The 51,120-nt window shown below is 40.6% G+C and overlaps 4 protein-coding genes, 2 non-coding genes and 2 pseudogenes across 6 annotated transcripts; 1 reads left to right on the forward strand and 7 right to left on the reverse strand.

Annotated features, from left to right (window-relative positions):
* Positions 1 to 383: 383 nt before the first annotated feature.
* Positions 384 to 3,052, reverse strand: LOC148851482 (cationic peroxidase 1-like). Its single transcript, XM_088946104.1, has 4 exons — positions 2,656 to 3,052; positions 1,997 to 2,188; positions 1,208 to 1,373; positions 384 to 1,080 (listed from the first exon to the last, which is right to left on the reverse strand). Exons 1-4 carry the CDS (start codon positions 2,863 to 2,865, stop codon positions 695 to 697), a joined length of 954 nt encoding a protein of 317 aa, XP_088802230.1. The 5' UTR covers positions 2,866 to 3,052; the 3' UTR covers positions 384 to 694.
* A 5,398-nt stretch (positions 3,053 to 8,450) lies between these two features.
* LOC148851483 (cationic peroxidase 1-like) lies at positions 8,451 to 9,963 on the reverse strand (annotated as a pseudogene).
* A 1,983-nt stretch (positions 9,964 to 11,946) lies between these two features.
* On the reverse strand, positions 11,947 to 14,114 carry LOC148851484 (cationic peroxidase 1-like). Its single transcript, XM_088946062.1, has 4 exons — positions 13,819 to 14,114; positions 12,955 to 13,146; positions 12,666 to 12,831; positions 11,947 to 12,546 (listed from the first exon to the last, which is right to left on the reverse strand). The coding sequence occupies exons 1-4, from the start codon at positions 14,029 to 14,031 to the stop codon at positions 12,161 to 12,163; spliced, it is 957 nt and encodes a 318-aa protein (XP_088802188.1). The 5' UTR covers positions 14,032 to 14,114; the 3' UTR covers positions 11,947 to 12,160.
* A 454-nt stretch (positions 14,115 to 14,568) lies between these two features.
* TRNAN-GUU (transfer RNA asparagine (anticodon GUU)) lies at positions 14,569 to 14,642 on the forward strand. The gene has a single exon. It is a non-coding gene; the product is annotated as a tRNA-Asn (tRNA).
* Positions 14,643 to 32,105: 17,463 nt separating this feature from the next.
* On the reverse strand, positions 32,106 to 33,838 carry LOC148851486 (cationic peroxidase 1-like). The gene is made up of 4 exons (XM_088947081.1): positions 33,576 to 33,838; positions 33,120 to 33,320; positions 32,775 to 32,943; positions 32,106 to 32,683 (listed from the first exon to the last, which is right to left on the reverse strand). Exons 1-4 carry the CDS (start codon positions 33,783 to 33,785, stop codon positions 32,298 to 32,300), a joined length of 966 nt encoding a protein of 321 aa, XP_088803207.1. The 5' UTR covers positions 33,786 to 33,838; the 3' UTR covers positions 32,106 to 32,297.
* A 6,955-nt stretch (positions 33,839 to 40,793) lies between these two features.
* Positions 40,794 to 42,593, reverse strand: LOC148851487 (uncharacterized). The gene is made up of 4 exons (XM_088946363.1): positions 42,314 to 42,593; positions 41,908 to 42,202; positions 41,613 to 41,777; positions 40,794 to 41,538 (listed from the first exon to the last, which is right to left on the reverse strand). The coding sequence occupies exons 1-4, from the start codon at positions 42,554 to 42,556 to the stop codon at positions 41,327 to 41,329; spliced, it is 915 nt and encodes a 304-aa protein (XP_088802489.1). The 5' UTR covers positions 42,557 to 42,593; the 3' UTR covers positions 40,794 to 41,326.
* TRNAQ-UUG (transfer RNA glutamine (anticodon UUG)) lies at positions 41,224 to 41,295 on the reverse strand. Its single transcript has one exon. It is a non-coding gene; the product is annotated as a tRNA-Gln (tRNA).
* A 2,414-nt stretch (positions 42,594 to 45,007) lies between the features above and the next one.
* On the reverse strand, positions 45,008 to 47,960 carry LOC148851489 (plasma membrane ATPase-like; annotated as a pseudogene).
* Between the last annotated feature and the right edge of the window lie 3,160 nt (positions 47,961 to 51,120).

Below are 51,120 nucleotides of genomic sequence, written 5' to 3' on the forward strand. Positions count from 1 at the left end.
ATTCAAACCAAAAGCAAGAATCTATATGTAGCCTATTTGCATCCCATCTATGTACACCAATGCAAATGAAATTTGAACTGCAAGCAAACGGAGCCTTAGGTCTACATCAACCCTAAGGCCTAAACCTCACTTTTGGTATCAGTGGTTGCTAATTAATATATATTTAAATTCTTTAATATGAAAATTTCCCATTAAAAGTAGTACTCCTTTGGTCCTTTGTGTTGAAAATTGTGCCATGAACATAGAGAGAGAAAGAGAGAAGATGATCATGGTAATCCTTTAGACTTCGAACTAATTTGCCAAATGGAAAATTTATTGTTGGGTTGTTCAGGAAGCTCACTAATGACTGAACCACCCAACAAAGCAAACCACTTGCATATATATGCCGCAAAACAAAGTGACAAGATTCAACAATTGTTTTCCACTACTACACAGAGGGTAGCCAATATTCTTGATAATTAACTCTTTGAGTTACATAATAACCACTCACATCAATCCAGTAGACAAAATTCTTTGAGGGAAACACTTCCTTGGGGGCATGAAGCAAAACACACACACACACACATCCTTGTAGACAATTTTGGTGATCCAACAACTCTTTATCTTTTGTAGAGTAGGCTGGTTTTATTGGCTTACATACTTAGATAATATAACCCAAAAGAGAGCCAACCTTGTAGCAGAAGAATTGGCTTAATCAGTTGACCATCCTGCAATTGTTTCGGATCTGGCCACTGGTGCCGGTCAGTGGGCTAAGGTTCCCCATCTTGATCATGGCGTTGCCAAAATCAGATAGGAAAGTTGCAGAGTTGGAGCTGTAAGCTCTGACTTGAGCATCAGTGGAGCCACCATTGAAGAGCTGTTGGTCCGAGTGTAACAGGCCTCTGTTGTTCAACAAGTTAGTGAAGTAAGCGTTATCAAAAACTGTAGAAGTGGAGGCATCAAGCCCAGCAAGATTGTTGTCGCCTCCTGAGCTTGGACAGTTTGCCTTCAGCGATGTCGCATATGCAGAGTTAATGTTGGTCTCATTGTAGATACGGGACCGAAATATTGTGCACCTGGCCTGACCTATTGTGTGAGATCCTTTAACAATGAAAGGATACCCAGGAACCAAGGAACAGAGTTCAGTTCATTTTGGCCATTTAGTTAACACATAGTGCTCGTAAGAATGAGTTGCGGACTTGCAGTGCAAAGAAAATCAATGGGTTACCTGATAAAGCCACCAATTCTTTAGCAGTAAAGCCCTTGTTTGAGAAGGCAGATAGCAGAGCACTGAGATCCGAGAATGGAGATGGGAGGTTGTTATTAGCTGCATTTAAGCTTGCTGTGGTTGAATCTCTTCTACCTAACTGCACTGTCCATGAGCTTCCACCCAACTGTAAGGACAAGAAGAAAGAATCAAATTATAACCCTGATGAAGTCACCCCCACACCAATGGGAAAAAGCTGTGCAGTAATGAAAATAGTCAGGCCCATCTTAATCAGGCCTGGCTGAGACTTAATACTCATGGCCCATCTCAACAACCTTGTGTGACATGAGAACTGAGGCCCAGCTAGGCCCACCCCTGCAGCCGGGTTTCGCTGCAATGGCAATGGCTTGCCCCCCCTCTTCTAAACTATGTTGTTGAAATTTGAAAACAACAGACAAGAAGAGATATTGGGCCCGTTATGTCTTGATACGCTGCAGCAGGTTGGCATGTAGGACCCACGTGTAGGGAGCTGACGTGGTGTATCATGATGGGCCCAGAATTATTACGAGTAGAACTGTAGACGACGCCTACTGTAAATTTGCTGCTCTCTAGTCCACAGATATATCAGTGTGGATCTTTGCTCGAAGGCTAGCTGCTTGTGAAGGTGCAATAATGGCTCAACACTAACAGAGATAATTGGTCTATTGGCATCATCAATTAATGAAAGAGGTTACTGAGTAGAACCATGAATAGAACTAATGTGCTTGGATTTAATTTGAATGGGGGAGCCAAAAGTTTAATATTGCTTACAGCGACGACAGAGTCCCGAGCAGCTACTGCCAGAACGTCTGCACAAGAAACGACTCCAGGGCAGGCGCTTTCCAGTTGAGATTTAATGGTATCGACCACATCAAACCCTCTCACTGAATTGGCATTAGGAGCAGCTGTCTTCTCCCCAGTGAAGGTCGAATTATCATCCAACAGAATAGATGCATCACACCCCTGTTTAACACAGACAGATATATTCTTGTCAAATTAACAGTATTTTCTATTCTTTCCCATTAACATATATACCAAGTAATTGTTATGAGTTATGACCACAGTATCACACAGACATGTATTGACAACATTCTACCAATATCCCAATATCCTCAACCTCCAAGGTAGAAAACTGGACACAAAGAAATGAGGAGGACAGACTTTCAGAAATGGCTTCTCAACTGCGGAGGGCACATCACATGATGGCCATCTATATATTGGCTTAAACTTGGTATATGTAAGGAGCCGAGTTCAACCTGATAGCTCTAGATAGAGCACAAGGGTCAGGTAGAATATAAAAGTTCAACCCTTAGCTCAACTGGGTTTCAACTCTGAGTTCTCTAACTTGAAGTTTCAACTATAAGTTACTAAAACAGAAAAAAAAAAAAAAGTTTACAACACAAATGGAGAAGTGGGGGAAGAGAACTTGCATTAACAAAGCAATCATGGAAGTGGAGCCGGAGCAAAGAGGCTCCCATGCGTCGCTCTCTAGCCACAGCAGTGCTTACTGCAGACCTAATGATGGAAAGGGCTCTGGGGCACGATGAAGCATAGAAGTTGGGCGATAGCTGTGCAGAGGCCAACCCGATCAGAATCAGTAAGGTCAAGGAAAAGCTGCTGAGCAAGTGGGAGGAAGCCATGAAGTTGAGAGATGAGATAGAACTACAACGTACAAAAAGGAAGTAAATTAAGGGGTTGGGTTGGCCGTTGGCTTGGCTACTTGTGGAGAACTTGTGCACTATGGACTACTCCATTTATAAGTTATAACAACTCGTGGTTGCAGGACAAAGTCTCCATTCTTTCTACAAAAAATAAGAGATAAAAGAGCACAATTAAATGAAGCTTATGTTAAAGAATACACACTCTACAGAGATTGACGTGGATGACTTTGCTTTTGTGTTCACAGTCAATGGCGGTGCTGGTTGCGGCTTTTGTCCACTTCTCTCGTCTAATAAGCCAAACAGCTCTCAACTTCAGTGAGAAACTTCAGTGTTTGATTGTCCACCCACGCGGGTGTCCGACGCGGAAGAAGGTGGATTCCTTCAGGTTTTTTTTTTTTTTTTTATTGTATTTGCAGAGTGGGAGAGAAGGGGACCAGGGATGCATACAGACTACAATTAATGTGATGGGCTAGAGCTGATGGGTGGCCTTTGTAAAGTATACATTATCTTCTTCAGTGATTTTTTCTTTGGTTCTTCCATATCAAAGCTAATATTATGAGAATAGGTGAAAAAACCCTACACCAGCAAAGGTTTTTTCCAATGGATCGGTTTTGGGTTGGACCCAGTTCAAACCAATATCAATTTAAATGGATTGGATGGAGCAATAAAACATTAAGTTGGACCAGTCCAGATTTAATGGTCCAAATTATTTATTGGATTGGGTTGGATTGAGCCAATATCTGGCTCATTTACAAAAGATAAGAATATAGATGTCAGCGGACCAGGTTCAAATTAAGACAAATTTAAACAGATTGTATCATCTGACATTGAATTGGATCAGTCCAAAATATTCATTGGATTGGATTGGACCCAGTCCATCTGTTGGTCTGTATATCATTGTGTGTGTCTGTGGAGTGGGGAGAGAGAGATGGGTTTGATATTGAATTAAAGTTGGTTCAGAGGATGATGACATGCAATAACAGCAATCAAAAGGGTCGATTGAAAGAAACTTAATTGGTCTCCGATATCTTTTTTCTTTTTTTTTCATTTTGATAGGAGACATGTCTAGCAAATCCAACCACTACCTTGTATTTCAGTGGTATAAAAATGAAGAAATGGTTGAAATGTTGAATATAGAGCCATTGGCCGCTTCTCTCTCATGAGAGATCGTGAGTTCAATCCGGCGGAATGGTAGGGATAGAAGAGGTAGCTAGCTAGCCAGATGTATCATCAAATTAGCAGTATCAAGTAATAATGGAGCCCAGAGGGCAGAGTTAGTCGGCCTGTGAGTGCGACCAGGTCTTCATCTAAAGAGCTGGACTTGGGGAAAAAGTCCAATACAAGTGGGGTAGGCAGGAGACTGAGTGCATGGCGCAAATCACAAAAGTGCAACCCTTTTTCTCTTATCATGAGCAATTGAAATTAAAATTAAATTTACTATTTAAATTAATTAAGTAGTAAACTTTATATATATATATATATATATATATATATATATATATATATATATATATATATATCCAACATTTGTCAACTATGGATTTGATTAACATCATAAGTCAAGATCCAAAGACGGTGCTTAACTTATTAATTGTTTGTTTGTGAGCTAGTGAGGCCGGTCTCCCAATCATCTTTCTTTCTTTCTTGGGTGGGTGGGTTAGTTCTATTTTGGTCAACAGTGTTAACAGAGAAGGGTTTATCCAGGCCAAGAAAATATATATATTTAATATGGTCGATTAGTTAGCCAAGCCTTATTTGTAAAAGATTAGTTGAGGAAACGGGATCTGCTCTTCGCACGGGCGCTTCACACGGATTTTATACGTACATTCTACCATGTATTGGGAATATTTACTGTATTTACAAATTATTATCTGAAGATATTTTCAATGCACGGTGGATAGGCGCCTTTGTGTGAGGAATAGATCCCGTTCCTTATTAGTTGAGGTCCATGGCCCATGGCATGTAGAGCCTGCATGGAACAGAGCTGCTAGCCAAGTTTGACCCTATCAATATTCCTTATGGGATGACTGGAAATGGCAAGGAATAATAAACCCATATCCACAACATATAAAAAATAGCATAAAAAGTCATTACCCAATATAGGTCCCAATTATCTAGGGTTAGAAGTGCAGTTGGGATTGACCTGAGTTAATATTTTTTATACTGTTTCAGGTTCAGGCCTTTAGGGTGAGTCCATTCAAATTTTAATAAAAATATAATCTGAATCTGCTCAAATTGCACCTCTGTTTTTATCTATTTCTTTTCATCATTTCAATGATAGGTTGAGGCAAGATTCAAAATATCGATATAGGTCAGTATGTCATTTGTTCGCTTTTACTTTTTTTTAGTTTTTTTTCAAACTGATTCAGAGGAATCGGTTTAAGGCTTGTGTACCCCTTGATCCAGGTCACACCCTAAAACACCTCCGGATATGGCCTGATACATATCGAAATTTTAAACCTTGGGCTAAGGGTATTTTATGAATGACTGTCATAAAACAAAACATGAGGTAAAATGTACTTAATTTGCCAAGTGGCAGAATCCTATATATGGAACTGAAAGTTGCTGTACATATGAAGGGGATGATGTGGGGGAAACCTTCTACACTTGATGGCTGTTTTAGGGATTTTGTAACCAATAAAACGCCCTGTATAACTGTGTTAAGGGGGTCAACCATAAAAGTCGTTGTGTTCCACCAGGCCACCACCACTAATTTATCATTACTTCATATCCATGGCTGATATGGAGTGTTATTATTGGTTACACGGCCCATGATACAGCCGCTGAATTCAGCTAATGCAGCCGGTTCATCCATTTGGGTCTGCCAAGCTCTATTTCTACATGGTTATAGACTTGGAAAAAACTCAGGTTGTTTGGATAAACAAGAGTTGTCCTTTTAAAAGCCTAAAAGTATAAAACTAATAAAAGTCTAGTGTTTTCTTTTTCCAAGAAAGTATAAAGAAATTCATTACATAAAAAAATAGTTACACTTGTTTCTACCCAGGAGGGTGTTTGTCACCGGAGTGTTTCACAATCGTTCCATTTTATGCCACATCAGCAAATAAAAGGAATCAGTAAGTAAATTGCATTCTGATGGGCTATTTTTCAAAAAATAAAATAAAAAATTTTTGCAATGATTAACTCCAGGATTTGAGAAAGGAGAGGTTTATTGTCACTATAATATATTATAGTAATAAACCAAATCACAAACGCCCCATCAGCTTGCATCTCGTTTTTTTTTGTTTTTTTAAAAAAAAAAAAATCAGGTGAAATGAAACACTTGTGAATCAGAGACCACTTATGAAATGCTCTGATTGGTAGATACACACAGCAAAACAATTATAGATCTTAAGTGGACTATAAAGCCCAATTTTAAGCTTTGTGCTTGTCTGGGAGCGCTGAAGTGTGGTGGCTTATAGGGGTGATCATGGGCCAGGCCGGACTTTATCTTCATAACAATGGGTTTAGGCTAGACCCGGCCCATATTATGGGCCTAAAAATATAAGCCTGGGCCGGGCTAAGCCAAGAGTTTGAGCCTAATTGTTGTATTTCAGTTCTAAATTAAACTGTACTTTTTTTTTTTTCACTTATTGTCGTAAAGACTATACTAACCTATAAGAAACTTTAAACATAATATCAAGATAAAAGCTTTTAACATAAAAGAAATTAAATAATTATACCTTGTATTCTATAAGTTTCAATTGGTCATTAGTATGCTAAAAATGATAATTTTAACAAACCAATTCTTTTATCAACAAAAAATCAATCTAGAACCTATAATATCTATCAAAAAATAACCACCCATTTTCATGTAATATCCACAAAATAAGTTTAAACGTTTCTATAAGGGGGCTTCATCTTCCATTCAACTTATACAAATAAAAAGTGAAATAAAAAAGAGATTAACAAACTAAGAAAATAGTTCAAATTAATGTAAATAAATAAGTAATAAAATATTGAAAATGGTTTCAATTTTATCCAAAACTTGCAACCACTCTAAACTTCAGATTTATCTTCATCACTAGAAAATTTGTCTTTGGGTGAGAGAGAGAGATTGGGCATGACAGTGGTTTTGTGAAATCGGTGAGAAAGAGAGAGCCGAAAAGATTAGGGTTTAGTAATTTCTTTTTAATAAATTTTATATTTTATTAAATACTAGATTAGAATTTGGTAAGACCTATGGCCGTAGGATTAAAATATTTAATCTCCTAGAAATCTCTATTTAATATATAAAACACCAATTATCAAATATTTTTAAATAGCATATATACATAAAGATATATATATTTATAAATATCCAGGCTGGGCCGGGCTTAAAAAATTAGGCCCAAGCCTGGCCCTAAATTTTGTGGGCCTGATGCAGGCCCAGGCCTGGGCCGGGTCTTAACAAAAAACCTAGGCTCAAGCTTGAATTTTCTAGACCGGGCTGAAATGATCACCCCTAGTGCTCCTATAAGTTATGTTTGGTGAATACACATCTGGAGAACCCCAAAAAAATTGACAGTTAGTAAATCATATATATAAAGGGCAGCCTCTTTGAATAGCTTATCTAAAACATTTCAAAGCAATTGAACCAGCTTAACAGAATCTTCAACTCATTATGTTAGCTGAAAGACCTGGAAAGCATTGTCATTAGCCAAAAAATTATTTGGTTTTATGCTGGTAAAGTTTAGTTTACTGGCTTCTTCAAAGTGGCTTAGTGAAAGCAGCTCACTCAAAGCTTCAGCCCTTCTAAACGGGACATTTCTCTCTTTTTATTTGGCAACGGGACATTTCTCTTTTGGAGCTTAAAATATTTTGGCTTTAGATTGTTAGGTTAGTAGAAGCAACTTTTACCAAGCGCTCAGAACACTTGCTAATTGACATGCCAACAGAACTCTATAATCTACATGCATGTTTGTCACATCGTTCTATACTTTCCACATGGCTAAAAAGATATTGACATACCAAAATAACCTTTTTCAATAATATCAAAATATAGGCCATGAAATCAGCGTTCTATATAAAAACTGTAACTGAACCAGGATTTTCAACCATTCAGACCCGTCAGTGGTCCAAAATAAATAGCTTGATGCTTTTGAGTGGTTCACTATACTAATGGTCATCAATTCAATAGATAAACCGTTGAACCAAACCAAAAATGGTCCTGTGACTCCTGTCTGATCTCTGGTTCTTAAAATATTGCTAATACCAAAATTGAAGAAAAGTCAAAAAAAGGAAAAACTAATCCATTTGAGATAACAATGGATAGTTTTTGAACCACCGTTGATCCGGACAGTCAGATCATTTGGCCTGGGAATCATCCAGGCAATCAATTCCATTTTACTCTAAACCTAGTCTTTGGCCAAAAACCGTGCATTGAATCGGTCAATGATCCATTGACTCTTTGACCTATTCAATGGTTTTAACTGTTTTTTATTTTAATTTTTTTTATCAGAACAGGCTATTCATTCAAACCAGATAGTCAAACTATCAACCCAGAAATCAGTGGCCGCCAGAACGCTTCTGATTCCGGATCTTTTTTAAAACATTGTAATCATGTATAACCAAAACAAAATTAAATGCTAATTAAACAAATCACCTCTGGCGTTGCTAAAATCAGAAAAGAAAGATGCAGAGTTGATGCTGTAAGCTCTCACTTGAAAATCAGTAGACCCACCATTGAAGAGCTGTTGGTCCGAGCGTAAGCATTGTCAAAAGGTGTAGAAGTTGTGGTGTCAAGATTAGCTAGATTGTTGTCACCCCGGAAATCGGACAGTTGGACTTCAGGGATGCTGCAAATGAGGAGTCGATGTTGGTCTCGTTTACCTTCTTTGGTTTTCTTTTTTAATTCAATATCTGCAGATAAAGCCACCATTTCGTTAGCTCAGTTTGGAAGAAGTATAAATACAAATATATATAATGTAAATATATACAAAATAATATAAAGTACAAGGTTGTACACTCTACAAATTTACATTTGTACTCCTTCCAAACTGAGCCTTGGCATTAAAACCCTTGTTTGCAAATGCAGATACAAGAGCACTGAGATCCGAGAATGAACCTAGGAGGTCATTATTAGCATCATTTAAGCTCGCTGTGGTTGAGTCTCTTCTGCCTAACTAAACTGTCCATGAAGGGAAGAAGTACAGAGAAATCAAAATCACCAAAGTTCATTAGAAGAAGTTTTAGCAGGAACCATGGACAAAGAAGACAAAGGATTAGATTTCCATTGACGCAAGGAAGCAAAACTTTGCTTACAGCGACGACCGAATCCCGAGCAGCTACTGCTAGAATGCCAGCTGCACAAGAAACAACTCCGGGACAGGGTCTCCAGTTGAGACTTGATATTATCAATCACCTCGAACCGTCTTACAGAATTTATGTTTGGCGAAGCTGTCTTCTATCTCTCTAGTGAAGGTGAAAGTGTCCAGTAGAATAGATGCATCACAGCCCTGTTTAAGGCCTACATTAATTTCTGCCATCTTCCCCACACAGCTTAAAAACCAATCGTACAAACCAGCAGACAAATATGTTTGATTCCGTTGGAGTTTCTTAGGGGGGGCGTTTGACGGTTAAATGCCACTTGTCAACTCACAGATGAGGAGCGTTTCGTATCTTGTATTGTTTGGAAGGGCGTTTAAAAAAGTGGGGCATATGGGTGATTCGGTGTGGCACCTCTCCTTGATTTTTGAGTGCCATATTTTAAAATTTAATGGTACAAACTACCCTTTGCACATATTTTGAAATTCAACGGTTGATTTTGGGTGGCAATCACATTCAACGGCCCAAATGACAGGTATAGGACATCAATAATCTGTTGAAACATAAAGTCACACGACATGAGAGAAGAACAAATTTAGCATCGTATTGAAGCAACACCTCATTGGATTAGGTGTTAATGAAGAGCAAACCGTTCAAACCCAAGGCATGCATAACTATATATAGTAGAGGAATAAAGATTGAAGAAGAAAACTTTCATTAACAAAGCAGTCATGGAAATGGAGACGGAGTAATGAGGCTCCCTGCGGTGCTCTTTAGCCACCACAAGTCTGCAATGCTGACTGCATCTTTAATGGTGCCGAGGGCAGCTGGGCATCATGTAACGTTTAAATTTGGTCAAAGCTGCGTTAAGCTCGTTCGGGATAGAATAAAGGAGAAGCAGGAAATAGGTATTTATTTATAGTTGATCATCGTAGTCGGTCAAGTGGCAACTTTCGTCTACTTGGTTTAACTCAGAAATATTCCAAATTTGAAAACAAGATGAACCAACTGGTTCTATGGTGTAGTGGTTAGCACTCTGGACTTTGAGTCCAGCGACCTGGGTTCGACTCCCGGTTGGTCTTTTAGTTTTTATAATATATATTATATAAATATATAATAAAAAATTATAAATATATATAATATTATATTTTAAATAATAAATAATATTATATATATATATGTATACTAGTTGATTCGGTTAATCACCGGTTTTGTTATATTGGTTAACCGAAATCAAAAACACCGAACCAAAAACGAATCGACCGATTCGGTTAAACAATTTTTTAGTTAATTTTGGTCAGTTTTTTTGTGTTTTTTGCTCACCCCTAGTTTCAGATTTCACAACTTTTCCAACTCTATTGACATTCCTTAGGAAAATATTCTCATGTTATTGGCATGTCCTTATTGAACTTTTCTAAACTTCCAAATTACCCTTTTCTTAATTTGTGGAACCATTTTGCCCCTTCTACATCATATACATGTGTATAAATCCTTTATGTATTTTTCTTTCTTCTTCTTTCTTGCAATGAAGGTCTTGTTTGATTAAGTTAAGAAGCAAATTTGGAAGAAAAAAAAAGAGATATATAATATGCTTTGCCCTACCCAGTTTTGTTATTTTGAAATGCCATTCTCTCATCCATTCGAAATCTCAAAAGGACATTTTAGTAAATTAGCTCCCTTTGTCAATCCAACTACTTGAGAATTTGAAAGTCTAGGGGATCTTTGTCTCAAATGAAAATCTGGGGGTTAAACTTTAGCATCAGTGCATCACCAAAGTACGAGTGGTAATCTATAATTTCTCCAATTATTAAAAACCATGGAGTACTCAATCAAGGCTGTGTTTGGTTTGAAGGAAAAGGTAGGGAAAGGAAAGGAAATATAGAGAAACTTTACAAATGTATAGGTTTCCTTGAATTTCTCTTCCTTTCCCTATCTTTTTCCTTCAAACCAAACATAACCTCGAATCTTTGACCCATTACATAAAGATGAGTTCCAATTAGCTGGAGAGAAAATCATACACAGTGGACTGGGTAACCTGTCACGAGAGAATATGCCATTTTTCCATGAGATCGGCTTCCATCGGAGCAAAGCCTTGCATTGAGAATATCTCTGTCATGTTCACCCAGATTGCCTCGGCCCTGATGGAAGCCGATCTCCTTTTCCATAGACATAAGGTGTGAGACCCACATGGGCCCATGTGTACTAAGACCGTCATGTTGATCCTAATTGCCTCGGCCAATCTGATCCCCATTAGGATTAGCTGCCTTTCTCCAAAGCTATGTTTTTATTGTTCAGTCCATTTCCAAAAATTTTAGTTCAGTTGAAAGTTGAAACAATAACAAGTGGGGAAATGAATCAAAATTCAAGGGATAGGGAATCACAAGTGGAACCAATTCCGAGGGCTAACTCGTTAGTGTGTTAGCTAGTTTGTTCCAGTGTCGATGCGGAATTGAATCCCCCAACCATCACTTTGGGGGAAGAAAAAGGGTCAAGGGTGAAGTTATTATACCCAAAAAAAAAATCACAAGTGGAGTTGTTGTCTGTTGGTAAAATGAATCAAAAATTTGCTTCAGAGTATTTTTCGTAAACTAAAACCTATCATTCCACAGTAGAAGTGAGTGGAAATCCGGAAACGTTTTCAATCTGAAATATTTTAAATAAATTTCTGCCATTTCTATAACTTCGTGGGCAGAATAAGGCATAGACAGAGATACTGGGGGGAGGGGGATATCTTGGAGAGGGTGAAATCAGCCTGCAGAGAGAGAGAGAGAGATGAGGTTTTAATTGGAAATGTTTGGACCATTATCGATCAAGATATAACAACAAAACGCATAATAGATTCACACTTCTTTTTCCATTTATTTTTGGCTGGGAACAAGAGGATTTATTCCATAGGAGAGGGAAAAAAAGAAGGCAATTAAGACACACTATATATAGATCTGTGTTATTGGTTTACATTGGTCTAAGAACCCAGAAAACTTAAGAACAAGCCCATATAGAGAGAAAAGAGCAGACTCCAGAGCAGAGAGGGTCAGTTAACTCTTCTGCAATTGGCCCTAATCTGGCCGTTACTGCCAGTGAGGGGGCTAAGGTTCCCCATCTTGATCATGGCATTCCCGAAATCCGTAAAGAAAGCTGCAGAGTTGATGCTGTAGGTTCTAACTTGAGCATCGGTGGAGCCACCAGTGAAGAGCTGCTGGTCCGAGTGCAACAGACCCTTGTTGGCCAACAAGTTGGTGAAATAAGCATTATCGAACACTGTAGGAGTTGTGGTGTCAAAATTGGCGAGATTGTTGTCTCCTCCTGCAGTTGGGCAGTTCGACCTCAGGGCTATAGCAAATTGGGTGTCAATATTGGTCTCCTTGTAGATACGATCTCGAAACAATAAGCACCTAGCCTGCCCTATTGTGTGAGATCCTTCAACAACAATCAAACACAGGCGATCGACCAGATATCAGAACAGAAGTTGATCGATGAGCATCCATCTCAAACTGATGACAACTTAGAAAGAGAGGCCTATAGGGTTAATGGATTACCAGATAGAGCCACCAGTTCGTTCACAGTGAAGCCCTTGTTTGCAAAGACTGTAATGAGGTCGTCCAGATTCAAGAATGGACTTGGGATGTCAGTGTTAGCTACATCTAAGCTTGCTGTAGTTGAATCTCTCCTGCCCAACTGCACCGTCCATGTAATACCACCCAACTGGGAAAACACGAGTAAATCCAATGTTTGTTTCGATGGTGATTTGAAGCAATCAGAAGAAAATCTATTAATGTTTGTTTGGATGGTGAATTGAAGTAGTGAAGTTTAATTATATAAGCTTACAGCAACAACAGCGTCCCGAGCAGCTACAGCTAGAATGTCTGCACAAGAAACTACTCCCGGGCACAAAAGTTCCAGTTGAGCTTTAACTGAATCGATCACCTCGTACCCTCTCACAGAGTTTGCGTTGGGGAGAGCTGTCTTCTCTCCGGTGAAGGTCGGAGTGTCATCCAAGAGAATAGATGCATCACAACCCTGCTTATATAGCAACCCACAAATTTGTTAACAACTTTTCTTCAAACTTCTGTTTAATTTACCTATTTTTTATCAAAGCAAACATAGCCTAACTGTTTCAGAGTATGCACAGACTCTAAATTAATTAAGCACATATATAATATAACTATATATCGATATCATATCCAATGTTGTGAAGACCGGCTGGGAGATTAAACCGGAAAGCTGGTCAGTACGGGGTTTCTCTCTGTTTAACCAGATCAGGGACCGTCAAAATGAGAAAAAATGAAATGAAGGCAATCACACGTAGCCAACCCATGAAAGTTGATAATCACAAAGATGACAATAACCATGCATAGATAATTAATAAGGTGCCGTTTGGCAAATTTTTTTTTATAAAGATCTTCTAATAACCGAGATGTCCAAAAAGCATATTGAGCTTTTGGGGTCTTGTCTTCAAAGACAGAGACTTTGATAAGCAGTTTGGTCTACCAGATGCATCTAAAGGTTATTTATCACGCAAAAAGACCAGAAAACTTAATTTAAAATTTTCCAAAATTCAACTGTTTTAGTGTTTTGAGATCCTGCCATGCACATCTTCTCATCTTTTTGGCCTTTGATTAAACAAAAGACTTGCCAAACACCGCCTAATTATAAACTATATGAGAGGAAGATGGGTGTAGCCAAACTTGCATTAACAAAGCAGTCATGGAAGTGGAGACGGAGCAACGACGCTCCCATGCGGCCCTCTTGAGCCACCGCAAGGTTTACTGCAGTGCTAATGACGGGGAGCGCGAGAGGGCATGTTGTGGCGTAGAAAGTGGGCGATAGCTGCGCCGAGGTAACGTCGAAAAGAATGAGAAGGATGGAGAAGTAGAAGCTCCTGAACAAGTAGGAGTAGGCCATGAGAATCAATTATGACGAGAGAAGAGAAGAAGAGAGTTCAGCGATTGTACGTGAAGCTCTCTCGATTCAGTAGGGCATATGGAGAGGTTGGGGTGCTCTCTATTTAAACTAGCTCGTCCTGGCAGATGCACAAATTTTCTTTCATAAGGTGCCAGTTGCCGTTTTGTCTTTAGGCCGGAAAACTCTAAATTCCAGAAGATATCTTCTATGGAGAGAGAGGATAAGGGACGAGACCTAAAGGGGGAAGGGTCCTCCAGTTTGACAGTATCGTCTAAGGAATATGGTTATATGGTTGTTGATGGAAAAAAAAATTAATTAATTGAAAATTGCAAATGTTTTATGGAGATTTCATTCTCTTCTGCTCTTATTTTGTTATAATTAAAATTGAAGAAATGGGTAAAGTTAAAGGTCAATTAATTAATTATTTTATAATCAGGTTTTATCGCCCGTTTTAATATTACAACGTTTGTCGCGGCATGCATGTCTACTAATGTATTTCCTAATTATACTTTTATCCTTGACAGGATGCATTGCCGTGCTGGAATAGCTCAGTTGGTTAGAGCGTGTGGCTGTTAACCACAAGGTCGGAGGTTTAAGCCTTCCTTCTAGCGCTAAGAAATTTTAATTTTTTTACCCAAAAAATATGCGACTTCTGGGTCTACCCTGACTCGGCCCAGACCGGACCAATTGACAACCTATGCTTCAGTTTGCAAGGGCATTACATAATAGTGTACAAATACAATTGGTAAGCACATTTTCCATCAACATTTTTTTTATGGCAAAAGGGTTTATAATTATAGTTATATTTGGCTAATTTAGGTTACGTTTGGATAATAAGCTTCAGCATTTTGTGCTTTTAAAACCTCCAATTTTTGGCTTGGGTTACACAGGCCCTAATGCAGCTCATATGAAAAGGGTTTTATAATTTAACCCATGTTTGTCTAATTTTGATAATCTATTAATCCATTAGTAGACAAGTTTTGGACTGGCCCAGGACATATATTCTAGCCAAGGTTCAAAGTATCGATACAGGGCGATACGCCACTAGGGCGTATCAGCCTGTCTCGGTCCTTTTTTTTATAAGTTTTATTTATTTATTTTTCAAAGTTGGTTCAGAGGGGTCAGTTTAAGTGCCGGCTACCCTCTGAACCAGGCCCTAACCCGATACAACCCATGTAGGGGCGTATAGGAAAGGGGCTGATATGATATGTATGGGCCAATACAGGTTGATAAGTAATGATTTATTTATTTTTTTCAAGTGCCGGCTACCCTCTGAACCATGCCATGACCCAATACAATCCATGTAGGAGTGTATAGGGAAAGGGCCAATACAATATGTATCAACCAATACGAGTCGATACATAACAATTTTTTGAACCTTGATTCTAGCATAATTAATCATATTTTGAGAAGTTCCAACTTTTTATTCAGATTCAGTTTGGAAAGAGTACAAATATAAATACATACAAAATAGAAGATTTTATATACTATAAATATGTATTTATATTTATATTCTAAATACAAGTACAAATACAAATATTTACAAACTGGCAACCACGGTGTTACTACATATCCCGTCTACTCATAAGTCATGCCATAGTATGCATTTGGTGGGCTACCAGTGGAAGATTCTTGGGCATCCAATCTCTTTTTGTAGGGGTTCGAACAACCTCTCAGTTTGTCGGTGACAGAAACGAAGGATGTTGAATTAGAGCTACTGCGCTTGGCTTTCCATAATTCTGTCTCCGTGAGATCACGAGTTGGCTCCTGTGTAGGGTGGTAACTAGGATATAGGAGCCCATTGGGTAGCTTGGTCATCTGGCTGGACTGTGCAATCACGGATTACTAAGACTTGGAGGGCCCTTCATACTTGATAATGGCCATGTCTCTATTCCTCCACCATTACCAAAATTTTGTGGAATAAGCTGAAACGTAGGCTCTGTTTGGCAATGTTCTCATCTGTTCCAGTTTTCGCGATTTTATTTCTCACTCTTCAGGTTTGACAATTTGTTCATTGAGAAAGATTTTTTATTCTATAATTAAACTATTCCTTGCCCATGTTTTGAATTCTACTATATAAGGTAAACATTAGAAGTGAACAACATAACTACAAATATAAAATAAATAAGGCCACTCCTATCAAATGTTATTAGTTTTGATAAATGAATGGTGTTAATTTTTTGGAATTTGGAAATAGTGGAATATTGAGTAAGAAAATAATAAAATTAACAATAGAAATAAGTTGTAAACACTAGAATATCCGGTGCATATTCAGGAAGTTGGAAAGTCAACAATGGTGTTTCTGGTCTAGTTTAGGTGTATAGGGGCCGTGCTGTGTTAGTCTTTAGTTGCATGTGCTTAGTCCTTAGCCTTTGGTCTTTGTCAAGTGTTTCTTGTTATGCTCTGTTTCCTGTGGGTCAGTTTTTCTCTCTGTGTTTTTCTTTTATATTCTACCATTTCCATTCTCAACTATCAATGGTGGAAGCCATTAGTGGATTATTTTTTTGAGAGAAGAGTGTGTAGAGACTGACAAGCTGTATACCCACTATCTCACCTTGCTTGTAAAGTGTTAGATTTTCTAATTTTGGGAGGATAATTACGTTTTAGGATTTAAGACCTAGCTCCAACCAAAACAGGTTGGGAGAAATGTAGAGTTATCTACTAATGTTTTAAGTTAGCTATCGTTATCTCTATCTCTCAAAACAAGGATTGGGAGAACTATATCAGAGGACAAAAAAACAGAGCATCCACATGTCTACAACAAAGAAACGATAAGGAAAACAACCATACCTGTGTAAATGATTTTGGTTGGAAAAAAGCCATCGGAGATGTGTTTTTGGCCATTTACTATCCTTAACTCAACTCAGCGTTCACTTCCCTGGGTTGTGCATTGGTAGAGATGAGGTCGAAGGAATTATGGCTTGGAGTTTATTATTTTGAGCGGAATGACAAACATGCCCCTATTCTCACGAGAGAATGTGGCATACGTATTCGTAACTAATAAGGGACGTTGTGGGAACTATACATTCCCAGAGAACGAGTTCTTTCAGAGCGTCGATTGGTCACTCCCAAAGAACACGTCCTTTGGGTGCTGTTCTCACGCGGGAATGGCTCGTTTCTTTTGTTTTATTTTTGCCAAACATGTTTTTGTTCTACAGGAACGTCAGAAATGGCAAAAACACTCTCGCGGGAAAATTGTCAAACAGGGCCTAAGTTAACTATATATTCACTTACAATTGATTTCATATTGTTTGTTTATATGTTAATTGTTTTTTGTTTTTGAAAATGATAAAATCATGTATATTGGCAGATGCCTCCTTAGGGGTGTTTTACTAATGTGGCAGTTGGTTCTGTTTTCAAAAACCAGCCATTGTCGAACACCCCCATAATGAGTTATCCAAGCATGATTTGGTATTGAATATCACAAGCTTTTAAGAGTGATACTTATTTTTTTAATATTTTTTGTCTAATATTTCAAAAACAAAGGGGTTTGTAATGTTCAAATCTATAGAAAGCTCCTAAGTCCTAGTATGTAGTGTTTCACTCACCCTGATAACCAATACTATCAAGAGTCAAGTGACTAGAGGGTGATTTGGCCCGACCTTGTAGTTTAGGTACACGTGGGTGTGACCCTATTCAAACAGTGACTCAACCTGACAGCGCAGTGGGCGTGAGCACAACTCGGGGGGGGGGAAATCTCGTCGAGTTCAACATGGCAACTCGGCAAGCAAACTACTCGCCGAAAGTCGCCTTGCCCGCACCTCCTCCACGAGGTTAAGGCACTTCAGGGGGCCCCGAGTTCGGGGCACCCTAACCCCTTTTGAGGTCCAAGCTCCTCCCAATGGACCTCGAGCCATTCCCTAGCAAGAATGCATCGATTCTTCTCCGGACACCGAGGCACAAAGACCTCGGGTCGGCTAGCTCGGCATAATCGACTACAGGTAGTCCGTCACTCAAAGGACAGCCCAGTTTAGGGTAATTCGCAGGACAACAGTTTGGTATACCATAAGAGGGCTTCTTGCCCGACCGCCGTACCCGACAAACCTGTGGACAGCAGGCATGTCACCCTCGCCGCGCCTGCCACCTTTAGAAAGGCGTCCCACACTTGATAGACACGTACTCTGCGCGACAGCCCCGTGCATGCTACCTCAGCCCTGCCTGTAACGGCTGTGGCAGACTGACATTGGCGGTTATACTTGCCCTGTCAGAGGTTAGAGGGCCTGAAGCAATGGAATTCGGTTATAAGAGGCTTATTCTCAAGGAACAAGGTATCTTCGAATCACTTGCGTAACCTGCACTCTTAGCCTTCGTTTTCCTTTCGCTTCTTGCACTCAATACTAACGTAAGCGTCGAAGCGTTCCCGTCGAGAAACCCCTCGGGAGTTCTTCCTCTTTCCTCTCATCTCAAGCACCTCTCAGGAGCCACGCGAGGGCCAGCTAGAAGTGACCGGATTGTGCAACATCATTTGGCGTCGTCTGTGGGAAACGCTTCAAAAGGCCTTTCTCTCTAAACTTTATGAGTTCTTTTCTTCCTCGAAACAATCCAACGCTCAAGGCATCTTCTAGCAACGTCGGATGAAGCACGGAAATGGATAACTCCAGGGAACAACCCCAGCTTCCTACTGTCTATATCAGATAGTTCACCATCCCCATCTCAGTGGACGGAATCCCCAGCTTGAATGTGCCTCTCACAGTGGCACCTGTCGTCGCCCAACTCCCGGTAACAGTCGGAGCGACGTTCACCGAACCCTTGGTCGTGCCCCCAGTGGCCAGCTCAAACCAGTTGGAGGACTTGATGCAATGCATGCAAGCCATGCAGGCCCAAATGCAATAGTTCCAGCAACTTCAACTCTATCACAACACGTACTGCACCAGGTCTCCCAGTATGAGTATCATCAGCAATTCCCCCAGCTGCCTCAAGCTCAACTTCAGCAGCCGCAGTTCCCACCTCGGCACCCGGCCTCACAGCAAGCTAAGTCTCGCCGTCAGGACGAGCACCCCTCAGGCCGAAGAGAGGTCCCACAAAACCTCCCGAAAAATCAGGCCTCCCCCCACAGTAGACGAGAGAGACCAGCTACCCCGATCTCACCACGGGCGGCCAGGTCGGGAGGACCCCAACTCGACAGTCGAAGTTTGAAACCCCGCTCCTTGAGAACCGATTCGAGGTCCTAGCAACAACTCCAAGCAGGACCCCTCTATTCGTAGCCGTCACCAGCAGACCGGGATACTCCCTGCGCAGACCCTTCCAGACAGCGCAGAGGTGAGCAGCACGAACGCCGAGCCCACCAAGAAGCAAAGACGCCGCCGCCGAGCTCCTCGATCTGTCACCCGCGATTTGCCCGAGCTCATGGGCAAAGAGGAGGTAAGTTCGGCCGAAGTCAAAGCCCCCTACTCTCGATTCCATCCCCTCTGTCTTCCAAACTTCTAGTAGTCCCGATGCCCAAAGACTTCAAGCTCCCCCTTCTTGACAAGTATGACGGGTCGTTTGACCCAAATGATCATGTAGATGTCTTTCAGTCACAAATGCACCTGGCGCGAGCTAGTGAGTCGTGCATGTGCGTGGCCTTCTCCACTACTTTTAGGGGAGTAGCCCATACGTGGTACCGGAACTTGGCACCTGGGTCGATAAGAAGTTGGGCGCAATTTGCACAAACCTTCACGTTCCACTTCGTTACTAGCAAGCGGTGTCTGCGAACTGAAGAAAGTCTCCTCCACATAGTACAGAGAGAGGGAGAATCCATCCGGAGCTATATCAAGCGGTTCAACAATGTCTGTATGCAGATACTGCGCCTGGATACCGCCGTACACCTTGCAGCAGCTAAGAAGGGCGTGGCACACAAAGAGTTTAAATGGCACATGGTTGTCAACCAACCAGTGACCATAACTGAGTTCCTGAAGCTTGCGGACAAGTTCATAGCCATCGAAGAGGAGATAAACCACATGGGCGAGGGGGCGCCTAAAAAAAGAAAGAGGGAAGGGGAGCTCTCTAGTCAAGGAGACAACCGAAAGAAAAAGGACATAGCTCAGGGGGCAAGGCCGGGTCAATTATTCCGACCTCCTGTAGCGGACCAAGTCGATTACACCCCACTGAATGCGAAGAGGGCTGAAATCCTGATGGCGATCAAGGACGTCCCGTACGTGAAGTGGCCGCCTCGTCTGAGGGGGAATCCCAATGAAAGAAATAAGAATTTGTATTGCAGTTTTCACAAAGATCACGGTCACAGTACCGAGAGTTGTAAAAACATCCACGACGAGATAGAGGAGTTCATCCGTCACAGGTATCTAAGGAACTTTGTATAAAATAATAATAATAGTAATAAAACAGGTCGGCAAGGGGAGCACGGTAAGGATGCTCCCGAGTCCAGCAGCAAGCTGGCTGAACAGCCGCAGAGGCAACTCTGGAGGAGAGGCCAGTCCAGGGAACCATCCACATGATAGTGGGAGGTTCTATCGTCGCGGGTTGCACTTCAGCAACAGCTCGGACTTCGGTTCGTGAAGACACTCGGGAGGAGCAGAACCCCCCAAAGCGGCCAAGGATAAAAGGGCCAATTTTCTTCACAAGAGATGATGTGCGAGGAGTCCACTACCCCCACGACGACGCGCTCGTAATAAAACTAAGAGTCAATGACTTTGAGGTCAGGCATGTACTCGTCGACTCAGGCAGCTCAGCCAACATCCTCTTCAAAGCTGCCTTGTGTGGTCAGATTCAAGCATGACTTCCTGGTGGTCACGACCCCCTCCCCCTACAATGCCATAATAGGTCGACCAATCACCCATGTCCTACGGGCGGTGGCCTCCACTTACCATTTGGCTATGAAATTTCCAACAGACTTCAGTGTGGGGGTAGCACGGGGCGACCAGCTCAAATCCCGTAAGTGCTACGTCGCCGCCCTAAAGGGAAAAACCAAGGTAGCCGACGACCTCGAGCTGGAGCGGCCTATGGAGCAAGGCAAAGAATGAGCCGCGCCCACGGAAGAAACAGTCGCAGTTCTGACCTCAGCAGTTGACCCAGCTCGGACGCTTCAAATTGGCGCTTCCGTCCAGGAACTCTACAATCCAAACTGGTAAGTTTCTTACTTCAAAATTTATATATTTTGCATGGTCCACGACAGAGATGCCCTGTATAGACCCCGAACTCATAATTCACAAGCTAAATACTAATCCTGTAGTCAGGCCCATTAGATAGAAGAAACACAACCTAGCCCCGGAGCGGTGGAAAGCGGTCGACGAGGAGGTCGAAAAGCTCCTCGCAGCGGACTTCATAAGAGAAGTCCACTACCCGAGCTGGGTAGCCAACCCCGCCCTGGTAAAGAAGGCCAACGACAAGTGGCGCATGTGCGTCGACTACACCGACCTAAACCGGGCTTGCCCAAAAGACTGCTTCCCGCTCCCCAGAATTGACCGCTTGGTAGACGCGACCTCAGGGACAAGTTGCTAAGTTTCTTGGATGCCTATTCGGGCTATAATCAAATCAAGATGGACCCGACGGACGAAGAAAAGACTGCCTTCATCACGGAGTTTGGTTTGTACTGTTACAAGGTTATGCCTTTCGGGTTGAAAAACGCAAGGGAAACCTTTCAAAGGCTTATAAATAAATTATTTGCACCGTTAATCGGTAGAAAAGTAGAATGCTATGTAGGCGACATGGTCGTCAAAACTCAATTCTCACATGAATTAATACAAGATTTGCATTCTGTTTTTGAAATTCTGCGTAAGTTTAATATGAGACTGAGGTTGAATGCTATTTTAGATATTTTAGATATGAGACCACCCCAGAAGTTGGAGGTTTAGAGGTTGAATGGCCGCATAGCTGCCCTGAGCTGCTTCATGTCTAAATCGGCAGACCGCTGTCTACCGTTCTTTAAGGTAATTAAGAGCAAAGGGTTCGAATGGACCCAAGATTGTCAGCTCGCGTTCGACGATCTCAAGAAATACCTCGCTAGAGTACTGACCTTAACCCGACCCAAGGAGGGCAATGTCTTAGAATTGTACCTCTCGGCGAGTGACGAAGTGGTCAGTTTGGTACTAATAAAGGAAGTAGATCAGGTCCAACGACCCATCTATTATGTTAGTAAAGTATTGCAGGGAGCAGAAACGAGATACCCGGAGGTGAAAAAACTAGCATACACACTGATAATCGCAGCTCGGAAGCTCCGCCCATACTTCCAAGCTCATACAGTTATCGTCCTCACCGACAAACCTCTGAGGCATGTATTATTTAAGCCCGAGGTCTTTGGTCGGTTGACGAAGTGGGCCACTGAGCTCAACGAGTACGACCTCTAGTACAAGCCGTGAACTGCCATTAAGGCCCAAGCCTTAGCAGATTTCATAGCCGAATGCACAGTGTGGCACCTCTCCTAGCTCGACCAACCGCGAGCTGGGATGAGGAGCCATGAATCCTTCATGTAGATGGTTCCTCGAACCAATAGGGCAGTGGAGCTGGAATAGTCCTGCACGGCCCAAGCAGTACGAAACTGGAATATGCGCTATGCTTCGAGTTTGCAGTGTCTAACAATGAAGCAGTGTACGAGACGTTGATAGCCAGACTAGCCATAGTCAGAGAAGTAAAAGCAAGGCACATTGTTATCTGCAGCGACTCCCAGCTCGTGGTTAACCAGGTCACCGACGAGTATGAAGCTCGTGAGCCAACCATGATTGCCTACTTAACCAAAGTTAGGGAAGCCCTGCTCGACTTCTAGTCACACTTCATCAGATAGATCCCTAGGTCGGAGAACGCTGAGGCCGACGCTCTGTCCAAGTTAGCTAGCACTAGCGACATCGCCATGAGAACCGTGTACATAGAGGACCTGTCTCAGCCTACCATTCTCAAGGGGGTAGAGGAGGTCGCTCCCGTCGTCCAAGCAAAGCCGAGCTAGATTGACCCGCTCGCGAGCTTCTTGCTACACGGGACCCTCCCTGCAGATCACAATGCATCCAGAAGGGTGCAGTGCCAGACAGCCAAATACGTCATGATAGATGAGTGGCTGTACAGGAGATCCTACAGGCTCCCCTATCTGCATTGCTTGTGGCCCACTGAAGCCGAACTCATACTCCACGACACTCATGAGGGGTTGTGCAGCGGGCACTTGGGGGGCAGGGCCCTTGCCTAGAAAGCGCTTCGACAAGGGTATTATTGGCCAACAATGAAGGCAGATGCCATTGAACTCGTTAGAAAATGTGACAAATGCCAGAGACATACCAATATCCACCACCAACCCGCTGCAGACCTCAAGTATCTCACTAGTCCGTGGCCCTTCGCACAGTGGGGCATCGATCTACTTGGGCCATTCCTGCCAGCAATGGGTGGGAGGAAGTTCTTAGTGGTAGCAAAGGACTATTTTACCAAGTGGGTAGAAGTCGAACCCCTCGTAACGATCACGGCTCGGAATGTTCAAAACTTCTTTTGGAAAAACATTGTATGCCGCTTCGGATTACCTCAAGTATTGATTTCCGACAACGGCAAACAGTTCGAAGACATCAAATTCCAAGACTGGTGCCAAGACATGGGAATCCAGCAGAACTTTACTTCAGCCACACACCCTCATGCAAACGGTCAAGCAGAAGTAACGAACAGAGCCATCCTCCGCAGATTAAAGGCACGATTGGGCCAAACTAAAGGATTGTGGGCAGATGAACTACCTAGTGTTCTATGGGCGTACCAGACCACTGAGAAGACCACCACAGGAGAAACTCCCTTCAATCTCACCTACAACACTGAAACAGTAATCCCTACAGAGATCGAAGTGCCCACACTGCGACTAGAGGCATACAGTGATCAGACGAATGAAGATGAGCTATGCACCAACCTCGATCTACTCGACGAAGCAAGGGACCTCGCGTACATCAGAACCGCAGCCTACCAGCAGAGAGTAGCTCGGTACTATAACACCAGGGTCAAGAGGTGGAACTTCCGCGTTGGCGACTTGGTCCTTCGTAAAGTTATGATACCTGAGCCCGGCGCTAGCAAGCTCGGGTCCAACTAGGAAGGCCCCTACCGAGTGAAGCGAGTGCTCGGGGAAGGAATGTACGAACTCGAGACCCTTGAAGGGAAACCAGTACCTCGGGCATGGAATATTGTCAACTTAAGAAAATACTATTTGTAACAACCGAGTATGCCACGAGCCGCTCCCAAAGCCCAAGGGCAAAAAATGCCGAGCTAACATGACCTCGGCACAATAAGACCCCGTCGCCTTTGAGGCACAGGCAAACCTCAAAAATAGCCTATAAGTCACCCCTAGAGCCTAAGGGCAAAGAACACCGAGCTGACATGACTTCGGCACAACAAGACCCAGCCGCCTCTATGGCATGGGCAGACTCCGAGAGTGGGCCACGATCCATTCCTCTAGCCTAAGGGCTAGAACGCCGAGATAATGAAAAGACCTCAGCAACATACAATATCTAGTTATCATCGACATAGGCTAAATGCTTGCAAAACCAAAGGCACATGCACTTTGGCTAGGAACCCTGTGATAGATAGCCCATCCTGGCATGCGACAAGTTAAACCCATAAGAGACAACCAAATGCCAACTTAACCCGGGTGCAAACAGGTCGGGCATGTACCCAACTATGTCACTCACCTCGGTGTACACAAGGCTACCCCTACTAAGTGTCGGAATACAGTTTGGGACCACGATGGTTGAGGAACCCACACTCCGGGTAATCAGCCTTGTAGCCTAATAGTTCAGAGAAAGACAACCGCTTCGGCAAGTAAAAGAAAATTACGCAAGTATTTGGCGAAAAAATGTTCCTCATTATATAGGCTCCATTACACTACATAAATACATTCAATACAAAAGAGAGGGAAATCAAGCTCGCAGGCCCAGAATACAAGGAGCACCTGACTACTTGGGAGGCTCATTGGCCTTACTTGGGGTTTCATCAGGGGTTTCCTCAGAGGAATCAGTCAGGGTGGCGTCAGCCTCCCTGTTGCCACCGTCGTCTTCAGATTCTGGGTCATCCACAGCTTGGCATGCCATGTCATCTGTGATGTTGAAAGAAGTGAAAGCACTTATATCCAGATCGGGGTAGGTATGCCTTATCCACCATCAGCCAAGCTTGAACCCCCTGTGGTAGGCCTTTGACATTATGTTGTCGAACCTCGAGGACTTGACGTAGTTGACGACGGACTGAACATTGGTCTGTTCCAAAGCATCATGAAAGATTTTCGTCTTCTCCTCGATATCGGCCTTGAGAGACTCCACCTCTTGCTCTAGGGCCTCCTTGGTTCCCTTGAGGGCCTGCATCTCAAGCTACGAAGCCTTCTGGGCCATTTTGAGGCTTTCCACCTCGAGCTTTAGGGCTTCCTGACCAACTCGGAGCCCGTTCACCTCTGCCTTCAGTCTGTCTCATTCCCGGGCCAGCTCCTCCCTCTCTAGTGCCAAGGTGTCGTTCAGATCTTTCTGGGCAGCGGCAGCACTCTCCAATTGATGGACATTGTCTTGTGTTGCCTTCAGCTCGGCATGGGCCACACGGGATGACTCCTCGGCAGCCAAAGTGTGCCTCAGGTGTTTATCAGATTGGAAGGTTAAGGCGTGCACGATAGTGTTCGCCTAACAGAAGGAAACTAGTCAGCAAAAAAAAAAAAAAGAATGAATGAACTTACCACCATAATGTGGGTTGCCGCACGACCTCCGAGCTGACCTGGGGAGAGTTTGGCCCAGCTCATGACTCTGCATTGATGACACCCCTCTTGCTTCGGTTGAGGCTGACCTCGGGATCCAAGATGGACTCCTCCTCTTCAGTCCCTGAGCTGGACGCCGCCGCGTCTGTAGTATGCTAAGCCGTCCCCTATGTAGCCTCAACGGCTACCCTAGCTGAGCTCGAAACCTCAGCAGTAACCCCTGCTGAATCATTCTCCAACCCCCTCGCAGCCTCGGGCCTTTGGGGGGGAAAGTCATCCTCCAGATCTATTACCGGAGGGGCGCTGTTGAGTACGATCTTAGGGGCAGGAGCCTAGGAATGATCGGGTTCGGGGGAGGGAGCCCTTTTGGTGACCTTCTTCACGGTCCGCTTCTTCCTCCTCTTCATTTGGTTAAGAAGCCAGGTGGCCGTGATTCTCTCTTCTTCGTCCATGGGGCCTACAACAAAGTTAGCGTCAGTAAATCCAAAAATGACAAACAGATAAAAACAAAGCGCCAAAAGACAGAAGTAGACCTACTTGAGCTCAAACCGGCCTGAGCGAGCTTCTCTTCGGTAATGTATTCCCGATGATCGAGCTCAGCCTGAGCCCACGAGTGGAAGGCCTCCCACGTCTACTGGTTGAGGGCGATGCTGGTCGCCTGGGTAGCCACCTTCCAGTTGGTAAGGAAGGGTCGTCTTATGCTGGCCCGGACCACAAAGTAGTCTCACTTCCAAGCCGGGACCTTGATCAGGAACTTATGTAGTAACTTAAAACCTAGGCAAGGAGATAAGTAGTAGACCTATCCGTGCTCAGGGGAGCGCTAGATGCACTCTTTTTTATCAGCAGTATGGAGCAAAGTATGTCTGCGTCCAAAGAGAACCGCTTTCCATGGCAAAGAGAAATGGTCCCCACTAAATTTCGAATGGAATTGGGGTGGAGCTGATCCAGCGTGATATTGAAACGCCTTAACACCTCAGGGATAAGGGGGTGAAGAGGGAAACGAAGCCTGCCGACAAGATGCTCCCTGAAAATCACAACCTCATTTGGACCGTGCTCCCAGAGGAAGTTACCGATGGGAAGGCTGTAGCTGTACTCAGAATGAAGGTTGAACTGCTGGATGAGGTCTCGAAGCTTCTCCGATGTCAGAGTAGAGGGACCGAAATGGTCCGGCACCCAACCTTGATGGGAAGTAGACGCCAACTTACCCGAAGTTGCCCGTGCTTCACGGGCAGGTCAAGTCGGGGAAGGGTCACCATGACCCGAAGTACCTGCCTCGGGCTCGTCGATGAGACTGTCCACGCTAGACGACATACTAAACTAAAAGAAAGAAACAGACTAGAAGGGAAAAGGAAGCTCCGGAGGACTCACCAAAGAAACGCAACCGGACTGGAAGAACAAAACGGACTGGAGGACCCAAGCTAAGAGACCCCTAGCGCGAGCTCAAACGCTAACGATGACAGCTTTGTGGCGAAGAAAATGGGCAAGGGACCCCCTATTTATAGTCGCGACCGCGGGTTCTTCAAGGCGAAAATGATTTAGCGCATTTTTTACGTCCGCGAAGTTCAAGTCGCGTGAAGTCCGCGCGTAATCTGAACACGACTCGAATCTCTTTTCGGTCGAGCCAGGCGTTAGACCGGTACAACTGGATGGAACGCACGACAACGCAGCTTAAATACCGACGCCAAATCCACCCAGCGCATCATGACCTCCCCACGCTGGGTCACCGTTGCCAACGCAAGGAGTGGGGGGAAATTGATGGAGGGTGATTTGGCCCGACCTTGTAGTTTAGGTACACGTGGGCGTGACCCTACTCAAACAGCGACTCAGCCTAACAGCGCAATGGACGTGAGCACAACTCGGACGGAAAATCCCGTTGAATTCAGCATGGTAACTCGGCAGGCAAACTACTCACCGAAAGTCGCCTTGCCCGCACCTCCTCCCCGGGGTTAAGGCACTTTAGGGGGCCCCGAGTTCGGGGCACCTTGACCCCTTTTGAGGCCCGAGCTCCTCCCAATGGACCTCGGGCCATTCCCTAGAAAGAACGCACCGATTCTTCTCTGGACACCGAGGCACAAAGACCTCGGGTCGGCTAGCTCGGCATAACCGGCTACAGGTAGTCCGTCACTCAAAGGACAACCCAGTTCAGGGTAATTCGTAGAAGAACAATTCGGTATACCATAGGAGGGCTTTCTGCCCGACCGCCGTACCCGACAAACCTATGGAGAGTAGGCATGTCCCCCTCGCCGCGCCTGCCACCTTTAGAAAGGCGTCTTACACTTGACAGGCACGTACTCTACGTGATGGCCCCACGCGTGCCACCTCAGCCTTGCCTGTAACGGATGTGGCAGACTGACAGTGGCAGTTATACCTACCCTGTCAAAGGTCAGAGGGCCTGAAGCAACGGAATTTAGTTATAAGAGGCTTATTCTCAAGGAACAAGGTATCTTCGAATCACTTGCGTAACTTGCACTCTCAGCCTTCGCTCTCCTTTCGCTTCTTTAACTCAATACTAACTTAAGCGTCAGAGCGTTCCTACCGGGAAACCCCCCGGGAGTTCTTCCTCTTTCCTCTTGTCTCAAATACCTCTCAGGAGCCACGCTAGCACCAGCTAGAAGTGACCGGATTGCACAACATCACATAGTAATCCAGATTTGCTCCTCCGACATCACTCCTCACACAAACCTCACAATACATCCCACCGTCCTTTATGAACATCTCCCAATGAAGTCAAGCCATAGTAATATTTTTTTCTTGAGAAATGTGAGATAAAATTTATAAAGTAAAAAGAATTAAAGAAACCAAGTCAAGGCATGGTAAATTGGTAATGCACTAATGCACTAATGCTGATTTACATCTCTCTATCATAAAGATTTCATCTTATCAACTGGTATTATTATAACTTAGTAACTAGCTAGCAAGTAGGGGTAGCAATATGGTAGTTGAGTATTTAAATGCCTGACATATTCATCCCCAATGGTTAGGATTTAGGCCACAAAATTTGGACACTATCATATTTCAGTGCAATAGTCCAATTTGCATACATATTGGATACATACATTTATGATATATTGGGAATTTGGGTACAACTCAGAGTATAATAAAGTCGTCATCATCATCATCATGTTAGTCTCATCCCAGTTATATGGGTCCGGATATATGAATTTTGTTCTGTTTTGTCATTCCATCCTGATATATGTTCATTGTTAAATAATTTTTTATTGAATAGTTGCGTTTGAAAACAACGCAAATATATATAGTATAAAATAGTTCGTATAAATTGTAAAGTTGGGTCAGTTTTGTATTGATAAATTTATTTTCTTACCAAATAGATTTTTAATTGAAATGGATACAAATGTAAATTCCAATAAAACATATGTTTTTTTTTTATCAAAACTCCACTTGAATGTAAATTTACTTATTTTTTATTGATATGGTTTTATATCTTATTATCAATGTAAATATGCATTGGTCTGTCATTTGTCAATGCAAAAATGTAGTGTTATCAAACACAGGCAAAAGTGAACGTGAATGCAAATTTACCCTGAACCGAGATTTACACTCCATTTGCATTGTTTCCAAACGCAGCCAGAATAGAGAATGTAAACCACCTTTGCCCTTTTTTTCTAAACTGCATGCAATAGGCAAACTTCAAGTTTCAGGGTCCGTTCCGTTTGGTATGTGGGAATAGAAGTTTGGAATTGAAATCAGAATCCAATCATTTGGTTTCCCATTCCTGGTGGAATGATACTTTCCCATTTGAAGGAATGGCCATTCCCTCCCCTTCCCTTAGGAATGAGAATCCCATTCCAACCAATTCCAATTTTCATTTGACCAAAAGTCAGGGGGAATAGACCATCCCAATTGTGATTCCCAAGGATTTCAATTTATTTCCAATTCAAACTGCCAAACAAATCTTAGTGTTTTCAATAAGATTTCCCCAGTTTCTAAATGCCAAACCAGTATTTATTATTTGGCGGGTCCTGATTTGGAACCATATCTGTCATGCTAGGACTTAATCCTGTCAAGACTTGTAAACATGCCACACAGTGGGTCCAGGTCTATGGATGCTTGGACCCACCCTGAACCCGACCCATTTGAAACCCTTAGCTGTACATGAGCTTGCAGGTACTTGAAGCTTACCTCAAATCAGCCGAACAGGAGTCCAATTGGATTGTACTCTGCTTGGTTTACAGCATGCTAATATAGAGCCCAAATTAATTGACTGTATGGTTGGGCTTCAATGGGCTTTAATATAACAAACTTGAGTTAAAGAAATAGAGCCAATCTTAAACTAGACAAGCCATTCATGGGCCGAATTTAGGCTCTTCAGAAGTACAAGGCAGATCCAAGATGGATAAGCCTCTGGCTCTGGTCATTTACTTCCAATAGGATGTGTTTATTTCCATACTCTCGCCAGTGTTAATTTTCGCTTCCTTCAATTGATAACAGCTGAATGGCTGAACTGACTAGTTGATTTTGTCTTGCAACTCTTTATTGGCGGGTTGATTGGAAGCTCCTGCATGTAGGGGTGGATTAGAGCCAAACCAAGTTGAATACTTGGCTATTCGAGTTCGGCTCGATTAACAAACGAACATATATATCATGCTCGAACTCGACTCGAAGTTCAGTTTAAACCGAACCGAGCTGAACTTGAATAACTCATGAAAAACTTGGCTTGTGGCCACCCCTACCTGCACGTCCCAATTGGAATGGTAACCTAATCAGGGAAAGTAATTATCTTTCCTGCACGGTCCAATTTGGTACTACTATGTGGAGGGACAAAGTGGCCAATCTAAACTGAATCATATTGAAGCTTTATTCAGTGATATCTAAGGTTTGAGATTTTGGAAATTCCGCCCGATTCCTACAAAATTCAATTTTTGGGACAAAATGGATGAAGTATTGAAAGAGAGAGATTCTGAATTCTCATCAAATAGAGTATAGATTCATTGGGATTTCACTTCAATTACCTATGACCTATAAATATTTAGAACCATGGTGATATTGTTCATACCCAAGGTTCCTATTTCTATCTTTTTTTTCAAGTAAGAAAATTCAAATGACTATAATATGACGGAGGAATTTGGGGCAGAAATTTGACTGTAAAGGTAAGGCCCAAATGCCGTGCTTGTTTGTTTAATGAGACTAATGAATGGGATTAATTGAACGCAATAGCTATATAGCGGGCTGTGGAATCATTGACAACGCTTCACACCATTCTTAAAATAATCACCAAACTCTCTCACTTGGCATTTATGGATGATCTGGGGCATTAGCATTGGTACCATACCGTGCTGCACAGGCATCGCGTTCAGCTAATTCCATTTAGATTTTAGACCGTAATTTGGTTGAACTCATCACAGACTTTTCCACGGATCAGGGTTAGATTTTCTGGCTCTGGGCTGGGTATGGGCTTATATCTTGGCATTGATCCCAATTGAGATTGGACTTGGGTTGAGAAATGAGCTCAGGCAGTTTCAACCTTAGACCCAATCTGCCTTAACTCAATATGTATCATTCATTATGTGCATTGTAGCGTATAATTGCAATATGTATCATGCATGCTATGTATGTATGTATGTATATTATCTTTTATTTTTAAAATCATGTATATTTATATATTTGTGCTATCCAATGACATTTGTATGTATATTATTTTATATTTAATTTGGACCATAAAATACAGTTAAAATGCAGAAATGGCAGAGCTTAAAATTTGACCAACCTTTCTTAGCCTCCACCAATCCCACCTGAGATCAGCCAGGCCCAATAATACATGATTGGGTTTCTAACATTTTATTGGGATGTCACTTATGATTTGCAAAGAAATTATAATATTATATGGCCAATTGCTTCCGATTAAATGCAATTAAAAAATTAGGAGAATCCTCATTTATCTCTCTATCTTAGAAACTTATACTTCATTGCATAGTTGGGAACAATGGCACTTTAACCAATATGTCATTTATATAGGTAAACATGATTATTCGAGTAAATATTTCTTGAGAAATACTGATACTTACCCGTGTTCTTTCATTTCCTAGGTAAAGTTATACGATCATTGGTTTTATCCATAAAAGTGTCATTATTAAAAGGACAATTAATGTTATCATATCATGCATTAATAATTTTCCATATGAATGAGAAAGTTGTTTACTTAAATCTCTCCAAATGGTTAGCCAAACAACAGAACCACTTACAAACCATTCTTTCTCATGGGACCCACTAATACTGAAATACAAACAGGGATTTCTTTCTTTTCCATAGGACTCATCAACTTATTTGCACCCATTTTAAATTGGTAGAGAGTACACACTGAAATAAAAATTTGTGGGGTGGGTTTTGAGTTAGATTTTCCCTTAATTATTCAATTGAATTTTTGGATTCGTACTAGATGGAATTTGGAGAAAATGAAATTTGTTGAAACAGAAAAGAGTACTAAACAGTGCTTCAATTGATGGTAAATTAAAGGTCACCACATTAAACGGCACCACGTACATCACACATTCACATCTCTACCGTTTTATAGAGACGTATTTACTTTATTAACATATAAAACTAGGAAAAGGACAAGCACAAGGAAACGAAAAAGTTGCTCCAAAATACATGGAATGGAGGAGGAGTACTAAAAAGGTTCGATCAGCAGCTATGTGTTAACCTTTCTGCAATTCGTCCTTATCTGGCCCGCAGTTCCAGTCGATACGTCAAGGCTCCCCATCTTGATCATGGCGTTCCCAAAATCGGAAAAGAAAGCTGCAGAGTTGGTGCTGTAAGCTCTAACTTGAGCGTCAGTGGAGCCACCACTGAAGAGCTCTTGGTCTGAGTGCAGCAGACCCTTGTTGTCCAACAAGTTGGTGAAATAAGCATTATCGAACGTTGTATCAGTTGTGTTGTCAAGATTGTGGAAGAAGCCATCACCTCCCTGATCACAGGTGGATTTTAGGAATCCATGAAATGTGGAGTCTATGTTGGCGTCGTTGTCGATACGATTTCTGAAGGTCAAGCACTTGGCCAGACCAACTGAGTGAGCTCCTTCAAAAACAAAAAGAAGACAACAGTTAAGCAGATCATCAAACATTTAGTCATGTAATTAGAAACAGCGCCATTCATGAGCTCTAGCTACCTGATAGAGCAACGAACTCAGTTTCAGTAAACCCCTTGTCTGTGAAGTTTTTTATGAGGGTACTGAGATCCGAGTCAAAAAACGGGAGGCCACCACTGTTAGCCAGAGCAAAATTTGCAGTTGTTGAATCTCTTCTCCCTAACTGCACTGTCCATGAAGTGCCACCCAACTGGGATAATTATATTGCAAAGAAAACAAAGTGTCAGAATATATATATATATATATATATATATATATATATATATATATATATATATATATATATACTAAAGAAAATCGCCAAACATTGCTATAAATTAAAAGATCTTCGAAGAATTTCTATGGTGAAATGTAGCTTTTACTTACAGCAACGACTGCGTCGCGAGCAGCTACTGCTAGAATGTCTGCACAAGAAACAACTCCAGGGCACTCAGTAGTTTCCAGTTTAGTTTTAATGGCGTCGATCACTTCATATCCTCTCACGGAGTTTAGGTTGGGAGCAGCGGCCTTCTCCCCTGTGAATCCAGTAGTGGAATCGTCATCCAAGAGAAGAGATGCGTCACAGCCCTATTCAATACATAGAGTATTATTGTTTGTCAATAGTCATCATCAATGCTATATATTCTTCAAAGAGGAGAAGATCATTATTATACTTGGGACCCCACATAAACACATTAAAAAAGAAATTAAAACAGATCTAAATATATAAATTGAAATGAAAGATACACAAATTAACTATAGCTATGGCCAACTTCGTCTCATTTGTTAGCAAGCGATACAGAATTAGCTAGGCAAGCTTGGTGAATAGGACTGACTACTTACCGTAACAAAGCAGTCATGAAAATGGAGACGGAGCAATGAGGCCCCCATGCGACGCTCACGAGCCACTGCAGAATTTACTTCAGATTGAATGGTGGAGAGGGCTGTGGGGCACGACGTCGCGTAGAAATTCGACGACGATAGCTGCCCAGAGGCCATGCCCATTAAAAAGAGTAAGATAGAGAATAAGGTGATGAGGCTGTTAAATGCCATGACGTAGAGGGGATTGAGTGGATAATAGAAGAAGAAGAAGTGAGGAAAGTTAAGTCGACACTTGTTGAGTGCTTGTGGCTTCGGAGCTCCATGCCATGCCCTATTTATATTAGCCCTCGCCCTTCACTAGCTCGTATCATCAGGTCAAAGTATATTGGATCTTCAGAGGAATAATGAAAATGGGTTATTTTAAACAAGAGCTGGATGACTTTTCTTCCTTTGCCTACCTTGAAGAAAACCCCACCTATATAAAATAAACCCAATCAAGATTCTCTCTCTGCTGGTTGTTGAGGAGAGATCACTAGGAGGCTTCTGTCTTAAGTCTAGCTAGGCCACAGCAAATTGACTAACTAAGTTGAGTACCCTATTTGAAATTTTTTGGTTGCACCGGGGTGCAAACCCTCGGGCCGGGGCCCTTCAGATCTTAACAAATGATCAACCCAAAGTGCACCCTTAAGTTGCAGTGAAATAACCCCATGGAATATGGTAAACAAAACCATGCTTTGGAATTTGAATCCATTCGATCGGTTTAGGGTGACCTAAATATGGATTTGCCCTTGTACAGTGCCATACACTCCTCTACAATTATATTTAAGGTCGATTTAAATTGTGTGTGTTCACTAAAGGGTTATAGGTTCAACTGTTCAAGCCTCATAGAAATTATTTAATTTCACTCAATTCATTTACTAATGGTATACATTTCTAATCCATTATTAATAATATATGGGATTTTTCAAATTTTAAGCTTGATTTCTTAATGGCAAATCAATAATCAATATGCAAATTTGATCTAAATCCAATTTAAGCTAGATGGGTAAGATTAATTTGGTCCAAATCTGAACTATATATATAAACAAAACGAATTAATTTATTAATCTCTTTCTCTCTCTCTCTCTCTCTCTCTCTCTCTCTCTCTCTCAATGTATTCTACAACGACCTAACTAATACTGTTTGATCCATTCTTGTTGATCAGTTTATTCAAATCACACTCATATATTACAAAGAAGCAATGAAGCACAATGATTCTGTTGTCCATTAGTATTCTCAAATCTAAATACTAAACTGAGTTAATAGTTGCATCATATCTATGAACAAAAAACTTGAGTTAATAGTTGTGAAGAAGCTGCAAAAATTGATTGTGACCCTCCAATTTAATACACTAACACCTAACACTGATATGCCCTCATGCTCAACAAGTTGTCAGTTCAATATATAGATTCCTCATTTATAGATTAATGGCATTTTGTTCATTTGTAGATCTAGCAGCCATGGATATATTAAAATATACATGTCCAAATAGTACACAGTAAACTATGTATGAGTAGAGCAGTGATTTTCCACTCTTTTGCTTGCCATTTAGTTGATGAACATCGATCTATGACAAGGGACTGAAAGAAATCGCAAGATTTGATCGAGTTGAAAAGACAAACCCTCTATTTGAAAATTGATCACTTAAAAAGAAAAATGCAATTTCTCACTTTTTAGATTTTAATTAATCACATCCAAATATAATGCAACCGCACTGTAAAATGACTTTTAATTTTATAATGCAAACAAAAGAAGTCTAAATGATGTCCATGAAAGAAGAAAGAGTTGATATATAGCAGGAATCACTGGGTGAGGCTTGTCCCCTAAATTTGCTGCATGGTAAATTTGCTGCATGGTAAGATATATCTAGAAGAAGTATTTTGGCCCTGTCTATAGCGTCTGTATCAATACAAACAAGCTTGTCCAGAATGAACACAGATCGATGGCATCTACAGAGTACAGTTGGTCTCACCAATTCATTCGAGAAAAAAAAAAAGACAAAACTTGGTTAGGAGAATCATATCAGAAGTAGGCGGCCATGATTAAGCTGGTATGTCATTAATTGGAGATCTCGTACGTACGTCGTCAAACCAGCTGGATTTATAAACACTACTACTAGTACAGAGTGGCCGGTGGAGGGGTCGAGCCAACAACCGCCGCCCCAATGAAGAGCTTTGAATTCAACCCACATTTCCATTTCCATCTCCATAAGTTAAGCTCCCACTTCCCTGCAGTAATCGAGATTTCCCACTGTAGAGTGGTCTAGAAAACGCTTTCTCGTTACACCGATCGAGAAGAAGGCCGTAATTTCTGCAGAACAAACAATTATTTGCAGAATATTATATATCCTCCAACTGGGAACTGGCCCAGTTAGTACGTAATGTCAATGGATGTAGTAGTAATGGTGGTCATTGACCTGGGATTCGATCAAATGTTCCACACTTCCACTAGATGAAGAAAACAACATCCACAACCAGAGCAGAGTTTAGCCACTTGTCATTGTCATCTTCCAGCGTGGCCAAAAGAGTTGAATATTAAGAATTAAGAAAGCTGTGTTGCTCAAATTGAAACTTTTGGATTATGTTTTAACTTTCACTTGAGCAGACATTTAATTTACAGGTATCCCTTTCAGATAATGAGCTTCTCCTATCTGCCATATCAATTTTGATCAGATCAGACCACAGGTGGCATATCCTGCCTATTCAGATTCTTCTTTTAATTTCTTTCTTTTTTTATATAACTAGCCTTAGGATTTATCCTTAGAATTTGGATGGCAGAAATGCTAGAACCACAATAGAAGAGGTCCCCCATTTGAGGATGTTCTAAGGGTTAATTAATTGATTGACATTCTCTATTATTGAGGGGTGTTCTATGTAGAAGTCAAGATGGGTGAGCTGCCCATCTAGAAAGCAACAAGTAGGTTCTAGTTAGGGTGTGAAATGGGTACATGAAGGTCAGTGGTATACTGGTATGGTATAGTCTTCCAGCATAAATAATGGGCACCTCATATGTTTTTAAGTACTGGTGCGATTAAACAATAGTAAAATTATTCAGATGCCTCCCTTCATTTTATTGATAATTAGTGTAAGAGCACGTGTTATTTACCTGTATAAGATTAAAGGATAAAAAAACATATAATTTTATATGTATTTCAATACTTAATTTTATAATCTACACAGAAATCAAAGCAAATATCTAATTTATATAATAATAGATAGATGTCAAACTTTTTTTTTTTTGACTTTTAGATACCCTCTATCAAAATTACTATTCAAACATGTGTATTTTTAATATACCCAAAATACCCATGAAGATGGTTGTTCTATAAATAAATAAGGTGCCATTTATGTATATATGAGGGACCCATTGAAGTGACGAATTGTTGAGCATTAGGACAATTGTTATGCATCAAATGGAAGGCCATGATTAATATTTATATTTTTGCAACTATTAGTGTAAGGAGGTCTAGAAGGATAAGACAGCCTGGAACCTTTGAAATGGTAGGTGAGATGCGGTTTGGGTTGGTTTCTCCTGACCTGTCGAGCAAGAGGGCTAGATCAGAGAAGATACAAGCTGATTCTCCCTCCTTTAATGGTGGTCCGAGAGTGGAGTTGGGAGGCTCAAAGCTGGTTAGGGTTTCCCAAAGCTAGCATTGGTTAAGAACTTCAAGAAAAAAAATGACTAAGTATATGTTTGGTTTCATTTGTGTTTATTGAGTAAATATTTATTGACAGCGCCACATAGGTGCCCTATCAGCAAATGCTTCATTAATTGTATTTGTGTATATCAAAGTTTGTAAAAGCAAACTTCGGTTTCTGTGTGACTTTCCTCTTTCATGAAGTTTTATTTTGGAGCTTCCTTAAATGGGTAGGTGTTTATTGACATTTTGCTGAGGTGGTCCTAATGACGCCTATTTGTCATAAATGCCCTCATTAAATGTTTTTCTTCATTTTACAGTCACACAAGTACAAAATATTTACTGAATAAATGTAAACGGAACTAAACACTCTATAAAACTGAGAATATATTGGAATGTTTTGATGTCTAAAAAGCGCATGTTTATTATGGAGCCATTTTGGATTGTAGATAATAGACCTTTCTAAAATTCTTCTTTCTTTCTTTTTCTTTTTTGTTATTTTCTTGTGAATATATTTAAATATCTTTTTTATTAAAATCGCGGCATATATATCCAAGTCTTGCATGGGGTTTTGAGATTAATGTTTCAAGTTTGGATTTACTCCTCACAGATTCCTCCTTACACCAACCTCACAGCATGCATCAGCCGTACATCAGGAACATCCCCCTTTATTCATTGGAGATGTTCTCAATACACGGTGGGATGTGGCTGTGGGGTCATTGTGAAGAGCAGATCCCTATTCTGATGTTTCATAGGTCCAACCTCCTCATTTGCATACCTATTGATGTTGGTGGTAGTGTTGTGCATGTATATACTCTTACAATTAGATAACTTAGGGGATGTTTGGAACCATGGCCGGTTTTCAAAAAAATGGTGCCACATCAGATCCACATAGGCATTTCAACAAACGTCCATGTATCTCATTATTTGGTTCAGCCGATTATTAAAAAATCGGTCATAGGCGTTTTTCAAAATTTGGCATTTCATGCATCGGTGAACTGTTCCCCCCAACGGTTGACTAATGTGTATCCTATATGGTGCTTACCTATCAGCACATACATGAAAAATGATGATGAAAACTACCTTACCAAACAGCATAGTGTTGCTCACTACCTACGTGGCGAAAGCGTTTTTTTGTGAAAAACGGGTCTTGGAAGCATGGGTGTTTTTTCTTGAAAATCGGTCCCAAAAGCGCCCAAGCTTCCAAACACCGTATTAGTTTAATATTTGGATTTACACAGACCAATCAATAGACAACAAAATTGATATTGCTTCCTTATTCTTATAATATATGATGTGAATAAATTGATAAAAAAATAAATTAAACAATATTAGTTGTAATTTGTATTTTTGAGAGAGAGAGAGAGAATGCTAGGGATTTTTTTTTTTGTTGTTGCATTAAAAATAGATAAGATGACATAAAGGAGATCGGATTCAGTTAATGCAAGTCAGTGCTCACACCGTTCGAACAACCTCTCCCAACCTTGCATTGGGAATATCTCTCCATGAAATAAAGCATATAAGTATGGAGATATTTCCAATGCAAGGCTGCTAAGGGTGCTCGAATGAGTCTTGCACTGACTGAAACTGAACTTGACATAAAGTGTCTCAGGGTTATTTATGTTAGGATCATTTATTAGAATACCTGCTAGAGTTTCACAGATTTACTTATACTTACATTGTGGTTTTTATTTTACTAAAGCACCCCCTATAGTTTGCAACCCATTAACTTAATTGACCTTTCACTAAGAGGCATTTGTTTTGCCATCTAAAAATGGTAATATGATCACCTAAACTAAGTGAAAAATGTCCAAGGGCATGGGCCCATTATTATTTATTCCAAGATTAAGTATAACATATTTTCATATAGAAAACAAATTGACAAAATAGAGTGATTACTAGTGTCATATTAGGTGAAAATGGTATTTTTATTTATATTTTCTTTTGATTAAATTTATTCAAATGAATGTTAAGTCAAAACTGTCATGTTCCATAATCATCTAATGGAAGGTTGATTGAATAGATCGATTGCAAACTAAAGGGGTTGTTTTAGTAAAACACAAACTATAGGATATATTTTAGTAAATTCATAAAACTATAGGCCATGTTTTAGTAAATGACCCTCTTTGTTACTTTTCACCAGACGATGAGGCAATGCAACATAAGGAAGTATATGGTTTACAAAACCTTGAGACCAGGGATTCCTTGAAATATCTAAAAATCAGGGTAAGTTTTAGGCATTGTCAATAAAGTGAGGGGAGGTTTTAGATAATTTCCTAAACAATATTGTTGCCTCTTCAACTTCAAGATCTTCGCTTTCCACTCACAATCGACCCTATAGAGATTTCCAGTTTTCACCAGTGCCCATTGCAAAACCTGCACTTAACCTTACGTGATGAATGGAGGCCCACAGGTTCCTTTTCAAGGTAGTGGAGGTGTTTTCAATGTACAACCGCTGGTGTTATGAGGTTCAAGGTTTTTAAAATCAAACTGGACTGGTTCCTGGGTTGAACAGCCCAACCATCTGGTTAAAATGGATAGTATGTTCTGATAAAAAATAATAAAATAAAAAATGACCAAAAATCATTTTTCAGGTTGACTGTTCAACCGCCCAGATCAGTGATTCATTGACTAAATCGACAGTTTTTTACCAATAAAACAGTTTTGGCTGAAATGGGCGACCAGTGGTTTTTTTGGTCCGACTGTCCGGTCCAGTCCAATTTTGAAAACCATGGTAAGGCGAATCAAGATTTACTCATCACATAACACACCGAGCTCACAGCCTCGTTCCACCATATATTGGGAACATCTCCCCATGAAAAACAACATAAAGTACGGGAGATGTTACTGATGTGCAGCTGGGAAGTGTTGTGGGGTTGGTGTGAGTTGCATCTGCATAGAGCAGATCCGGACTGCTATGAGGTTGGTATGAGTATGGTTTTAAAAAACGATCCAGAAATCGAATTGTTCTAACCACCGGTTTCTGAGTCAACGGCTTGATCATCTGGTTCAAACGGACAGCCCATTCTAACAAAATAATTAAAATAAAAAATGGTCAAAACAGTTGAACAGATCAACCGATCAAACGACCATTGACTGATTCAATGGTTTTTGGCCAGGGACCAAATTTGGAGTAAAATAAAACCAGTTGCCTAGACAGTTGTTCCCAGGCCAAATGGTCCGACGGTCCAGATCAACGGCGGTTCAAAAACCATAGGTATTAGGAACGCTCTTTGAAATGCAAACCCATATTCACTTTGGGCGCCAATAAAGTTGAATGGGATTGCCTCATAATGTTCGTCACGGCACTGCTAAATTATAAACTAATGGAATCAGAATATGAATTGCAGTCGAAGTTGTAGATGAGCAAAATTTCCTGATCCTACAAACAGCCATTCGATGGTATTGCATCATTTGAGAAGGTAGAAGAATTCTGGTAACAGAAATAGAAATAGAAATGGAAAATTTTGAGAGAAATATTTTTCTTTCTTTCCTTTTTCTTTTTGTGTGTGTTCCATCTTAGACATACAACCATCATATATATATATATAGGGAGATGTTAATTATTGCAATCAATTCTCCAGCTCAGATGTAATTAACTCTTCATTTACAATTTGTATTATCTGGTAAACAATAATAGGTGTCTAGTTTTCTTCATTCTGCACACATGGTGATGGCGAGGAATCAAAAAAACACAACACTACGAGACATAAAAGACAAAAACAGCTGCTTAATCAGTTTATCCAATCCAACCCATTAATTATCTTAGAAGTCTGGGCCCAAGCCCAAAGCCCAATCTGAACATAAAAAGTGCTATCCATTCGGGATTCGGGAATTAATCACTGTACTTGAAGTGATCTCTATAAAACGCAGTCATGACAAACACCCCTCTGAGGGCTGTTTGGTTGGTGGATTTTTGAGTTTTCAAGATTCAAGTGGTGAGACGTGGATTGTGGACCAAAAAACTTGATGGATAGAAAAAAGGGCAAAGGAAGGTCCTACCGGGAGTCGAACCCAGGTCGCTGGATTCAAAGTCCAGAGTGCTAACCACTACACCATAGAACCGGTTGTTGTGAAACATCAACACCAAACAATTTTATGTGAAATCAGGATGAGCTTCATCTTCAACCCTTTCGCCATTCAACTCGTTCTCCAAACCAGCATGGCTCCATGGATTCAGATCAACTAGGGGCTCCCTCTCCCGTCCGAATAAAATTCCACTGTCACTCTCTTCTTCTGTTAAGTAACAGCTCCATTTGGATTCTCTTCCCGTTGCCGGTTGCCTTTTCCCTTTCTCGTCATCGTCGTCTGTCAAAATATTACTGTAAAAATGAACACGAGAGAGAGAGCGCGCGCAAAAATAAGAAAGATTTCAAAAGCACCTCGATGAGGGAATATGGATTTTGTGTTTGTATTTGGAAAAACAGGCTTCGGAGGTTTGCTTCCTTGAACAGTACGAAATTCACCAGGGTAAGTCTTCTTCAGTTTTGGTTTCTTCAAGTGCTCTTCTGGGAGTTCCGTCACAATCTTCGGTTCAAAAGCATTCCCTGCACAGAACCGGGGAAAAAAAGACGAAGAACAAAATTAAGAAATACCTAAAAAGTTTAGAAGCAAGACACCTGAAATTACGAACTAGGTATAGGACTTCGGTCGGGAATCACATTACGAAGAACTAACCTTCTAGTTCTTCTTTGGCATCAGTATCGTCCTCGGTGTCCAAGTACTCGGTCCAATCGTTTCTTCTCTTTCGGCTGCAGCTGCTATTGCTCGAATTAGGGTCGTCGATCTCCTCCAATGTCTGAATTAGGCTTTCGTCTCTGTTTTCGATAAATTGGCGAGACATGTTGAACCCTTGGACGAATTTGCGGATGTCCTTGGCAGTGTATCCCCGAGCAAAGACCTTCCGTACGGACTGCTTCTGGTTGCAGATCACGCAGTTCCATTTGTTGCTGCTCTTCTTCTGCTGCTTCACCTGTTCCCGCAGTAAACAAAGAATGAAAGCGTTCGTTAAGACCAGAACGATGGAGAGATAGAGAAAGATACAGAGATGGGAGGGGAGAGAGAGAGAGAGAGAGAGATTTGCCTGCATGGTTGAGCACTGACAACACTGGACGGCAATGAAGATCGTCGACATTGCTGAGCGTGGTAGCAAGATTCCCGAGTTGAGCCTCTTCGAATTCGAAGTTAAACCCGATTTAGAACAGAAGAGATGAAGAGGAACTGAGGAAGCCGGGAAGGCGAATTCAGGGTCTAAGATTAGTTTGGTTTTTAGATGTATTTGAATTTTTGGCGCCAAGTAGGCTTGGCGTTTAGAACCAGAGGCCATTGGATCATTGCTTTTGATAAACCTACAATTTAAATTACAGATTAAAACGAAATTACCCCCTCTGACCTTTTATTTGTGACAAAGACCTAAAATTTCAGATTTCAATAAATACCTCCTCATGAATCATGACGTTTATATTTTAATTTAATTGATTGAAACTTGAAAGTGCCCCTCGCCCAAGAAATTTGTGCTCATTTGAAGGTCTGATATTTCATATTTATTATTCATTGTTTTGGATTTTACTGCTTTTATTATATCCTTAAGACTAATGCCAAATGATTCTTTGATCTTGCAACTAAGTTGTATTATTGAATCATATGATTGTATTTTCACTGTAATCAAAATTAGCAAAATGAAATCCAGTCATGTATCCTACTAAATTTTCTTAGCAATCAAACACTTGAAAATAAGTTTTCTAGAATAATTTATCTCAGCAACTAAATTTAGGATGCCAAAATTTTATTTCTCATCCCTTCTTTCTCGGAAACCAAATGGACCACAAGCTCGATATGACTTTTCTGTTGAGCTATAGCTGGTTCGACAGCTTTGAAACACTCCTTATAAAGCTACTTGAAGCCCACAACCCTAAAAAATGGCTAACAAACAGTTGATTTGGTCTCTCTAGATTTTTCACCAAATATATCTTATATGATGTCCATGTGAGACCCACCTAGTAAGGGTGTCAATGGACCAGTTTTGGACTGGACTCTATTCAAACCAAAATCAAATTCGACCGATTGGATGGACCAACAAGGCATGTTGAATTGGACCAGCCGAAACTTAATGGTCCAAAGTGTTTATTGGATTGGAATGGACCTGGTCCATCCCCAATGAATTTATATTGGATTGAGCCAATATCTGGTCCATTAATAAGAAATAAAAATATAGGTGTCAATAGAGCAGATTTGGGTTAGAACCAATCTAGGGCGATTCAGATATTAATTCATTGGATTGAACACAGTCCATTTATAATGGACTGAAATTGCTCTGGATAGGATTAGACCAAATCCAACCCAATTGACACCCTTAGACATCAGAAAGCCATAAAGTTGTAGCAGCTCAGTCCTCTCAAATGGACACTTAAGGACTTCTCCAAAGCACTTTGACCAACATTTTAGCACTCCTACCATTTGGGAGGGCTGAAGCTTTGATTGAGTTGTGTTAGGTAACTTTATAAAAAAAGTCAATTTCTTAGTTTTGTTAAAGTGTACTTGGTCTTTCTTGTGTTTTCACCAAACATAGCTTCTAGGCTCTCTATGTAGGCCCAACTTGTAAAGCCATAAGCCATTGCATGAAATCCCTCCCAAATGAGCATTAAAACTGAGTAATTTATTTATACATCCCTCACATTTTTTAACAAATATTTAAACTTCCCTTGAATTTTGAACTCTCAAAAAACCTCCTTTAAACTTCTGCGAGTGTGTCTCGCCTTTGCTCTCCTTTCTCTCGTCACCCTTCTCTCTTCCTTGTAACCCAACCCTCTTCTTGCTGTAATCGCCTTCTTTTCCCCTTCATGTCGTAACCTTTTTCCATGCCCTCCCAAACCGAAACCTTCCCCCTAGTTTACCCTTGTTAAACCCATTCTACAATGGCTAATGCAACCAAGTTGTGTAAGCTTGGTTTGTTCGCTTGTGTGCTGGCAAATCGTCCCTTGAATGTAGTAGGGGTTGTAGATTGCATTAGAAATTTGTGGAACGCTCCAAAAGGTTATGAAGTAAACCTCACTGGAGGAAACTTTTTTTGGATAGCCTTCAATAAAGAATTAGATCTTGATATTTTCCTAGAGAAAGGATCATGGTTAATCAAAGACTACCCGCTCCTTATTCAGAAATGGTCCCCAAGAGTAAACCCAAAGAAGCTGGTGATAGATACATGGGAAATCTGGATAAGGGTGCTAAACTTTCCAATGGAAGGAAGGACATCAGAAAATGCTCTCACTACAAAACTGCCGCTAAAAGTCTCTAAATTGCCCCTAAAAATGTGTCGGAAAAAGTTCTAGCGGCAGTTTTGCTAGCTGCCGGTAAAAGTCAAAAACTTCCGCTAGAAACAGGCTTTTAGCGGCGGCTAGAAAATTGCACTGCCGCTAAATGAGTTTACCACTGCTGCTATAGTTTGATGCATATGTTTTTTAGTGGCAGTCAATTTACCTTTAGCGGCAGTAGCGACTGCCGCTATAGAGCCCTACCCTAAACAATTGCAAATAATATTTTAATTTACTTTTTCACTTGCTAAAATAACCTGAATTTTTGTCCAAAATCCAAATAACATGAAATTGTTTTTAATTATTAAATAAAGTTATAATTTGTTTCAAATAAACTATTTTCCCTTCATTTATGCAAATTAAAATTTAATACAAAAGGTCAAAACATCAATTACAAATAAAATATAAATGTACATTCTCCATTCAAAATATTTTAGCCACGAACACATTTCAAATTGATACAAATTTCATCATCCATGTTTTTGAAGGACCACCCCTGCTTTTACATGAGGTGATGTAGACACGAAAGTTGCATATGCAAACAGATCAACATCTTCTGTGTTAGTGCTATTAACAGTATTTGTTTTTGTTTCTATTGGAATAGAAGTTGGTGCATCTGTGAGGTCGATTAAACTTTCACCAAACAAATCCACCTTCTTAACACTTGCAGCAACTAACCCTATTACATAAAATAATTAAGTGCCTCAGAACACCAAAATTATGTATATCATAAAAAACATATGTATATGGAACTATGAATTTTGCAAATGTGTACACAAAACTTGCCAATAACCTGACTTGCTTGTTTATATACAAATTGACTTGACATACAAATAACATAGGTAAGCTCTTTAAAGGAGAACCTGAATGACGGAGACATTCATAGCAAACCAACCCCTGTGTATACAACAAACATTGTAATACACTATTTACATTAACTCACATACAAATAACATAGGTAAGCTCTTTAAAGGAGAACCTGAATGACGGAGACATTCATAGCAAACCAACCCCTGTGTATACAACAAACATTGTAATACACTATTTACATTAACTCAATAATAATTGCAAACTGAGGGGAAATGAAAAAGAGAAAACAGCTTGAAGCCAAAACTCATAACAAAAACTAGCACTTACCCATTTATCAGCAATATACATGGTACCGAATTTTACAGGAAACCTAGATTCTAAAGTCCTAGAAGGCAATAACTATATATAGATACATATCAGTTCAACCTTTGCCGTCTAGTTGCATGGAACATTCCAATATCCCCATATGATGCCCTTGGAACATTGTAAAGCCAGGTTACTCCAGCCTAACCCCAACCCCAACCAATTCCCTTTATCCTTGAGAAACCTCAGTTGGCATAGACTGCAATCAAAGTTGCCACCTGGCAATAATCAACTAATTAACAACAGGGTGGAGCAAATAATCTTTTTCTTTTTCTTTTCTTACTTTCCTTCTATTTGGTGTAAAATGAAACTCAAAATCCACACATCAAAAAATAAGCATTGAACCCATTCAAAGGTGAAACAAATCAGAGAGATGAGTAGCAAAATAACCAACTTCAAGATAATTAAATGGTTGGAATTGGACCAAACAATTGAACCACTTTTGTACTTTGAATGAGCAACATGTGGCAAATTATAGGGCTCCAGAATACAACTATATTGAAAGTCAAACTTAACCTAACATTGTGTCCCTTTATTGGGTATTGGTTAGTCCTTGGGAAGGAATTAGAAAATAATATTAATAAAAAAGTACAATTTTATAGTTATGGGGTTAGACTCAGCCAAATTAGTCCATGAACCAATTAAGAAATCAATAAAGCTTAACCAACCGTGGGTGCTCTATTACATGTAGGGTGGTGGAGAGGGATAAATTTATTGGTCTGTGGAAAAAAAGAAAGACAAAATAAAGAACACACATTCTTACTAGTTGAGCAATTATAAGGCACTCACTAGGAGAAATACAAGTCATTCAACATATGACCAGCTACGTGACCAAATGACAAAAATAAGGGCCTGGCTAATGATACTCACTTGCAAGTATAATGCAGCCAGCTGCTCATGAGGACTCTTCCTCAATAATCTTACATTGAACTTGTCCTGTATGATATAGACCATAACAAAATTAAAATCTAAACTATCTTCATAAAAGAAAATTTTGGTTATAATATTTGCTCCTAAGGAAACAACAATAAACTTCTTACTGAGAAAAAGTCAATATCATGCATAGCCCAAAAGAATAACAATGTCATCAATGCCAGTGTCAGTATGAAATACAAATGCCTTTTTTTTAATCGTAAGCATGAATGACTTTTTTCTCTAAGCCTACTTACCACAATACCAATTGTGATTGAAATTGTATATATCTGAAAAAGTGGAAAAAGGGAATCAAATTTGGCTATTGTTAGCAAACTAAAGTTTGGTGATCTCAAGGAAAAGGGGGAGGGGGAAGGAATGATGACTAGGACTAACAGTGAAATTCTTCATTCTTTGGAAAATAGCACTATTGGTGAGCACAACACTGATTATAATACTTAGCCCAGGTTCTGTGAGAACTATATCAGAAGCATTTCTAGCAGCATCAGTAGCATCAACAACATTAATTCCAATATCAGCCTTCTTCAGTGTAGGAGCATCATTCACTCTATCTCCAGTCATTCCACAAATATGTTTCTTCTCTTGCAACTTCCTTACAATTTCATATTTATGCTCTGCAACATAAAAAATAAATGTCAATTTAGATGATAAAAGCAAAAGAATGAAAATGCATTCTTGCATAATTAGGATAAGAGAAGGGATTAACTTGGAAATACTCCTACAAATCCATCAACCTTCTCAATCAACTCATTTACAAGAAGTTCTACATCTATCCCCTGTTATCGATGCTCGGCCTTAGGCCTCAATCCGTTATTCCTGTTGCGAGGCGGAAGCTAAGTTTCAAAAATCCTTATTTCAATTGGGAGAAAAAAGAAAAACAATGTTATAATACAATGAATCAAAGAAAGGCTGTTAGTCTAGAATGAATGCTAGGTAGTGGAAACTGGAAAGCAAAGTGGGATGAATAATGGCTCAGTAGTCCGTTTTCGATGAGGGAACTATTAGAAGCAAGTTCAAGAAGGCAAGAATTGACACTCAGTTTATACCCCTCATTTGGAAGTACAAACCTCCATTGTGACGATGATATATTGCATCCTACCTCTCTCAATCTTGTACGATAAATAATCTTCTCCTTGTTTGTTACTTTGTTTTGTAGATACGCTCAGAGCCCTAATCGTGAATTGGATGAAGTTCCTTCATTGTCATTAGCTACTTACCCTTTGCTTTGTTTTAAGCACAGATCCTCCACTTCGACCATCAATATAAGCCACTACCAAACCAAATACAAAAAATTTTGAGTTGGAGAATTACCTTCATCTATACGAGTGAAACATGATTGGGGCAGTTGAAACCCACATTTTTTACACTACTATCACTGATTGTGTTGTCCGGTGGGATAGCACAGAGAATCTGATAAAAAATAGATCGGGTTAGGTCAATCACAGAGAGAGAGAGAGAGGTGGCAGAGAGAGAAAGAGAAAAAGGTGTTATCCTTACTCAAGTGCCATTTGTTAACACCAGTGCTGCAGATTACCATCAAGAGAGAAGTTGGTGGAGCTCCAACAAAAGAGGGAGAGAAATAGAGAGGGTGGGGAAGTGAAAAAAGGGGAAGAGGAAGATGAGGAGCATATTTTCTTCTGACGCTTTAGTTGTAGCGACTGTCAAAATATTTTATAGCGATAATTTTAATTGACTGTTGCTACAAACTATTGTTTTTAGCAGCAGCCCCCTTTCATCCCTTTATAAAACTGCCGCTATATATATATATATATATATATATATTTTGTAGTGTCTGCTCCTTGGGAGCCAGGTGGGAAAAGTAATTGACTCGAGCGCAAAAGATGTGAGAAAATGTAAGCTTATGAGTTGGGGTAAGCCTTTTCACATTAAAGTAAAGTTATCCATTTTCCAACCCTTTGTTAGAGAAGTCAAAGAGTTGAATCAAGACGGGAGTTTTGATTGGTTCCCTGTGTAGTATGAAAAGCTCCCAATTTTCTACAAGTGTGGAATACTAGGTCAGAGTGAGAAAAGTTGCCAATCAATTTCTAAAGCAGATATGATGGATGATTTAATTGAATGTATGGCCTTACAAGCTTTTAACCATGGTGGTGGCCAAGGTTCAAAGTATCGACACATATTGGCTCGTATCGGCTGATAAGTATCATTCCAGGACCCCTTCGATATGCTCCTACAATGGGTGTATTAGGGGTCTGACCGGTTCAGGGGGTGGAGAAGCCCTAAACCGACCCTGAACCAGTTGTGAAAAAATAAAAAACAATATAACAAAAAGCAGTATTGATTCGCCCGATACACCGGTAGAATTGATATTTTGAACCTTGGTGGTGGCCATGCTAGGTTTGGGCCCTGGATGTGAGCAAGCTTAAGAAAAAATGAAAAAAAGTTCAACGTTCCTGTTATCATCCAGAGAGACATTCCAAAGCAAGATCAAAGATGTAAATCCCCTCAAGATCCCTCAGATCAACCCCTTGTTGCAAAAATGGTTAACGAGGCCTCTGAGGACTCTCCTCATATTCCCATGGAAAAGAAAAGCAAAAAAGGCGACATATCTAAGTTCGCATGCAAAAGGAAAGAAGATCCAAATTGAAGCTCTTGCTAGAAGTTGTAGGTTGTAGCTCATTGATCGGAACCCTCTATGATAGTCCCATCGTCGAGAATTCGGTAGATCTAGTTCTTTCACCGGTCATCAAAAAAGATCGAAGTCTACAGAGTCCTAATATTCTTACATAATGGTAGTCTCGTAGCCGAAAGCCTTGCAACCAAAGCATTTCCTTTTCAATGAATTTGAGCCCTGTAACAAGAAAAAAGCTAAACCTTGATTATCCTCAGATGGATCTGGCCTCTACGAAAGCAACCTTGACACACATGGCATCGAAAAGAGCAACTAGCTAATGTCCTAGAAGAGACCTCATTTTCTCTTCCTGAAGGCAATCCTTCACAAATGGGCCCAGCGAAAGGGGATGAACCATTAGTTGAATCACAGATGGACAAAAAAAAAAGAAGTCGGGTGGCTATTATGGATGAAAACCAAGACCCTGACAACCCCTTAAGTAAAAAATATAAACAAATCCTGAAGGAGGATCCTAAAGATGAACTTGTAAAGATGGATGAGGATAGCTCAAGGGATTTGGAATTTAACCTTTGATCATACAAATCATCCCTTCTACTGCTCTACATTTGTTTGCTTTCTATTTAAATGGTATAAATGTTATAAGAGAATGCTCTAGGAAAAAAGAACTACTACTATGATTAGGGTTTCACCCATTTTTTCTCAAGTTTTAAAATTCAAAAGTTGTAGTAGACTAAGACATGCTCTTTAAAAAAAACTTTGTAATGACCCAAAGTTGTGGCACTTCCTCTTTGAGTTTGCTTCATCAAAAAAGTGTCAAGACTACATCTATTTTTCAAAAACAAACAAGCAAAGGGCACAGAGTTGTCTCTCTCTCCCTACAAAACCTAAAAGTCTCCCTTCTACGAAGGGGATGCTTTTTTCTGCTCTGAATAAGTGGGTTCAGGCGGCTGTCCTGAAACAGCCCCCTAGTAGCTAATGTTGATTCTAAGTTGGAATTGTCAAGGGATTGGCCCCCCTAGACAATTAGCCCTTTAAAGGAGCTGGTAAGGATTGTGAATCCAAATGTTATCTTTTTTTATGGAAACAAAGTGTTCTTTGTTAGACTATAAAAAAAAAACTAAAAAAAATCAATAATTAGGAATTGTTAGGGAGTTGATTCTAGTGGTCTAACTAGGGGTTTGGGTTTGTTTTGAAACTAGGAAGTTAAAACTAGTATCCAAGGGGCTAGTGAGAGATTCACCCATGCTTAATTCTCTAAAGAGGAAAAAGGTGGTTGGTTGTGTAGTTTTACATATGGAGAGCCTTGTAAAACCAAACGACAAGACTTCCTTGACATTTGGAAATTCCTTGCAAGAAGAGTTTGACTACCCTGGTTCTGCTTAGGGGATTTTAACCTACTATTTCACAAAGAAGATAGAGAAAGGGGGAAGGGTACAAATCATAGGAGTTTAGCCTCTAATTTGGACTTTCTAAATTGGTGTGGTCTTGAGGAGTTGTGTTTCCATGAACCTAGATTCACGTGGAATAATAAGAGGGACGGTAATCACAATGTTAAAGAAATGTTGGATATGGCTATTTGCAATGTGGCCTGGAGAAGACTATTCGATGAAACTAGGGTAATCCACCATGTTACAAATGGTTCAGATCACCTCCCACTTGTCCTTGACTCTTGCCCAAAGCGTAAAAAGTTGCGACCTTTTAGATTTGAGAAAATCTGGTCTACACATGAAGATTGTGAAGATCTAATAAAATATGAGGAAGATAATAGTGGTGACTCTTAAATGAGTTTAAGAAGAAAACTTATAAATCTTAACAGTGTTCTAAGAAAATGGAATCAAGAAATTTTTTGGAAAAGTGCAAGAAAAGATTAAATGCCTCGAGGAAGAA

The sequence above is a fragment of the Nelumbo lutea genome, chromosome 5 (assembly GCF_056320005.1).
Source record: "Nelumbo lutea isolate HS-2025 chromosome 5, American lotus-T2T, whole genome shotgun sequence".
Taxonomy (NCBI): Eukaryota; Viridiplantae; Streptophyta; class Magnoliopsida; order Proteales; family Nelumbonaceae; genus Nelumbo; species Nelumbo lutea.

Bases quoted from the DNA above. Each gene is read 5' to 3' on its own strand.
- LOC148851482 (XM_088946104.1), bottom strand. From the start codon at position 2,865: ATGGCTTCCTCCCACTTGCTCAGCAGCTTTTCCTTGACCTTACTGATT. The intron at 1,374-1,996 runs GTAAGCAATATT...TTGTCCTTACAG, and splicing joins CTCGGGACTCTGTCGTCGCT to TTGGGTGGAAGCTCATGGAC. The intron at 1,081-1,207 runs GTAACCCATTGA...TCATTGTTAAAG, and splicing joins AGAATTGGTGGCTTTATCAG to GATCTCACACAATAGGTCAG.
- LOC148851484 (XM_088946062.1), bottom strand. From the start codon at position 14,031: ATGGCCTACTCCTACTTGTTCAGGAGCTTCTACTTCTCCATCCTTCTC. The intron at 12,832-12,954 runs GTAAGCTTATAT...GTGTTTTCCCAG, and splicing joins CTCGGGACGCTGTTGTTGCT to TTGGGTGGTATTACATGGAC. The intron at 12,547-12,665 runs GTAATCCATTAA...TTGTTGTTGAAG, and splicing joins CGAACTGGTGGCTCTATCTG to GATCTCACACAATAGGGCAG.
- LOC148851486 (XM_088947081.1), bottom strand. From the start codon at position 33,785: ATGGCATTTAACAGCCTCATCACCTTATTCTCTATCTTACTCTTTTTA. The intron at 33,321-33,575 runs GTAAGTAGTCAG...TGTATTGAATAG, and splicing joins TTCATGACTGCTTTGTTACG to GGCTGTGACGCATCTCTTCT. The intron at 32,944-33,119 runs GTAAGTAAAAGC...TAATTATCCCAG, and splicing joins CTCGCGACGCAGTCGTTGCT to TTGGGTGGCACTTCATGGAC.
- LOC148851487 (XM_088946363.1), bottom strand. From the start codon at position 42,556: ATGGCCTCTGGTTCTAAACGCCAAGCCTACTTGGCGCCAAAAATTCAA. The intron at 42,203-42,313 runs GCAAATCTCTCT...CTGCGGGAACAG, and splicing joins GTCAGTGCTCAACCATGCAG to GTGAAGCAGCAGAAGAAGAG. The intron at 41,539-41,612 runs GTGCTTTTGAAA...ATATTTTGACAG, and splicing joins ATCCATATTCCCTCATCGAG to ACGACGATGACGAGAAAGGG.